At 32.9% G+C, this 72,089-nt stretch overlaps 5 protein-coding genes, 1 long non-coding RNA gene and 4 pseudogenes across 6 annotated transcripts in view; 5 read left to right on the top strand and 5 right to left on the bottom strand.

Annotated features, from left to right (window-relative positions):
• LOC120188311 (AMP deaminase-like) overlaps positions 1–5,909 on the bottom strand; it is a 6,160-nt gene extending 251 nt beyond the window's left edge. Inside the window, exons 1-19 of the mRNA XM_039191767.1 lie at positions 5,790–5,909; positions 5,388–5,754; positions 4,745–4,920; positions 4,448–4,634; positions 3,869–4,047; positions 3,718–3,769; positions 3,497–3,624; positions 3,222–3,401; positions 2,760–2,827; positions 2,519–2,661; positions 2,079–2,140; positions 1,678–1,791; positions 1,386–1,526; positions 1,111–1,263; positions 805–858; positions 619–729; positions 364–537; positions 196–276; positions 20–118 (exon numbers count right to left, since the gene is read on the bottom strand). Of these exons, the coding sequence (XP_039047698.1) occupies positions 20–118; positions 196–276; positions 364–537; positions 619–729; positions 805–858; positions 1,111–1,263; positions 1,386–1,526; positions 1,678–1,791; positions 2,079–2,140; positions 2,519–2,661; positions 2,760–2,827; positions 3,222–3,401; positions 3,497–3,624; positions 3,718–3,769; positions 3,869–4,047; positions 4,448–4,634; positions 4,745–4,920; positions 5,388–5,739 (2,454 nt within the window). The 5' untranslated portion in view covers positions 5,740–5,754; positions 5,790–5,909. The remainder of the gene's footprint in view (positions 1–19; positions 119–195; positions 277–363; positions 538–618; positions 730–804; positions 859–1,110; positions 1,264–1,385; positions 1,527–1,677; positions 1,792–2,078; positions 2,141–2,518; positions 2,662–2,759; positions 2,828–3,221; positions 3,402–3,496; positions 3,625–3,717; positions 3,770–3,868; positions 4,048–4,447; positions 4,635–4,744; positions 4,921–5,387; positions 5,755–5,789) is intronic.
• Positions 5,910–13,779: 7,870 nt separating this feature from the next.
• On the top strand, positions 13,780–17,560 carry LOC120188285 (chlorophyll synthase, chloroplastic). The gene is made up of 15 exons (XM_039191751.1): positions 13,780–13,998; positions 14,205–14,249; positions 14,362–14,450; positions 14,838–14,925; positions 15,201–15,286; positions 15,388–15,474; positions 15,543–15,608; positions 15,686–15,769; positions 15,858–15,919; positions 16,173–16,248; positions 16,653–16,715; positions 16,843–16,924; positions 17,022–17,098; positions 17,194–17,241; positions 17,340–17,560. The coding sequence occupies exons 1-15, from the start codon at positions 13,866–13,868 to the stop codon at positions 17,400–17,402; spliced, it is 1,149 nt and encodes a 382-aa protein (XP_039047682.1). The 5' UTR covers positions 13,780–13,865; the 3' UTR covers positions 17,403–17,560.
• A 180-nt stretch (positions 17,561–17,740) lies between these two features.
• On the bottom strand, positions 17,741–38,899 carry LOC120188284 (importin-11-like). The gene is made up of 26 exons (XM_039191750.1): positions 38,528–38,899; positions 38,312–38,421; positions 38,015–38,087; positions 37,739–37,800; positions 37,437–37,578; positions 36,855–37,073; positions 36,652–36,718; positions 35,758–36,157; positions 35,412–35,559; positions 35,124–35,284; positions 34,658–34,757; positions 32,351–32,425; positions 32,073–32,207; positions 31,549–31,638; positions 30,783–30,965; positions 30,594–30,698; positions 30,166–30,324; positions 29,434–29,478; positions 29,095–29,316; positions 28,771–28,877; positions 28,625–28,681; positions 28,448–28,520; positions 28,109–28,360; positions 27,485–27,698; positions 20,878–20,888; positions 17,741–17,750 (listed from the first exon to the last, which is right to left on the bottom strand). The coding sequence occupies exons 1-23, from the start codon at positions 38,666–38,668 to the stop codon at positions 28,199–28,201; spliced, it is 3,036 nt and encodes a 1,011-aa protein (XP_039047681.1). The 5' UTR covers positions 38,669–38,899; the 3' UTR covers positions 17,741–17,750; positions 20,878–20,888; positions 27,485–27,698; positions 28,109–28,198.
• LOC120188287 lies at positions 17,766–18,496 on the bottom strand (annotated as a pseudogene).
• Positions 19,755–23,791, top strand: LOC120188286 (annotated as a pseudogene).
• LOC120188298 lies at positions 24,798–26,207 on the top strand (annotated as a pseudogene).
• Positions 38,900–40,707: 1,808 nt separating the features above from the next.
• LOC120188288 lies at positions 40,708–41,009 on the bottom strand. The gene is made up of 2 exons (XR_005522406.1): positions 40,890–41,009; positions 40,708–40,770 (listed from the first exon to the last, which is right to left on the bottom strand). It is a non-coding gene; the product is annotated as an uncharacterized LOC120188288 (long non-coding RNA).
• A 4,888-nt stretch (positions 41,010–45,897) lies between these two features.
• On the top strand, positions 45,898–46,440 carry LOC120188289 (transcription factor bHLH140-like). The gene has a single exon (XM_039191752.1). It carries the CDS (start codon positions 45,910–45,912, stop codon positions 46,429–46,431), a length of 522 nt encoding a protein of 173 aa, XP_039047683.1. The 5' UTR covers positions 45,898–45,909; the 3' UTR covers positions 46,432–46,440.
• A 9,455-nt stretch (positions 46,441–55,895) lies between these two features.
• On the top strand, positions 55,896–58,857 carry LOC120188297 (cytochrome c-type biogenesis protein CcmE homolog, mitochondrial-like). Its single transcript, XM_039191755.1, has 2 exons — positions 55,896–55,976; positions 58,040–58,857. Exons 1-2 carry the CDS (start codon positions 55,896–55,898, stop codon positions 58,706–58,708), a joined length of 750 nt encoding a protein of 249 aa, XP_039047686.1. The 3' UTR covers positions 58,709–58,857.
• Positions 58,858–60,000: 1,143 nt separating this feature from the next.
• Positions 60,001–70,895, bottom strand: LOC120188296 (annotated as a pseudogene).
• Between the last annotated feature and the right edge of the window lie 1,194 nt (positions 70,896–72,089).

The raw sequence follows: 72,089 nt of genomic DNA, 5'->3' as shown, positions 1-72,089 counted from the left end.
TTTACAGTCAATCCCCTACCCTGTCACGGAACTCTAGCCGGATATGAGGTACATTTGTCCTGTGTATATTGTTTCCGTTGGGCCCTCTCTTGTAGTACTCGGCTCCAATCCAGTGCGACTGACAAAGAAAATGAAACTAGTTTCAATGACCCTGTCATGTCAAAGAGAGGTAGAAAAATATTGAAGATCATGTACCTTCAAAGCATGTGAAAAACCTGACTGGTAGACTGAATTACGCGCAATCTCGCAAAGATCGCATGAACTCAACTTCCATACCTGTGCAATTCAAAGGTTTCTATTTACTTGAACATAAGATAAAAGCATATATATTCTAGATTAGCGGAAGAGAAAGAGAGAGATTACGGAAGCAGCTATGCTGTACTCTTCCACCAAAGGTTCCTTTGTTAAGTGTATTTGAAGTGGATCATCCGTGGATAAGGAAACGTTCAGACCACGTAGGAAAAACATCGGAAAAGGATTCCGATGATAGTCCAGAAACAAGGAATTGTTGCTCAGAGGAGACATAGCCAACCCAATCTGGTAAATCCGTGACTACAATTAGAAATTCCATGCTTATCGGTTAACTGAATTATTTTGATGTTTCCATTTGTTCTTTACCTGTGCCAAATAATAAAGAAACTGTAGAACAGGAGATTTCGTAAGCTTGATTCCATGTGCAATATTATGAGCAGTTAGAAATGTTGCCGCTAGGTGGTCAATGTCACCAGCCTGAAAATGCAATAAATATGAGGGACACATAAAAACAGAATGTTTGTAGAAGTGGCTTGTAACTTTCATAAGTACCTCCCCAGAATGTGGTCGGAATTTGATGGTCGACATACCCTTGGATTCACGAAGCTGGAAAAATCATGCCACACCGTTCAGAATTAGCATACCCAAAGCACAAAGTGGTTGAAACCATTGTGGATTTAAAGAAGAAAGTCAGAATTAAAGATGATTGGGAGAAAAGCTAGTTTTTGTCAAGAAATAAGCATTGAAGCCGATGCAAAGAAAAGAAGCATCCATTCTCAAAAGTCATTTATTTAATTAGACAACAAAGGTCTTCAAATCTAGTAAAGATGAAAACATATCCACTTCTATAATACATACCTTGTTTAAGGTGTAGAGGTTCGCAAAGCAATAATAGGCATAGTAGGAGAATGCAGGGTTAAATACATTAGTCCATTGATCTGGTGTTGGCATGTGTTTGGTGGGGCGTCTTTCAGGCTTACTTTCATCGTCCACCAAATCCAGCCCTACAACCTGAATTGCCAACAAGAAACAGTTGTCATGACGAACAATGCAAGCGGAGTCACAATGCAATCTACACCAAACCATTGCAACAGGAGGGGAATATAAAGAGTTAAGAATAAAATAAACAAGACCTGTTTCAAGAAAACATGTAACTGAGGATGTGAATCTGGATCCACAGTAACCTCAAATAGAGGTATAAAGATGTTGTCAAGAATGTTCTGGAACGAGGTAACGATTCCCATCTCTTTGTAAACATTGTAGAGTCGAGGGATCTGAAGCGAAAACAGATAATATTTTACATTGCCCGGCCAGAATTCAATAATTTCTTCTCATGTCACTTTCATGTTTTATCTAAGCTTCATAAGATACAGCAAAAAAGAAGCTAGTGACTAGGTAATGAGATTTCAAGTAGATCATTAGCACCTGAATTAACCAAACAACATTCTCACTGTACAGTTCATTGTTAATAATCCAACTAGCCAGTTGGTCCCACTCACTTTGCTTCCTTCCATATATTGATATTCTGTATTCAGCCATCTGCAGCAATCAAGTTGAACATCAAAACAATGTAAAATCCAGCGATAATGGCTGGGTGTGTTAAAAGAGGGGGACTAACTGATGCATATCATTAAAAGCAAACTTAGAAACCCATAATTTGGTTCATAGATTACATATAGCTCCTCATAGAATTATGCAAATTTATAAAAGAATCATCCACCATATGACAATTTTACTCAAGGACTAGTTTGGTCTCATTGTCTGAGGAGCCAGGGCAGAACTTGATCTTAGAGATGAAATGAATTTGTGCAGAATAAGGGAAATACCTGATATTTGCTTGCAGCAAGATCAGAAAACACTTGCTTTGTCACCTCACCAAGGAATCGGCCTGCATGAGATGCAATAGTCAGACTGTAATTTCAAATTAACAATCACCAAAAAGAAAAGATTCCTTCAGTGCAATGAATCAATAAAAAGTGAAAAGACATGGTATCATGTTTATAGAAAAAGAATCAGAAAAGCAGCTTATAATGCATAACAATGTGTGAATATGAAATTGAGACACTAATGGTTCATTCAAATAAAAGATTGGAAGGACAGTAGCATATTAGATCCAGCACCATATCTGAATCTTATTATATGTCAAATATCAAAGAAACGCTTGCAATTGCAAATTTATATAGATTGACTGTTTCTTTCAATGTGATCTCGGCGGTCGACACAATATTCCTATGTCCCCAAATTCAAGGAAATATAAAGGATATACCTTGGATAAGATTGTCCTGCTTGAGGAAAATCTCCCTGAGCCTACTTTGACCGCAAGGATTATACTTAAGGTTAAATTTATCAAAGCGATGAAAGGTACTTTTGTCAGCATGAACATCAAGAAGATCCACATTTAAATCATACCTGCACAAACAAAAGCAAAAAATGAATCCTAATTAGTTGCATCATCTCTCACATCCTTTTTAAGCCCAAAAAAACATAAGGTAAAAAGAGACTATTACCCAGTTAAATCCAAACTCTCAAAAACTTCTTTCAAGGTCAAATATGTCCCATCTCGAAATATTACAACCTGAACAAAGAAGAACAACCTAGTGAACAACTTTGGGTGGGTGGGTGGGGGGGTGGAGTTCACATGCACCACTTCCACACATCTGTTGCACAAAAACAATAAAGCTATTCCTACATCACATATTTCATTATATTTTGGTTAAATCAAACAGATGAACTTGTGTGCAACTTCCACATTGGATAAAGTGTATAAGGAAAAGGATCACAATTTGCCGGAAGAGGACAAAACACTCGAGACACATTTACATAGCACCTAAGCCCCCCTAGCAATGAAGTATTTCCAAATCATGAGTATAATGCTTTAGCTTGAAAGCATTCAGTTGTCAAAGCTGAACAGGAATTTTAAGGCCACCTATAAAAGCACACCAAAGGAAATAAGCAAGAATGAAACTTACTTCATCTGGCTCCTTCCTCAACTTCGACTTTATAAACCGCAAAAGGTGTTTCTGGTTCATGCACGCTGAGTGATGAACATGTGTATCAACTTTCCTCACATTATAGAAGTCCCTATGCGGTGCACTTTTTTGAGCCAGAAATTCTTTATCCGCATTAAGCATCAAATGAAGATTGAATTTCTGAATGAACACGAAATGGAAAATGTATTTTTAATGATCAAATATAAGAAATTACAAAATTAGCATGCACTTCAAAAGCAAGGCAAGGCAATCACTTGTTCTAGAAGATTTAGCCGGTGATGACATAAAGTTCTGATATTGCCTGCCGCTATAACGCGAAGTATGTGATGTAAGTCAGTGAAAAAGGTTGTTGCATCAGCTACAGGAAAGAGCTCCCTTCTTGCTGAAGGAGAAAAGAAAATATATTATTAAGCAAGATAGCAGTTAAGATCATCACAAATAAGAAATGTTAAGTATAAGGTCTCTCAACACTTACAGTCTTTATTGTCATAGACATGTATTACTCCATCTTGCATCCCAAAATAATGCTGCAAAAAAGGGAGGCATATTTTACAACCCAAAGAAAGAATGAGGACAAATGCAAGTAACATGTGGTACAGAATCTAAGATCAAGAGTATGAAGTTACATCAGATTTTCTTTCAGGTGCATAATAAAAGGGATCCGGATTAGGTTTTGGTGTGCTTGGGTCTGTTATAGATTCTTTCTCCCAAGGAGCAACCGCCTCCTTGAACACATATCGTTTCCGCATTTCTAGGCATTCTTGCAGAACTACATATACCTCAACTTCATCCGGTGATGGTAGCTCTGGTAGTAGAATACAAAAAATAAAAAAACAGATTGGCAAATTCTACTCATTAAACCTGTCATCATAAACCTTAAACTTAAAGATGGGAGCTTGCAATCTTTCAAACAGGAGAATAAACACATACATTACCTTAGGCTGTGTCAAGAACTAAATATCATTTTAATAACTTGTATTTTTCTAGAACAAAGTTAAGCAAGTTCTAATAAATGATACAGGAATGGATTTCAGGTTTACTTTGAATGTTAGAATTCTTAGTTAAATAGATTGTTAACTGCACACATGATTTAAGCACCAGGACACAAGCAAGGGTGAAAGCAGGGTATGAAGCAAAATTAAACATTATGATGCAGACATGTTACATAAAAAACTATAGTTGCATATATTAGAGGGAGACAATACCAGAAGGGGAAATTTTAAGTCGTGCAAAAGTTTCGTGCTCTGGCTCTTTCCTTAGGATATCAGCTGCAATAGGATCAGGTTGAACGCCATGTAGGTCACCAGATACACAATGGGTCAGATTCATACTTGAAGCAGCTATCTGGATTTCCTCTCCATTAGCATTAATATGGTCAGGCAAACTTGGACCCTACACGTGTGAGATTTAAATATAAGTAAGTAGTTTGATCAAATTTCCAACAAACTATAAGAGCATAGCAGAAGCAAATTCAGCAGGAAAAGGAAAGAAGGTTTACTCACAGCATTTCCATTAGTATGCAGATAAGTAATGTCTAACTTAGAAATGTCAGTGATATTATCTTCATCGTCCGACCCTTCTATGCTCTCGAAGGCACTTGCACTAGGGGACTTTGGAGAAGTAGGTCGGATAAGACTAGCAGATCTCTTTACTGGAGTTCCATGGCCACCAGATTTCCCTGAAGCCAAAATAATTACACATCTAATTGCGACAAAAGCACCAAAGACAGCCAAAAAGAAAAATACACTAAACTATATGTGTGTGTGGCTTGATAGTTATTTCAGTTTTTAGTGCTCGATGTGATATTCACAAAGCATGATCTTGAAAAAGTTTAGATTCCAGAAGATCAGCAAAATTTTGATCTTCCTTGAAAAACTTCCGTACAGAAAGTACTAAAGTAAGTTTCAAATTGGAGTCTTTTATTTTGATTTGTAGTTGTAAATCTATTTCCCCTTTTCCTTCATTTAAAGTAACCAAAAATCAGTCTGATGATAGAATATATACTAAGAAAAACAACTTTCTAAGCTGCTAATAACTTAATTCTGCAATGTGCAAAATTTCATTTAACAACGAAAAGACTGTTTGCTTACACTTAAAATCATTCAATAACTCATTAAAGCTCTTGATTTCAAATCACAAGCCTACCTCCATGGAGAGTATGGAGTCGCGGCAAACCGGCGGGAATCCCGTCAACATGGATAGGTCCGTTGCGTTTCTCTTCTCCGTCAATCCCGTCGCATATTACAGTAACATCCGGCAAAGACGCCGAGCCGCGGCGGTAGTATCCGTTCCCGTTCTTGCGACGGTGCTGGACGCGCCGTTTCCTGGAGTGTTGCGGCGACTCTCCCTCCGAAATGTCCTCTCTCTCCCTCTCCACCGTCTTTGCGAACTCCAGCAACTGATTCAAGGTTTTCCTATGCATATAATACGCCGACACGGCCACCAACGAAGCTCCGACTAGAGCCGCCATCGCTAGATGAACAGAATACGTGTCCATCTGAAAACAAATTTGGTTTTTTACTCTCTCACGCGCTCTCTTTCCCTTCTCTCCAAATCTACTACTGCCAAACAAAGCGAGGGGGAGGAAAGCAGAGGGGAATGGAAAAGGCAAGAGCCTCGGCGAAATTCAACTGCTTCGGCGAATGATAATGGAGAAGCTTAGCTAGTGCTAGGCTTCTTTGTTCAAGTATTTATAGGGCCAAAAAATGCTTTATATTTAACATATCCCACTATTAGGATATATTAGCATTATCGGTAATGAAAACGTATATTTGTATTATATAAATAAATTATCATTACTATATAATTTAATTATGAATTAACTTCAATAATTATAATTATTTATCGATAAATGTTTAATATGGTGATTTAAATAATAGATAGATCAGTAATATAGTCAAATAAAAATATTTAGATATAGAGAGTTAACGCACAAAGTTAAATCTTAAAAAAGAAAAATATTTATATTTTAATTCTTATTCTATTGAATGTTAGGTGTGTATCAATTTTGATTTTACTTTTTCGGCACTATGCTTTTAGGTTGTCATCAATATTTAATCACTATCTATCACTGATCGTCTTTCGCGATAAAATCGATATCAAAATGTTCACATGTCACTACTCATTATTCTCAAATGATTAGTTTTCGACGAAATTCACTTATAATCGACGAAAATAAATAAAAAAAATCTATCATTTTTAGATGTTTAGAGACTTTCTTATATTTACGAGATTTTATGTGTCTATTTATAAATCTATACGGTGATAAATATTATTTCAAGAAGACGAACATCAAATCTCAACACTAGCCTAATCGAACAATCATTAAAAGAGATCGAAGTATATATACATCAAACTTTTAAATGAATTTTCGTCGATTTTTAATAGATCTCGTGAAAAATCAATCTTTTATGAATAAAGATGAGTGATATGAATGTTTCAGTACTGATCTTGTCGCGAAATATGACCAAAAACAAACAATGCTTGTCGGCGACGGTCAGAAAGTGCATTGTTAAAAAAATTATTTAAAAGTTTAGTGACAAAATTGATATACCCTAAAGTTTAATGTATAAAACGACGTCATTTATGCGTCAAAGCAGCCACACCTAAAAGACGCCGTTTTAGTGTGTCAAGTCACATCAATAACTATTAATCATATCATCATCTAGTTAACAACTTAACGTCGAGGTGGTATAATTGAACGTAAAACTAAATTCAATACTTTAATTGTCAAACTTAAAAGTTCAAAAGCATAAACAAGACAATAAGTAAAGTTCAGTAATATCAGAAATAATTTTTTAATTAATCTATGATGATTACAAGACAGTATATATATTTTAAAGATTTTCAACTATATAAAAACTTAAATACCCTTATAATCTTTATTGTTCAAACTCAAAATTTATAAAATACCAACCATATCTTTAACAGCCAAAGTAATTTTGATCGTGTGATAGCAAAAATAGTTCTTCCTTTAAAATAAGTGAGAAAATAATTATTGGTATGGGGATGAGGGAATGCTCGTCTCGTTAGAGGAAGTGGGACAGGGTCGAGCCCGATGTGGATAATTCGTGTAAGAGTAAGTGTGGATGGCGGGTCGCTTTCGTTATCCAACACAAGATCTTGCAGTATATGACTGGCAGCTGCCTTGCAACAAAACACATGAGCATAGTATCTCATTATTCTATTTATCTATTTATTCTAGTTTCTTTTAATGAAATAATGTTATTTCATTTTATTATAATGTCACCATTTAAAATATTAATATATAGTATTTTTAAATAATAAATTAATCATATATTATATATACTCTATACTTGTAATATATAGACACAAAAGTAAATCAATCATATTCATATAATAGAGTTGACAAAGCCAATATGTTCAACTTCATGAATATATAAACCATCACTACATATGTGTATTTATAAGATAATATATGTTATTATGTGGTGTTCGAACTTGTAACCTCTAGGAATAATAATCATTCTTTTAACCACTGAGGTAGTTTGGTTCGTGAATATGTTATACACTTTTATATCATACATATATGCATACTAAATATGATTTCATTACAATATAGTCATATCATCAAAACTTATATAAAATATTTTTACTTATTCGAGACTTGCGAAATTTATATTGATCATATAGGCACAAAGGTAAACTAAACAATCATATTCATATAACCGAATTAACAAAATCAATATGTTTTTAATTTCATTTATATATACCAACCATCACAATAGATGTCATACATTTTTATATGGAACATATACGTATATTAAATATGATTTTATTATCATACAATCATATTATCAACACTTATACAAAATATTCTTTTTGAATTAATCGATACTTACAAATTTTATATCTAAATATAATAAAAACCATTATAAGCTATTCATTCAATATACACGTATAAGTATATTATAAATAATTCTAAGTATTATTCGTAAACATAATATAATAAACACTAAACCCTAACAAAATAATTCTTTATAATATCTTAACAAACGTATAAAAATCAGATATTTGATGTGATAATAAAATATAATATATTAAATTGAAATCTTGAAGACAATTAAAAAACATACAATATATAAGTGCATTCCATTTGTATTCTACCCTCATTATTATTGATAGACAATTTGTAATAAATAGATAATGTCAATGAGTGTTGGAACAAGTGATTGAGATTTAAGAATTTGAGCTTATAAGGTTAAATTTGAATCCTACCATTATTACTCATGATGAACAATATGTAATTTCTTATATAAATCTCAATTGAATCTTAAGTGTACCCTAACCTGAATTAGGAGAACCACCCCTCACCTAAACCTTTTATTTACCAAATAAAATTAAAAGTGATTAATATTGTGTTTTCAATGAAAAAATATACAAAACTTAAATAAATTTGATCAATTATATAATTTATTCTATTATCAAACATGGATTTAATTTTTAGATAAGCATAAATAAATTGACATACCGAATGAAGATAATAATCTCTTAAAAATTTTAAATTATTAAATATTTTAAATATTTTTTTATATTTTTATTGAAATTTGTTTTTAAATAGAGAGTGGGGACCATTAATACATAAACAAACGAAAATCACATAAGGCTTGGGACATCACAATTTGGCAATCAACCTCATTAACCTAGCTTTGATTTTACAGCTAGGACATGACATGAATGTGTGGTGTTTTCCACTTCGAAATTTACATGTCAAATCCCCCATATTTTACATTGTTTATGTTTTGTCTTTTTTTCAATTTTTCACACCTGAAAGGGATTATAAAAATGTGACAACCTTAAACTCTTTTGTTATATTATTTTTGAATAGATTTATTTTGTTTGGTTGTCATCCCAGTTCTAAAATTTTGCCTTAACTAATTCAGACCGATCTGCATCGCACACTTGATTTTGATGAATGAGTCTTCCAGTAATAGATATCAAACTCGAACTTAATATATTGCTTAAACAATATTAAACTACTTTATTTACTACTTAGTAATAGATTTTATAGTAATTGTTTGGGACGTATCTGTGTGTGTTCGTTGTGACTCTTGTTTCTGTCTTTTTGGTTGGCTTGTCTAATGCCGAAAGAAATCTATGTCTTTAGGTGATTGGATGTTGAGGGAATCTTTTAGATTATCCACATCACTGGGTTTGCAAACACTCACAAAAGGATGGTTATAGGAAATATTTTTATTTAATTGTTGATATTTGATATATTAATCGATTAATTTAAATTATAAATATATTATAGAGTAATATTTTTAATTTAATTTATAATATTTATAATTTTAATCTATGATCTTATTTAAAAAAATTTAGTGTCTTATTTACTAGTTCAATTAATTGTTGATAATTTCAAAATTTTAACTAATTTGATCAAAATCGATCTAATTAATATCAAATCTATTTGGATCTTCTGAAAAGTGAGTGGTTTATAAATAGAGGTATTCATTGTTTGGTTTTAATTGAATTAATCGATTAAATTAAAGTTTAAATCAATTAATCTATCGGTTAATTAGATGTTAGATCGATTAATGGTTAATAGCATTTTCAAAGTTTTGTTATCAGTTAATTCAATTTGAAGACTATTAATTAACCAAAATAACTAAAAATATTTAATATTTAATATATCTTATAGATATTTTAAACTCAAACATGATAATAATTAACATCCAACTGGTTTTTAATTATACTAAACTCATTAAATTTTTAAAACTTAATCAAATTTTAACTCAAATAAAAATTATATTTCTATTAAATCCAAATTAATCTAACTAAAAAAACTTACAAAAAATTTTGATATCTAAAAATGCATATCCCTAACACCATTCAATGAGTTAATGATCAAGTAAATTCCTAAACTTGATTATAAAATTATGAAATAATAACTCAAAATTGAAATATATTTCCAGTTATATTAATTTATTTGATTAAAATTTCTAAATAAAAACTTAATTAAGATAATATTTTATTTAATTATATAAGTTTGTCCCTAAACCACTCGATTAGCTTTCGTGTTAGGCCAATCCATTGGGCTCCGTCAGTCAGACTATGGCTAGTACGGGCTTCTAGACTTTTAAGGGTTCCCTCGAACCCAAAGGCAGCACAAATTGTTATGATTGGATCAACAATTATTAGCATTTTACAAATTTTTTTAAAATATTATATTTACAATTAATTATTAACATCATTTTTGTTTAATTATAAGTATTATATCTATTAATTAAATAATATAAATTGAATAACAACAAAAAATTATATTGGAGTGATATTCTTAACTCAATTTATTTATTTATAATGTCAATATTCAAACTCTGATATCTTATTTTACCAAACCAACTTATTGATATTACAAATATCCTTTTGATACATATAATTGCTTATTATACATATCATATATAAATGTATAAAATAACATATTCATCATATGTGTATTATCGGTACAATTATTTATTAGGTAAATTACACCATATGGTCATCAAACTTTGGTGGGATTTATTTGTTGTCCATCCAACTATAAAATGTTATAAACTACTCGCTCAACTCATTGAATTTATTTTCTATTGGCGGTTAACTCTTAGTAGTGATGTTGTGATTAGTTATAGAATACTCATAATTAAATGTCACAAGTATAATTTACTCTCAAATAAATTAAATCAAATTTTTTTCTTAGATTTAATCGATTTTACAATTACTTAAATTAAGCATTAGTCTATTTTTTGGTTAAATATTTATTAAGATATTGTAAATTTTAAAATTAAATAACTCAATTCCTAATCTGTTTTCTATAAAATATTTTAAAATTTATTATTAATAATAAAATTAAATAATTTAACCTCTTAATATTTTTATCTTAATTTCACTTACAGTACAAATGAGTATTTAATTTGAATTCGATGAGTTCGGACTCGATCTTATATAGTCAATCTATTTTGTTTTAAAATTTCATGTTTGGATTGAGTCGAGTTTGGGTTTAAAGTAAAACTACTTGATACGACTAAAAAATATTACATCGAATCAAATTAGGTAGATCAAAAATCTAATCCAATATATGATTATCCCTAGTTCCATCCCAACTAAAATGTTGTCTTCAAATTAGACTTCGCTTAGTCTTTCCTTTTTTGCTCACTATGTTTGAATTTAATATATACTAAAAAGTAATTTGCAATTGATTAGTAGGTGTAATAATAGTTGCAATACATTTTAATATGTTAGAAGCTCTGTTTTGAAAATCGGATCGGATCGGTCGGTTCAATTGAAAATTGTTATCTAGTCCGGTTCAATCTAAACCGGTTAAACCGCTACTAGTGAACCGGCCAGAACCGCTGAAATATTCAAACCGAACCGGCTGAAAACTGGAAAAAACCACATTTTTTTTTTAAATTAAACCAAACGACGTCGTTTGTTAAACGAGCCAAGTCGAACTCGAGTGTTGCTGAGCTCGACTCGAACTTGAAAAATTTAAAAGTAAACTCAACTCGACTCAAACTCACGAGCTAAAAATTATGAAGTTTAACTCGAACTCGAAATATAATATTGAAACTTGAACTCGAAAAGGCTTGAACTCAAAAAAATTTAGAAGCTCAATTGAAGCCTAAAATTCGAGCTTGATTGAAGTAAAAGAATAGTTCACTCAATGCTTACCAAAATGTTCAATGATTTTGAATGCCAAATTACCTATATTATTTATAGAAGTTAGTTGGGATGATCTTCTATGTTTCTTAGTCATGTGAGATTGTTTTTAAAAAAAATTAAACCAAACAATATCATTTTGTTATGATTTTTTTTAGCCCCAAATTTATTTTTTAATTATAGTTATATAATTATATTTATTATTTAGTATGTTTTACCTTAAATATTATGTTGTAGTTAATTTGAATCATTTTGTTTCACTTGATTTTATGGTTTTTAACTTATATATGTTATGACTTGTTTTGAATATGAATTGTGATATAAAAATTATTTTTTATTAAATATTTTTTGTATTTTATTTAATTTTTTAAATAATTATGACGTCGTCCGATTCTTTCGATCGATTTAACCGGTTCGACCGATTGAACCAGTGAATCGATAGTATAACCGATTCGCTAACCGGTCCTATTCTAAAAACCATGGTTAGAAGACCTTGGTAAAGCAAAAAAAAAAAAAAAACCTGGAAAGCACACCAAACCCTATTTTTTCTGTCCAAGTTAAAGTAGTCTGTCTGTAATGATTCAAAAACAAAGTGCCCACTTAATTAGTAATCTAGTATTAGATTTAGACTTATGTGGATTTAGTGAAAAAAATAAAATGTTATTCTCTATAAAATATTGTATTTAAATAATTACGTTTATAAAATTTATGTACGTTGTCAATAATTTAAGGAAGTCTGAATGTATATTATTTTATAACTACTCAAAACTATTAAAAAATGAGTAATTTGTTGACGTGAATTGGACTATATGATGTCTTTTCATAATTCCCCCTCTACACTTCGGAATAATGTTTAAATTACATAGTGTCAGCTTTTGGGTCATAAATCTAAGGATAAATTACATATTTACTTATTTAGTAACTCATATTTTTGTAGTTTTATGGTGATTACTCAATTGTTTTGGTGAATCATACTTAACTTTATATTTCTGTTCTATTTTGGTCATCTATTATTAAAAAATAAATAAAACCATTAATTTGATATTTTTTTTATTTTTTTTCAAATGATGACGTGATATTATCTTATGGTGACATAACAATATTACTATTAATTTTTTAACGATGAGTAACTAAAATAGAATCAAAACATAGTGTTAAATATGATTTTAAAAAATAATGGGGTGACTAAAACAAAACTATAAAAATATGTGGATAACTAAATATCTAGTTTACCCCAATGTAAATTATAATATGCAGATGTGTTTGTAGGATGCATATTGTCGATAGTTAAAAATTTATGTACATATATTATTTTATAACAATTAGGTAAAGTACATGTTTAGTACTTAAACTATTATTTTTATTCAAATTTTATATATAATTTTTTTAATTATACTTAACGTTTAGTTTATATTTCATTTTGGCATCTCAACGTGAAAAAATAACAGAACTGTTGATGAGTCATTTTTTTCATTGATGACGTGACATTATCTTACGATGACACATCAACATAACTGTTAAGTTTTTAACAGCGAAGTACTAAATGAAACTTAAACTAAACGTTAGGTATAATATTGGAAAAAATAAAGATTAGATATAAAAATGAAACAAAAGTAATAGTTTAGACACTAAATATGTAGTTTACCCTATATAATATTGTTTCAGTTTACACTTATCATGTTATATCTTAATCATTTTATATTTAATATGCGAAAATCTCAAATTAGTAATTTTTTTAATTAAATTATTAATTTTCATCTAATTAAATATTTATAATTAATTAATAATAGTTAAATTGAAATAAAGAAAACAATAAAAATGGATAAGTTTTCTATTTCCTCTCCAATATTAATATGCACCGAGGAGCTGGGCTGGGTTATCAACTACAAACCATAACGCTTGGTAGCTTGTTCCATCTCCTTGGAGCTTCGAAGTGGAAAGAAAGTGTAAGAAACTTGAATCTCTTCTATGTCGTCCATACTCAACACTGTTTTTTGCTCGAAGCTATCCAGATTTCACAATTGGAACAACAACAAAGACGCCAATCGCCTCCGTGTCCCAACTCACTCCGTTTCAACTCCCCCTACTCTCTCTCTAACCAGTGAGTTAACTCGTTACTGCTCTGTTTTTGCTCCTCCATTAGCTAGACCTCGAAAGGAACTTGGATTGAATTTGATAGTTGAATAGCTGTAAACAAGAGTTACTTTTTAGCTCTTATCCTTTCTATTTTATCCTTAATTTATTTTTAATTTCATCTCTTTCGCTTCTAATACTGCGAACCAAATCTCCTTACTTTCCTTTTTTCAGGACGGAGATTGACTGTCAGAGCGGCGGACACTGATACAAATGAAGGTTTGTGTTTATGACTTTTTTTGTTGCTTTCAACAACAAATATATATAAACTAGTTTTTTTTCCGATCAAATTTCAGAATTTTTGTGGTGGATATTTGTGTTTATTTGGCAGTAAAATCCAAGGCACCGGATAAGGCACCTGCCGGTGGAGGGTCAAGCTTCAACCAACTTCTTGGTATCAAAGGAGCTGCCCAAGAAACTGTAATTCCTCTAGATAAAGATCCATTTCTACCTTTTTTTTACTTGATGATGCTAACAGAATTTCAGTGATTTCTTATTATTTATGCTCCAATTATTGACTAAAAATGCAATTGGACTTCAGATGTCAACTGAATGAAAATAGAATTCTTAGTTGCAGGGCAGTCGCCTTCATATTCTGAGGATAAAACTATTGCTTTTAGTGCATTAGTCATACACGTAATTTGGTTCACAATTGGCAGATGCTTACTGGGAAAACTTTTGCTCTTGTTTGTTTCTTTTGCTACTCAAATGAGTAAACCTTGAGCCTTACTTATCTAGGAACCTTTGAAGCTATCCTCACTTGTATAAGAGCTACTATATGACTTGGTGTTTTTATACATGATGCAGAATAAATGGAAGATCCGTCTTCAACTTACAAAGCCAGTTACTTGGCCTCCATTGGTATGGGGAGTAGTTTGTGGAGCTGCTGCTTCGGGTACTCTAATCTCCAAGAAAACTTGATCAGATCTATTATTAGAACTAGGAATACCCTTCTATTGTGGGTATAAGAATTAAAATACATAAGAAATCATATGGAAGTTCCATAATATCTAGTGCTTGAAATTTTATGTGTTGGTTAAATGTTACTTGTTCATCCCAATCACTTTCTTTTATGAATGTATTTCTCTGTCCCTGAACTCATTTACAAGTTTTGTGGAAGAGTTTGTAAGCTAACTAGAGGACCACCTCAAATGATTTTATAAATTGTAGGAAACTTCCACTGGAATTTGGAGGATGTTGCCAAATCAGTTCTTTGCATGATAATGTCAGGTCCATGTCTAACAGGCTATACTCAGGTATAAACCCTTATGAATGATATTGTCTATTGATTTTAATGAAAAAGGGGAATTTCAAATTGAATAATGCAAAATTGTCTGGCTAATTTGACATTTTTCAGACTCTCAATGATTGGTATGATAGAGAAATTGATGCAATTAATGAGCCTTATCGCCCAATCCCTTCCGGAGCAATATCCGAGAACGAGGTGTGTATAACTAGTTTGTGTATATACATGTTTTGTTTGCAGTGATATTCATCAAAATTTTCATTCAGGTTATTAGCCAAATCTGGTTGTTACTCTTAGGAGGCCTTGGCATAGCTGGTATACTAGACGTGTGGGTAGGTAATTTCAAACAATGGGCACGTTTTACCTAAAAGATGTACAAAGACAATGCAGTTCTAATCCATCTTTATAGGCAGGGCATGACACTCCTACTCTATTTTACCTTGCTTTGGGAGGATCCTTGCTGTCATACATATACTCTGCACCTCCTTTAAAGGTAGTTCACTTGCGTACTTCATTGTCTACTTAGTTCTTGTGGATGAAAATAAAAGCTTAGATCTAACTAAATTTCAAATATTTTGCAGCTGAAACAAAATGGTTGGATAGGAAATTTTGCTCTTGGAGCTAGCTATATCAGTTTGCCCTGGTGTGATATCATCTATTTTGCTAATGTTTACAACATAAATTAAACTACCGTTATTCACCTATGATGATTCATGATTTCTATTCCATTGATTTATATACCGTCTTACTGCTTTAGACCCTTATGTAGAATAATCTCAAACGTTCATAATATGAGACTCACAGAATGATTTGTCTTATTTCCTTATTGAAGTATTTGACATGTCCCGGACTTTCACCTTCACCGTGACAAGATTTGTGCTAAACTTTGTTAATAGGTGGGCTGGTCAAGCTTTGTTTGGTACACTTACACCCGACATCATTGTTCTCACACTCTTATACAGCATAGCTGGGGTATGTTTTTTACATCTATCACATTCTTGTTTATGTTTTGAGGTATATGCAGGACGGTGCCAGGATTGAATCACGAGGGGGGCAAATTGTGTAACTTTAAAATAAATATGGTTTTAAAAATATAATTAAACCATAAAAATTAAGAGATGAAAGATTTACTTTCACTAGATTTAAAATTCAAAGGTCTTAGAAAGTAACAAACCATATAAATTTGATGTAAAGGCTTAATTCCATTAATTTGAAAACTGACAATATCCTAAAACACAATTATACCAAAATTTTGGGAGGAGCAAGGGTTTAATTATAATGGTTTCAAAATTACAATTGACCACCCATAACGTACGTCTGTCCCTGAGTATATCATTTGACTTGTAACAATTCGTTTTTGTTGTATCACTTTGCAGTTGGGTATTGCCATTGTTAATGACTTCAAAAGTATAGAAGGAGACAAAGCTCTAGGATTACAGGTCTTCTTTCTTTACTATTCTTATTGGCTAAACCCTTGGGGCTGTAGTGAGTTCTGCAAGCTGCTTGCTTTATATTATCCTTTGGGAAAAGGGAGTTGATATTTGTATGCTTATGATGCTTGAGCAGTCTCTTCCTGTAGCCTTCGGTGCTGAGACGGCTAAATGGATTTGTGTTGGTGCTATCGACATAACACAATTATCTGTAGCTGGTATGTAGCTGGAATTTATGATAGTAACTGAAGAACTAGGAAATTCAGTGCATCTTTCTTTTGGTAAAAGTAATCACATCACATATGTTGCTTACAGGTTATCTTCTAGGTGCTGGTAAGCCATATTATGCACTTGCCCTAGTTGCTTTGATAGTTCCGCAAGTTGTATTTCAGGTAGAAATATTTCTTGATACTTAGTAGAAACTACAACCCCTTTTACCTTGATAAACTCTAATGCTCATATATACCCTATATCTTATCCACTGCAGTTCCAGTACTTCCTAAAGGATCCTGTCAAGTACGATGTCAAGTATCAGGTAAATTTTATTCGAACTCCATTGCTCACTGACGAACACAGAGCTGCAATTTAGCTCTTGTTTCGTATTAATCGTTTACGCTTGTTGCTGTGTTTCAGGCAAGCGCACAACCATTTCTAGTGCTTGGATTACTGGTGACTGCTTTAGCAACGAGCCACTGATGAAATTAATCAGTCTATTCCCAATGTATCTTTTCTTGCCTCCTCTCTTTTTCCTTTTACCATTTTGTCTTGGGAAAGTCTCTGGAAAAGTGTTACTCACGGATTTTAGAACTCTTTGTTTGTACACTTAGTGAAATAAACAGATATGTTTGGTGATGTCAGCAATTGTATGGATTTTAGTAGTGCATGATAAAGCATTATTTCATGGTGGAATAGACTCTAATCTTCTGTTAGATATTCATAGAGATGACCACTGGAAACCAGAAAAACAAACCAACCTACTGAAACACACAGGAAAAAAGAGAACAACGGAAACTGAAAACCCCACTAAGACTCAACCCTAGCAAACTGAGGCACAACACAGCAGAGTGTTATGGATTCCTAGTTCTGAACTAACTTGGACTCGTCAATATCGATTCCTTCCTCGGCAGCTCGCTCAACCCCGACTTGTCCGTAGTGCTGAGTCCGCCTTTTTGGCCCATTTCTTGATACCCTTCACTCCCCATTTGATCCATCCTTCTTTGTCCTCCTTTGCTTCCCAGTTCCTGATACCCTTCTCTCCTTAGCTGCCCCCTCCTTGTTTGGTTGGCCTCCTTTACTTCTCCCTATATATTCAAGAAAACAAACATATATATATATATATATATATATATATATATATATATATATATATATTCAAGAAAACAAACATATATATATATATATATATATATATAAAAGAATGGTCAGGGATACACAGAAGGAGGTTAGTAGATGCAGTCGTCTTTTCTATCGATAATTACATTTTTCTTGTAAGATTTTAAGATAAAATTTCATAAATTCATTCTCTAATATAAAATTTTATAAATTCATTTCTAACATAAAATTTTAAGCCCATCTCAAAGAATGATCAAAATATCAAACAATATGTAGACAGTATACCTTTAGCAAGGTTCTCTAGAGCGTCGAGACTCTTGCCACCAGTTCCTCCGGGAACAACCGTCTCTCCCTGCCTTGCCTTATAGTCAAGTTTCTGTCTTTCTTGTTGAGACGCCATTATCACTTTCAATCTTCTGGCTTTACTTAACACTAGGTGAATTCACGTTACTATGCATGCAAAGTGGCTAAGGGTGGTTTTTATAGAAGGAAGCCATGAAAGGAGCAGATCGACGACACGTAAAGGAATATACGAGGAAATGATGCATTTCTCCGACGACACGCAGGTTCTTAGTCATATTTTGGGTGCAAAGCATAGTAAAATTAGTTACAGTAGTAACATAGGTTTCCGAGTTCCAACATTCTTAGATCTTACGAGAAAAAGGAAATATATAAATATTTTTTTGGTTTTTGAATAGAGGAGGATATATAACATATCTGATCCAAACAACGTGAATTTAGAAAAATTCTATAAATTAAGTCAATATAAACCTAATAAAAATTTTATATAAAACAATTCATATATATTTTTAACTTACAAATATAATAACACTTATATGTTTTTTAGTTTTATTTTAAACTAGATGTTTCTACAGAAAAAAAATATCATAAAAGTTAACCGAAAAAAATATAAATTGATGGAACATATTCTAACCACATCTTATACGTTACAAGGACTAGTGTTACTGTGTTAGAGAGAAAAAAAACGATTAAATATTTAAGTAATATTTATTTCAAATACTTTTAATCATTAATAATAAACGTTCATGTAAATCTATAAATATCGTGTTCAAATCAAATTTAAAAAAAAATAATAACAATCTCTTAATTATTAAAATTACTTGATTCGTACAAATTTTATTGGTTAAACATATGATACAATGACAAATAACATTATTTTTTTATTGACATTAAATTAAATTGTGAGTTTCATCCCGTGTAATTAATTCCCTATCTTTTCCGGAAAATATATTGAATAAATTAATTCATTAAAATATTAATCATCAGTTGAATGAATATTTTCAATAGATTATCAAACAATGTCTCATTTAGTATCTTTCCATCATCTAAAGGTTTTATTATAGTCTCAAGATCATTACCGAATTGAAATTTTGTACCATAACCCTATCTAAAATAGCCAAAAGGTCCACACATATCATAAAAAACATAATTAAGGGTATAATATTTTTAAAAATATATATTAAAAATTAGGGATATAAATTTATAAAATTTTATATAACAATTTATCAAATGATTTTAGTGATAAAATAGACATTAAGTTCAAGTAACAATATATGTAAAGTATGTGTATTATCAAATAATTAAAAAATAATAAATAAATATTACCTTATAATTATTTCATATTAAAAGAAAAAATTCAATATAAGAGAACGCTGCCGTTATAAGATCCCAAAAACCCTAATTCTCTCCTCTTCGAGTCAGCATTGTTTATTTATACATTTCATCTCTTCTCAGCACATTACCTCTTCAAAACCCTAGCTCCCCTAATTGACTGCTGCTATTTTCGACCAGTTAGCTCCTTTCTCTCTCAATTACCGTCATCCTTTTCTCAGTATCTTCTTTGACCGTTCACTGATATCTTTTTTATTTTATTTTTTAAGGAATTTTCATAGGTTTTTATAAGCTCTGGAAACGATGTCGGAAAATATGAGGGAGAGGAGAAGGAGCTGGATCTCACCTCCTCTGAAGTTGTTACCAAGTACAAGAGCTCTGCTGAGATTGTCAACAGTTAGTATCTTATCTTTTGTTATTTACTTGAATTTTCTAAAGCGTATTGGAAATGGGTTTTTAGTTTTGATATTTGTTCGGTTATTTTTTTGTTGTTTTTGTTTTGATGTTATGTTTTGGAAATTTGCAGAGGCGTTGCAGCTAGTTGTGAAAGAATGCAAGCCGAAATCTAAGATTGTTGACATTTGTGAGAAGGGTGATTCTTTTATCAGAGAGTAAGCGTTTTGGTTTATGATGGTTTAGTGTTTTATTGTAGGTTTTTTTACCATCGATAACGAGATTAGGAATCCGTGTTCTATGTAATGCAAAGACAAACGGGCAACATGTACAAGAATGCTAAGAAGGAGATTGAGAAGGGTGTTGCTTTCCCTACTTGTATCTCTGTGAACAACGTTGTCTGTCATTTCTCTCCACTTGCTAGTGACACCTCGGAGTTGGAAGAAGGTGATATGGTGAAGATGTAAGCTTCATAAACATGTATAATTTTTTAATATTTTGGTGGGATTTTTTACTTTTGAGTGTCAAGTAAAATGTTCCGTTTTTCCTGGATGCAGTGATATGGGTTGCCACATTGATGGGTTTATAGCTGTAGTTGCACGCACTCATGTTGACAAGGATGGACCAGTCTCTGGCAGGCAGGCTGATGTAATTGCTGCTGCAAATACCGCTGCCGAAGTTGCCTTGAGACTTGTCAGGCCGGGAAAGAAGATAATTGTTTTGTATATCATTGCTGTGATGCTCATATTCTTTATTATCCTTTGTGTTATTTGAATGTTTCTACATCTATTTTGCTTTTGCTATTTGACCGAACTTTTCATTTTTCTAATTGAATTTGCAATTGCTTTAAGCATGAAGAATTTGCTTTTGCTCATTACTTAATGATGAACTTTTTTTTAGCTATGGATCTACATCCAAATGAAGTTTTTTTGTCATAGTTATTCTGATAGGGGAAATAATCTCTCAACTCAGTTTTTTCAACAGCTTTTCTTGTGAATACTCAATACCTTTTTGTTTTATTCTTGGAAGTTTTGTAAGATGTAGAACAGAATTCAGGCTAGGCAACTTTGCCGAGGTGATCAATTTATTGTGGATCTCCTCTTTTCCCTGTTGCCAATATCATATTCGGTTGACCTAGGCGGTCTTAGGGTGATACCATTTTTATGGTTTACACCAATTGCCTAAGTGAATCAACATTTTCTCTAAATTCTACTACAAGTGGGTATTACCTTCATGATTTTTTTATTAAACTATCTTAAAGTTGGTGTTGCCCTGTGTAAGATGTGGAATAGACATTTTTTACGGAGGCAACTTTGCCGAGGTGATCATTTTCTTGCGATCTCTTTTCCCTGTTGCCAATATTTTAGTTGGTCATGCTAGGCTGCATTAGGGCGATACATCTCTTTTTGGATTATACCTATTGCCTAAGTTGACTTACATGTTCTTTAAAACTACCTTATGATTGTTTTTATCAAATGACCTTAAAGTTGGTGTTTCCCTCGTGTAATATGTAGAATAGACATTTGTCGAGGAGGCAACTTTGCCGAGGTGATTATTTTCTTGCAATCTCCTCTTTTCCCTGTTGCCAATATTTTAGTTGGTCGTGCTAGGCTGCATTAGGGTGATACATCTTTTTTTGGATTATACCTATTGCATAAGTGGACCTACATGTTCTTTAAAAGTACCTTTTGATTGTTTTTATCAAACTACCTTAAAGTTGTTGCCCTCATGTAAGATGAAGAATAGACATTTTTGTGGAGGCAACTTTGCCGAGGTGATCATTTTCTTGCGATCTCCTCTTTTCCCTGTTGCCAATATTTTAGTCGGTCATGCTAGGCTGTGTTAGGGTGATACATTTTTTTACCACTTGCCTAAGTAGACCAACATGTTCTTTAAACTACCATGAATTGATGTTACCCTTATGATTGTTTTATAAGTGTTTCAAAGCTCTTGTTTTATACAATAAATTGGTTTTAATTACTGTGGCAGCAGCTTTATGATATCAACTTTTTCCTTTCCCCCTACTATGGTGGTTTGGGATGTGTGGTTCAAGGTTTGCTTGATTTCTGTATGATGAAGATAATCTTGGGCTATGGATGCAGTTCCAATGTTGCTTCTTTTTGTCATAGTTACACTGATAGAGTATCGTTTATTCTTTGTGCCACACGCTCTACAATCCAAGTCAACCACCCAAACCAACTGCTGCAGTGGATTGGCAATTCATATGAGTTCCATCTTTTTCCTTTTTTCTTATTTGTAAAATCTATATACCATAATTTTTAAAAGCTATGGACAAACATCCAAGCGAGTTTTGCCATGTTTACTGTGATATGTGAAAACGTTTTTAAAGGTTTCTGCTCTATATGGACTGCTTTTCTGATGAATTCAGTATTACTTTACTTTCCTTCGTAATTCATATTGTTTAGGATCTTTTTTTCCACTTATTTAATTTATTTTCTTCATTGTACTTAATTTCTTTTGATTGTGATTTAATGTCAGAATAAAGATGTAACAGATGCAATTCAAAAGGTAGCTGCAGCTTATGACTGCAAAATTGTTGAAGGTGTACTTAGCCGTCAATTGAAGCAGTTTGTGATAGATGGGAACAAAGTCATACTAAGCGTCTCTGATCCAGATACAAGAGTTGATGATGCAGACTTTGAGGAAAGTGAGGTTTATGCGGTAGATATAGTTGCAAGCACCGGTGAAGGCAAGGTATTGTCTTTTATCTTCTTTTAGCTTTACTATGCATATGTTGTATTAATTATCCTTAAGATTTCCACATGTTTAAATTGTAGCCGAAGCTGTTAGATGAGAAGCAGACATCTCTATTTATAGGAGGGCTGTTGATAAGAATTATCGTCTAAAGATGAATACCTCTAGATTTATTCAGTAAGATAAATCAGAAATTTCCCATCCTGCCATTCACTGCTCGGTCTGTATTTTTTTGCATTTGTTGCGAGTATGCATCGGAAATTATTTATGATGTTTAATCAGTTTGTGGATTTTCTTGAAACAGGGCATTGGAAGAGAAAAGAGCTCGACTAGTTTTAGTTGAATGTGTGAATCAAAATCTCTTGCAACCATATCCTGTTCTTCATGAGAAGCCTGGTATGATTTTGTAGTGAAAATCTTGTTTGATAATACGAAGACGGAGGAAATAGTACCTTGTTAATGCCATCGTATATCATAATGAGTTTAATATGGTCACATGTTTAATTGTGCAGGTGATTATATCGCTCATATCATGTTCACCGTGTTACTAATGCCTAACGGATCAGTTCGGATAACATCCCATCCTCTGCAGGAGCTGCAGCCGACCAAGGTGATAGATGATCCTGAGGCATGGCTAGCTCTGGGTACAAAGACAGAAAAAAGGTGGTGGGAAGAAGAAAGGTATACAAGGGATGAAAATAGTATGTTTTACTCATGATTGGCATTGCCAAATACCTTTGATGTATTGGAATCAAATATTTTGAGTGTTTATATACTAAATCAAGGTTTATATACCTCTTACTGCAGGTAAGAAGGGTGATAAAGCCGATGAGGCAGAAGCTGGAGCTGAGCCTATGGATGCAACAACAGATGGAGGATCATGATTTTAAGAAATGTACACTCGTGTTCTAATTTCTTTTTTTCTTTCAATTTTGGTACAATGTTCACTTGTATGATGACGTGGTTGGTTATTGAGTTATAATTTAAAATAATATAATTATGGCACATTTATCCCGATGGGGCTCTCACAAGTCACATGATCTACTCTGTTTTCTGCGTCTCATCCTACTGATTTGAGTGAAGATAATAACTTGTGTGGGTTTAAATATGGGTCCTTTAATATAGTTCTAGCAACCAGACGAATTCAATTGGTGTGAAGGCACCAACTACCTCTGTCTCCACCGTGAGATTCAGCAGAAACCAGTGTCGAAATCTCGACAGAGACCAATCACAACTCTCGTGGAAAAAAAATGAAAACGTGGTTCACAAGTCATTCACCGCGAGTGAAGGGCGCTTCTAATCCTGGGTTGGACAACTTGGGGCCGCAGAGAAACGAGAAGCAACAAGTAAATCCATAACCAGGATAAATGTTTTCATTGTAACATGAAGAAAATGGGTTTCTTTGGATAACGATGAAACAGACTTTCCTTTTCGGCTTATCTAAAAAAATGCATGGAAGGCAACAAAGAAATATCTGTGAGATGTAATTTGTACTCCTATTAGATTTCAAATTTGATTTTGGACAAGTCTTCTAAGGAAAAAAACATTAAAAATAATTAAAATAAAACCAGTTCTTTTGATCTCTCTACCATTTTCAAATTTGATGTTTAGTTATAACCATTAGTGTATATCCTGGACCTGGAGGCTATCATCATCTTCTGCACCATCATTGATGTTAAATTGCCTTGCTTTTCCTTAGTTGCAGTCCTGATACATTGTGATTATGCATTGCATTAGGCATTTTGTTCAGTTTCAATTGAATTAATCTCGAACTAAAATTTAATTCAGTTAATCAGTCGATTAATTTGCTATTAATTCTGTAACATTTATTTATTTTTTAAAATTCAGTTATCAGTTAATCAACCGAATTAACTGTATATCCTGCCCGTTGCCATTTAACAATGGACAGGAGGAGTCGAGTCTTTCTTGATTTCTTTCACTTCGTTCTTTATATTTCCTTCACTCTATTTATAAACTTATATATGATTCATCTCCCAGCATAAGCAGCAACACCAAACAATGGCCACCACTATCACTGCTAAAAACGATCCAGAGGATCACAACAGAGAAGACGAAGAGAACGTTCCCGCCGCCGTAGATGAGGACACCGGCGAAAAAAGACGAGGATCCTTTGCTCGATCTGTGCGCAATTTTACCTTTCTTTCTCACTCTCTCTAGTCTCTACTGTTCCCGGCTTCCCGCCATTATTTTTTTTCTCGGGAGTTTGTTTTCGATCCTTCTTTTATTCGGTGAAAAATGATTTAACGCAGGAAGGCGAAGCTGTACCGATTCGATAAGGAAGGGAATCAATGGAAAGAGAGAGGAGCTGGAAATGTGAAGCTTTTGAAGCACAAAAGCAATGGCAAGGTTCGGCTCGTCTCGTCATGCGCCAGTCTAAGACCCTCAAGATCTGTGCAAATCATATGGGTCCGTTCTTTTATTTCATTCTTACCCTCTTTGCCTCACCTGATTTCGAGATATCCAATAGAAGTTCATTCAAGTAGCAACTTTGAGTATATACAAGTATTGCTAAACTATGATGTTTCAGTTGTTCCAACAATGACTGTGCAAGAACATTCTGAAAACGATAAATCATGTGTTTGGCACGCAACTGATTTCGCTGATGGTGAATTGAAAGAAGAGATGTTCTGCATCAGATTTGCTTCTGTTGAGAGTAAGCCTTTTTGACTTCATCTTGGATGCATCTTGCAATTGCTTTTGAATTTGATATTGGTTGCTTCTTGCAATTGCCTTTTTTTTTTATTTAAAGTAATCCACATTCTTTTTGGTGTGTAGATATTAAATTAATATTCTAAAACCTAACATTATAGGAGAATCCTTTGAAGTCTTGGATATAGTAACCTATGTCCTATGGGAAAGACGACGGTCGATAAAAAGAAATGAAAAAATAGAACGCATATTTAGCTGCTATTTTCTTGACCATTTTGCTCTTTATTATGGATTTTGGGGAAGAATTTGAGAGATAATGTCTCTTCTCTCTTTCTTTTTCCTTCTCCTTGTTCTTGAATACTCTGTAGCTTCATTCAGATTTTATATCCAGCTTTATTTGACCATAAAAAATTGATCATACAAACTTGAATCTGAACCCTTTTTTTATAGGTCTAATTTGGACTACAAGGGACATCCCCCTTGCAAGTGTTCCAATTTTGAGGTTCTGACATGTTTCTGATAATAGTAAACTTGGGTGATATTGACATGTTCAGATTGCGAATCCTTCATGGAGATGGTTCAAGAGATAGCTGAAAGTCAAGAAAGAAGAGAATCAAGATGCCACAGTCACTGCTGATCTGCTTGAGAATTGAAGAAAATAACAGGGATGAGTAAGAAGTAGAAAATGCTGCTTCCGAGGATAAGGAAGATTCAGCCTGGTACAAAAGCATAGACCTGAATCCGTATAATACTGAATGAAGTTTATCATATCCATTGGATTATTTTCACACGGAGCTCAGAGTTTTAATGTCTACGTTAAATTGTAGCAATTGGCTTACTGTTTTTTTCTTCTTTTTGTGAGGGTTGTTCATTTGGTTTTGGAGGGGTAATCGACCAATCATTGGACTTCTTAGTTTTGGTTTCATGTGGATTGATAGGGTCAATTATCTGGATTAATACATATAATAATATTATATAAATATATATTCTTTTTGTCAATTTTACACGTGTGGACACTTCTATCACATAATTTGACTTGACATGTATAGACGAATCATAGTATAAAATTTATTAATAAAATCTTAATTGTAACAACATTAATTCTTAAAGATACAATATTTTGCTTAATGAAAATAAAAAATATTTAAACCAACCTATAATTAACACGTCACGCAATATTTAATCTTTATTTCCTCTTCTTAACTCGCCATCACACTTTATTCTTCTTTTCAAAAGATTTTAACTTTAATATTTCATTTTGAATTAAAATAACTTATGGTTAAATGATTTTTTTCTTGTTAGAATAATTATATGTCTAAAGCATGACAATTATTATGCAATAATATGATATGATACTACCACCTATACATAAATAACGATGACACAACAGCAAGATGATATGTGACACATGCTGTATGTCAACGATGACAACCAATAACAACCAACAATATTCAAAACATTTTGCAATAAAACAAACCCTGAGTTTATGTTTAAGATGCAAAAAGATAACGGATTTAAAATTTTACAAACCCTGAATTTATGTTAAGATGCAACAAAATAATGAATTAAAAAGTTTTAAGATCCAACAATCGTTAATAACAACAATCGATGACAACCAACGGGGATCGACAACAATAGTGATGAGCAATAACCAACTACATGAAACTTTAATTAAATTAGAGATCAAATTAATATTGTCTAAAATTTAAAATCAAAATAATATTTCCTCTAAAATTAAATATCAAATTAGTATTATTTCTAAAATTTAATAGTCAAATTAAAGATTAATTCGTTTACTAATGTATCACATCATCATCATCAAATTAATGAGTTAATAGTTCAGTGATCAAAACGTAAACTCGATAACAAAAATGATCAAAATTTAATAAATCGATAATATAAGAGACCAAAACATAACGTTTTCAAATCCGATGATCAAATGTGAACAAAATTGAAACAAAAGTAACCAGTCGATCCAAAAAAGAATCTTAAAATGCAGTCCGTACTTCATATTATAAGTACTCGTTTTTTTTTACAACTGTAACGCAAAATACTTCCCATGAACTCAATGCCCTGAAAGGCAGTAAAGAATCAGCAAAGCTATTTACAGAGTTCAACTTCTGGCAAGCAAATGAGGCCAAATTTAACAACATTAAAGAAATCAATAACTCACCATGCAGGCAACCCATAGCAGAAATTTGCAAAAGAATCCAAAACCCACCTCAAGAAAAGCAAAACCATGAATGTCACCTGGAATCAGAGCATAAGTTGGATGCAGACATTTCATTTCATAAACTCGCTAGAAACTTGGGTAGAATCCCTACTTACACTCCATAGAATTCGGCTTTATTATACAAATTAGTATCTGGTTCTGATGTGGCACTTCAACAACCAATCAGATTGTGACACATGGTGCTTAATGATTTCAGCATTTCGACCATGTTAGCGCCCTAATTGGTTGTTGAAGTGACAAAACAATATATGTACCAATTTGAGCATTTTTTCCAAGTCCAGGTACCAATTTGAGACAAAAATGTTAAAAGCACCAACTTGAGACGAGTAGTCAACTTCAGGCATTAATTTGTATAATAAGCCAAAGAATTCAATGCAAATGAGGTTATTCAAGATCATGGCTATTTAAGAAGATTAGAAAATCTTACCCAAAATAGTTTTCTGAGTCTTTGGTAAAATAAAAATAACATCCCAGAATATAGGACCTCATTTGATCAAAAAAGTATTTCAGGGCTTGCCTATGGCATTTTCAGCGCCTGCTTCAATTGTGCAAAAGCTGCAGGATGGATACTACCCATAGCCGAATTAAATGACTCCCCGTGAACGGAAGCACATGTTTGAAGGTTTTCTCGCATCGAGTTTTCCAATGACATTTGGTGGATAGGGTCTGAGAGCTTGATCTGAATGATGGCAAAACCAATCTATCATAAATAATTAACAAAACAGACGTACAACTTTGCGAATTTAACTAAAGAATGAATTTTAACCTGTCTTCTCCTTAACTCCTTACTCGGAAGGAATCCCTCACCGTGAGACCTGCTAGAGCTCATGGCATCACCGCTGCAATTTATAAGCAAAAATTAAGAATGAAAATGGTTATGAATCTCCGGTGTAAATATCTCCACCAAACAAAGTTTACAATACAATGGCATTTGGTGTATTACCTTGACACTTCCTCAGTTAAGTCATCAGTCCCTCCCAAAATTACACTGGTGCAGACACTGCAGCATAAAGTTGATCATCATGGCAATGATTAAATGTCATCCAATGCTCAGTTGCAGATATCATCAAATCGAGATTGAGCTTGTACCTTAACATCTGATCAAGTTTTTCCAGAACTTGAGGCAGCCTTATAGTCAAAATTATGGAAAGTGCTAGGGCAAATATTTTCTTCTGGGGATAAGATACATTGTCTACCTGTATAAACATGCAAAGATAATGATAAAGGTTAAAAACTAACTTGAAGAAGCTTGCCAGATCAAAAGTTACCAATTTCACAATCCTAACAGCCTGTAGATGGTAAAAAAATAGAAAATAAAAGCAGGGTTCTTTTTCTTCTTTGATTCTTCCCGAGTCAAGACATCGATGCGAACAGTTCAGAACATTAACCAACTGGCCATCGTTTTCTACTAACCTTGTCAAGCCATATGTCAGCCAGACAAAGAAGAATATTATCTTCAATAGCTAGACCAGTCTGCTGCAGTAGTGAAGAAAGCGAAGTTTCTGATGTTAGTTGTGCAAGATAGTTGGTATTCATCACCAAAATCCTTGCTAGAATGGCAGCTGCGGATGCCTTAACAGCTGTCTTTGAAGGATCGCCATCGTCTCCTCCACTCAAGCAAATAACAACTAATTTCTGCCAATATTTTACAAGGCAGAGCAAGAAATAGATGTCACGAAAATGCATACAGCACAGAATATAACTGTGAACATGAATAATAAAAGATTTCAATGGGTAAAGAACCATGCTTACTTGTAAAGTACTGCTGACTAATGGCGGCACTTCCATGGGGTAGCACTACAAAATAGCAAAAAGATTAACAGTTACTACAACTGATTGAGTTTCTCAGCTCCAATACAGTTTTAACAATTTTAAACCTCCATGCTCGTCAGTTCATTTGATCAAACAATTTCATTTGCTCTTCTAGCAATTTAAGGAACGGTCATCCAATTCATGAACTTTTAGCAACTTAAGGATGCAAAGCCCAGCAGATATGTTCTTGAATACAGCTTTTATGAGTATACTTGAGTAAGTCTCCTCTTTCCAGAACCCTCCACTACAATTACATCATATGTCATAAAATGTGACCTTATGTTCTTTTAAAGCAAACCTGATAAAGAAACAAGTGGCATTCTCTTTAAAACGTGAAAAATATTATAATGCAGTGTTTTCACATTGCGGGATGTAATGGCTTGTAGGCATGACAGGAAGTACGACAGTTAGCACACAATATTTCCCAAGATAGAACACAATTGACAACCTTGAATAAGGAAATAAAGGGCTGCAAGAATACATACACAAAGGTGTGCTTATGGTCATGTTTGTATTCATTATTGAAACTTTTTCCATGGATATTTTGTGTGTGTTTGTGTGTGGGGGCGGGGGCGGGGGCTGGGGGATCAGTATACACAAACTGCTACTTGCTTCTTCAAAATTCAGCCTATTTATGTGATGACACTGCCCTGAAAATTTACGATATAATACCTGTATCAAAATGTCAATGACAGGAAGAGTTGAAAGCAGCCCTCTATCATTAACGTTTCCAACAATGAGATCTAGAAGTTTAGCCACGCTGGAAGCATGCATGCTAAGAAATTCTCTTCCACCCAAAATGACATAACCTTCAGTAATGTCAACAGCAACCTGCAAGCATAATCAGATCAATATAGGATGAGGATCGAGAAAAAGACAGAGATCGGTGGGTGGGTGGGTGGGTGGGTGAGCAGTAAACAATGACTTATGACAATATAGAAGCCTGAAGCACAAAATGCAACATTAGACAATCCAAGACCATACAAACCTACACTCTCCTTAAAGGAGCCTCTGAAATCCTACTTTCTAGATGAACCACTACAAAAAAGGGTTTGAAAGCTCCAACCTAACAAGGACAGAAATGATTAAAGAAGCCTAACCTGTAACTGGTCAAAATTTCTTTCCATTATTTCCACAAGACATGGGAAATATGCTAAGAGTTGAGGAACCATTGCAGGTGCATGAGAAAGTGTAGCCTCCCACAACTGCAGAGATGAGAACATTAAGCACAAGTTGTTTATGGTAAATGCAGCCAGATCAATAATTAAATTTTCGGACAGTAGTCTGACCAGCATGCTATCCTCCAGAAGATTGAGTTCATCAGGGCCATTTATATCAATCCCCTTTTGAAGAATGGGCAGGAGCATTGCATAACAACTAGGTGATTGATATCCAAGTGCAACAACAAAGTTCCGCAAAGCAATAAGAAGTTGTATCTGTAGAAGGCTTTCACCGGAAGATTCCTCCCAAACCTTTTCATATTGAAAGGCTAAAGCAAATTAAAAGAACATATATTTTAAATGAGCTCCTGATCAGTACAATCTATAGCATGTGTAACCAAGTTAACTCATTTACGCTCAAAACTTTGCTTGCCCGTCCAATTATAATTTTATTGTTCTAATAACTACCACTCCCATCATCCCATTAAATTTTTCACTTATTGACTTTGGTGGTCAATTTTTTAAACTTTGACCATAATTATTTTAATTGTTTTAAATAATTAAATTTTATAAAATATATATTAAAAAACTACTTGATTGAAGGTTTTAAAATATATTTTCTCAATTTTTTTTATCAAAAATAAATTTTAAATAATGAGACAAAGTAAAAAAATTGACCAAAAAAGTCAATAAGTGACAATTTTAGTGGGACAGAGGGAGTATCAATTATGCATGGTGGGAAATTTTGCCCCAAATTTCACAACAGCAATTTGTAAAATTGTTAATTATCTCATTTAGTAAAAAGGTTCCCTCTTAAAAATTCCTTGTACATATATTGTCAACAACCAAGCATATGAAACTTTCAGAGAAGGAAGTGAAGTATTGGCAACAATACCGTCTGGAAAAACTGCATCAAGTTGTTAGCATATGGGATAACTTCATTGACATGGCCCAGAAGAACAGAAATCAAATTTAAAATCTGGACCTGAAATTTATGTGAAAAGCAGCAAACTGAGCAAAATGTGAATTAAATGTCAGGATACACAGTTGCATATACAAGTGCATGTAAGCTTAGAAACACAAACAAAGACTCAATTAAATCTAGACAGACTCTCAATACCAGAATTTGCATCTCATATTTGAGAACCTATATTTACTAAAACAAATCACGACAAATATGATCTAAAGTAGGAACGGGCAAAGCACATCATTACAAAAAGGTTTTCAAGTAATATCCACATCTATTCAACATTATGATCAGATGCTATACATGCATGAAAGAAATATTTAAGCTGAGTATAGATTCCAGAAATTTTCCACAATCCAGTAAGATATATAAATTCCATTTTCTATAAAAATGAAAGGAAAAAGAATGCCTAAACAAGTAGTGAACATCAACAACAACCAACAACAGAATACCTTCGAATCAAACTCTTGAACTTCTTTGATCAAATTAAAACATGAAACCCAGCAAACAGGAAGTAGATCTGAAAAATCCTTCTCTGAAAAGTTTGCATCTTCAATATGAAAACACAATGATCTGCAGGCAGCTAGCTAAACCAACAAAACACAACATAGTGAGCGAAGGACAAAACCTTCATAAATAGGTGATAATGCATAAATAGGTGATAATGAAGGGGCAGAGAAAGAAGCAGGGAAACATCATGAAAAAGGAAAAGCAAATTGATAGAACATACCCTCACAGATAGGTCTTTGGCCTGTAACAACTGTATCAGAGCACAGTATGCAGGTCTTTTTGTGTCATCCTTAATCTGCAGGGATGCAAACATCAATAAAGAATCATTATAACTAATTTCCTGCTTCAACCAATGTAGAAATTGAAGAGGAATAACAAATGGATACACGGTATTATATTATATCGACATTCCAAATTCCAGATTTAGACTGCATCATTCTTATACTATGAAGACATGAAACAGATTCCTCAATTCTTGATATATAAGTTCTTGTCAAAATCAATCATCCAATGCACCAGTCAAGTCTATTCCTAGCGGCACTTACCCAAACTGTTAACTGAAAGAAGTACTTTATATTCTTTTCTCTTTTTTTGGGATAGGAAGTGAAGGCCTCGTTAAAAAACCCCTTCACGATTAACGGAACACCAATCGGTGTTCTTTAATCAGGAAGGAGGAAAAGAGTGCCTCAAAATTCATTAATAAGTAAAAGATTACAAAATGTTTAAAACAAACAATCCCCTTGCAAAAAACAACCCGAAACACACCAAACAACACATCTTTCACTCAATTAAACAACTTAATCCAACCGACAATAACTACCCAATACCAGCCTTAGCTAAGCTATCAGTTTCTATATTAGTTGTTCTGTCAACCCATCTGATAGCACCCTCCAATACTCTTATCATGACAACAATATCTTTCACTAGATGAAGAAAAACACCAGCACAACTATCTAAATTCTTAACCCAATCCACAGCAAGTTTGCTATCAGATTCAACAATCCACCGATTCTTAAACCTCTGAAGAATAGGCTCAAAGATAAGGACACCCCTCTTGATGGCAATAAGCTCCAGCAAAGTTGGAGGGCCTGGATCTGCAGATTCTTTGAAAGAAACCATCATCTCGCTAGCCTTATCTCTTAGTAAGCCACCTACACCGCTCTTTCGCCAATTATTGCAAACTGCTGCATCTACATTCAATTTTATATAACCCTTTGGAGGAGGAATCCAGGACATGTAGCCGAATTTCGGGAAGAATAGCAAATATCTGCAATAGATGGATCACTAATCAGGGTGTCTATAGTAATAGTTGCCTCGTTGAACTTAGCTAAGAACCAAGAAGCAAGCCTTAGCCTAGCCATTAAAAATAACTCAATCTGATCCAAGGACCTTCCTTCAAACACCACTGCATTTCTGAATTTCCAAATGGTCCAAAGCACTGCTCCCAGAATTAAGGACCAAACAGAAGAAGAAGGCATCATATCATTCCAAGCAAGTAAAAATCCTTGAACATTTACATGAAAAACCGAACTCATTTTCCAAAAATTCAAAAACTTGTTCCATAGGGACCATGCCACCGTGCAAGAGAAAAATAGGTGAGGGACAGATTCAATCTCTGTTTTACAAAAAGGACAAGAAACATCAACAATCCCCGAAACCCCTCTTTTTTGTAGCTCAAACTTAACTGCCAATTTCTGATGGACTACTTGCCACATAAAAGTTTCTATTTTAGTACGCACCAACCCCCTCCAAATACATTTCACCCAAAAATTGTATTCTGCCGATTCAAGAAAACAAGTCTTCATACAAGAGTTAACAGAAAAAATTTCCCCATTCCCTCTCCAAATCAGACCATCTCTTGACTCTTGGGATAGACTGAAGTTATGAATGATGGCAAGAAAATTTGAAAATTGTTCTAGCTCCCAATCACATAGGTTTCTTCTCAACTGAACATACCAAGACCACCCCGATGAATTGAACTCACCAAATTCATTTAATATCCCAGAAGTATTCTCTAGTTGTGAAAATATTAGGAAGAGAATACTTGTACTTTATTCATCGACATTATTGGTATATATACAAGTAGAAAGGTCTTATAATATGTAAAGTAATATCCTACATAAACTACATAATATCATACATTGAATACAAGATATATCAACCCTAATATTTAGCATATAAATTTGTAACACTAGTGCTCCAGCAACTGGAACAGGATCAAGTGCCAAAGGATTTTAGAGTTATGCTTTATCAAGAATCACTAGTTTGTTATATGAGGGAAACAAATTTCAAGGCTCAATTAGAAATCTACCACGTCAGATATGAAAAGATTTAGTAACCATCATTTTGTGGGAGCTAAATGAAGATTGAACAAGCTTTTGACCAAAAAATTTTGGTCAATATTAAGGTATACTGATTACTGCCTCAACATACTATTGGAATGCATGCATGCGTACAAACAAACAAATACACCACAGAAAGAATGCTTGGACAGGATGTAGATTAGACCAATAGAATATTATATTACCTCAGAAACCCATTGTCCTAATATTAATGCAACTTTCCGGTGGATGATACGCATATTTGGATGATCGTTAGAAAGTTCAGGGGATAAAGCACCATTAAACCTGTAAGCCAGGATTTTGTCAGGAAAAAAAGGAAAGATATTTCATCATACTTGCAATAGGAAATGAGAATATGATACCAGTTTATTTATTCACAATGCGATTAGAGCAGTTCTTTAGTAACTTAAGAACTGAACCAAGGAATAAGTTTTAAAAGCGAAGGAACTAAATAATGTTCTTCCTTTGCTTGGATTATTATCTGGAAAAATCATAAAATACAGAATAGTGGAAAAACCAAATACCCTCGTGATGCCACCCTTGAAAGAAGATAAAGACCACCCCAAACCACCAAGGGTAGAGCAAGTACAATCACAGCAAAGTTATCAAGTGAATACATACCAAATATAATATACTGGAGAATGAGCATACCAATCTTTGAAGCTAAGGTAATTTGAGAGCTCATAATATACATATGCAGCAGCGCCGTAGGCAGCGTCTTTAAGAAGTAACCCAGGAGTGATTTCAGCCATCGAAGCGGGGCAACCATTCATCGCCTCTTGAAGTATAGACACCACAACAGGAGCTAGCAGCTACATATAACAAGTTAATTAAAAATAACCACACTTATCTATAGGAAAACAACTGACAACCCAAAAATAATAGAAAGGATAGAAACAAAATAACAAACAAAATGATATGTACTAAATTACTACATACTTGACTGTGGTTTTCAAACAACACAATATATAAAGCCTCCGCACAAGGCCTCAGTTTCTCTGTCCACTGAACCATATCTTGCTCATGATGAAAAGCCTCAGGATTCTCATACCATTCCTCCAAATCACTTGAGTTCAGAACAAAATACCTGTTAATACATTAATTAGGACAGATGTTAAAACATTCAAACAAAAAGTAATTGATATATATTATTTTTAAGATGGTTTTCCAAGTCTCATTCCTCCCCACGAGAATGGTTGAGAAGGGGATAGAAAAGGAAACATCATACTGTGCAACGGCCAACACAAACTAATATTAGGACAGGAAGAGGTGAAAGTCTAATTACCTCCTTATTAATACGTTGCATAGAAGTATGATCCGTTCATTAGGCAAAAGGGAAGTCAAAACACCAGCAACAGCGTTAGAATTGTTTTTCTTCATCTGCTCTAGTGTAACATCATTCTCATCCATAACCCGTCCAGTGAAACTTGGTTTGTATTCTTTACATTCGAATACACTTTTTACCAGTACCATACATTTAATCAGGAATTGTGCAAAGGACAATATATCTGGCTCAGGATCCGTAATCTTATTTAAACAGAAATTGAGGAGAGGTTGAAGAACACATTTATCACCAAATGAATAAGGATGCCTTTGTTGAATTGCAACTAAAACCTTCATCAATTTAATACATGCCTTCTTTATAAAATCCCATAATTTAGGATGCCTATTCTGAAAAGATGTATCTGTAACATAAGGTGACACATACAAATAAATTAATGAAACAAAATCTTCTATTAACAAGTATATGAGATGGTTTCAATTTTTTTTTAAAGAATGGGACCAAAAATCTCTTTTCTAGCCAATATAATATCAATTTTTCACGAACAGAAAATGGTAGTTTCTCCACAAACACAATGGAATAAAATAGATTCCCATTTCAGACCATGTAAACCCATTTTCTTCATATATATTCCAGAGGGCAGAAAATTGTAGAAATTAGAGCACACCATAGAATTGATTAAGTTTTATATGCAACAAAATCCGGTTGGATAAAGAAAGCAGGAACTATCTTTTAAACATTCTGTACTGATTGCTTATTTTTTGATTAATTGATACGAGTGAACTCTTTTGACTGGACATGCTTATTGCATCTTTTAGGAGAACAGGCAAATATTTAATACAGATAAATCTGGTTTTTGGACATACGGAACCAAACATCAAGAACAGGCTATCTTACAGTATGAAAGGAGTGATTGAGCAGCATTCAAAAGCACAGGAGAAACCTCTTTGACTGGTCTTATCTCCTGCACAACAAAGCATTTAAATCATATACTCTCATTCCAAAGTGCCTGAGAGGAGGATAAATAATAAAATGCCAATTGATTTGACTCTAAAATATACAAAATTTCCTAAACGGAAAGAGAGAGAAGGAATAAGTACCTGAAAACATTTTGCATCACTTTGAAACCCTGAAATGACTAATTGACATATTATCTTCAGACAAAACAGCCATCTTTCACATGTTAGATAAAGGTCATCATGATGCTGCTCCACAGCACTTGAATTATAGTTCTGAATGATAGTAGAAAAACCCTGTAATATTGTTTGTATATCCCTTTGCCAAAGATGCCAGCAATACTCAAATAAATGGGAGGATATCTGCCAAGAAAGTTTTAAGTCAGACTCTTCCTGTCTAAGGAACAGAACTGCAATTTTTGCAAAAATAGTGGTTTGATCCTAAAATGAGTAGATTTTAATTTCTAAGATAAGATGGAGCACGGAAATGAAGTACTAATAAACCAGAATGAAGAAGCCACTAATTGCAGTGCTAAATGTATATACTCGCATTAGCATTAAACTTTTAAAGTGCTTCTCAAATCAGCGCTATCCAAATCTACCCAACCCGTAAGGGTAACATCCACCTTCATTAAGATAAGAGGAGGGGGCTAGAAAAACAGGACGACCAACATGACCTCAACTAGGGGGAACTTACGGAAGGAAGATGTTTCAGTAACAACGTACCTCTGCAAAATTCCTTTGGTCTGCAGTAAGACGTTTTGTGGATAATTCCTTCAAAGTTCTAAAGAGAATCATAAAAATCCTGTGTGAGGTAAGAACATCGGCTGATTGAAGCTGCTGAGCTAGAAAAGAAAACAGCTCTGGCCTAAAATCATTATACCAACGAATCAAAAATATTATTAACTACAAAAAGAATCCTTTAAGAAATCCCGTAATGCAGGGAGAAACAAAAACATATTCTAGCTCAATTAAGCTGGGAAGCATGTTAACAAATATAAGTGCGTCCAACAAGTCAAGATATATACCATTCCCTGGGATAATCGAAACGAGCAATTTTGGAAATGAGGACTGCCAGCATTTGAGCTATCTGTATCAGAAAAGATGCAAAAGATAGAGATATTAAAGACTGTAAACTCAAAGGAAATTACAGGCCACCAGGAACATATACCAGAAGCAAATAGTAGGTAACTTAAATCCAATCAAATCATAATACAACTAAGTCCTAGCCTCCACGGTCTAGTTCCATTATGCAATAACATAAATTCTTTACCAATAAATAGGTGAAAACTTGGGAGGAATACCTGATAATTCTCTTCTCTTAAGTGTGATAACAATTTTTCCTTTAAATGTAGTTTCTCTTTGCTGCTTATCCCCCTGAATAAAACATTCTAGGTCATTAAGGAAACATATTATATGTACTTATTTCAAGAGAGAAAATAAATAAAAATAGTTAAACACTCCTTATCAGCTTGTAGAGCAGCGTTTGCTACTAAAAGAAGTAGAATGCAGTTTTCAGGAGTTAAATTGAAAAGTGGATCCTAAATTTGAAGTTTGAACTCATGTGAATCAAATGCATGAAAGAATAAATCATAACTTACGAGGAATCGCGTCTCTTTTTCCAATACCGATTAATACTGTTTTTGAAATACACAGAGGCCATTAACCGAATATCCACTTGAGATACTAAATCTTTCGCTGTAATCACTTCCTGAAATAACACAGAAGAACAAAATTGCAACTTAAACGAGTGTAGATTTCAAATGCATTTTACAGAAAATGAAAAACAAGGATTAGAAAAAAAGGTAAATAAGTACCATGAGGCAAGAGCAGTAACCAGGCCTGCTTTCGGATTGAGAGAGTGCCACCTCGGCCGGTTTGCGAACGGTCTCGTCTTGGCTCATTGAGTTGACAAGCAACGTGTATAAGGCAGGCAAATCAGAGGCCGAGAGCGCCATCAGTAACTCTTAACAATTTCCCTCTAGTCTTTTAACTATGAGAAACACAACCTGAGCCGAGTTAGCGAGTTGGATCGGCGAATCGTGAGATTTAAGATAAAAGCTTCTGGTGCGGCGAGTTCAGCTTGGGCATCAGATGGATTGACGGAAGTGAGGTTCTTAACGGTGTCGTTTTTGTGCTTCTTTAATTGACGACGGAAATGGCTGGAATTATGTAGGGGCCGACACAGCAAAAGAGTGATCGAGACGGTGTTGGTCGTCTATATGGGATGGCCTTCGTTCTGGCAGCGATGCTAATGTAGGTTTCGTTAGTAAATTCGCCTCCTAAATCTTGATTTTATTTTTTTTCTTTTTAATGGCTTATTTGAAAAATAAATACTCAAATTATATTTATTTTAAACTTTTATTTTTTTATCAAAATATATAAAATATTATCAGTGCTCATTTTCAAGTCTGATTCGTTAAATAAAATTTTGATTTTATTTTTATTTAAACATTTAACTTTTATATTTAAATATATATCCAAATTTTTATTTTTATTTATTTTTAAGTTACATTTGTGGAAAAATGACTAAACCATGTTTTTTTTAGATATCTTAGACTGTAAGACATATTTTGATTTAAAAAAATTGGACACTCAATAACAAAGTACATAAATACTTATTAAATTATTCCAATACGAATTATTCGAGTACTAATCTTTCGAAAAACTATAATATTTTATATTAAATTTAAAATTTTGTTATAAACGAATATTGTATTATTGTTAAATATCGCTAATATCATTAACCTCGGGCTCGTTGAGCTTATCCACTTAAGCTAAAAATTGTAAATATAATTTCTCCTTTTTTTCACGTAATATCAATAATATATAATATAAACCATTAGTAGTGTATAACAAAATCCTTTGACTCTTTAACGATGAAACTGTAAGCTCTTAATTTATTCTTCATTTCAACAGCAGTAGCACGATAAAGAAGAAAACAGTGGAGAAAAGAGAAATAATAGAAGATCTAAATTGTGGGATTGCCAATAAAAATAAACTGGCTTGGATAGAAGGAAATTGAGAAGGAAGATTATTTAACGGCGAAAACCATGCTTCCATTAAGCATACAATTTTATATGTGGATCAGATCAAATCGAATACCCATTTTGACATAAAAATCGTATTATATTCGTATTGACTAGAATCATCCCAAATTCAGATCGGATCGAATGCAAGTAAAAAAACTTAATTTTCAAATCAAATTCGAGTGGACCAAAAATCCAACACTACCTCTAAATAAAAAAAAACAATTATAGTCGACAAGTTCTGTTAAATTAAATATAATTAAAACATTCAAATTATATTTTTTAAATTTTTTTAACTCCATTAGCATTGTATAGACTGTAGAAAGACGGATTCAATTATTAAATATAAAATTTTTTAGTTTTACATATATTGAATACTATTAAATAAGTGAAAATAGACAACAAAAATAAAAAGATATTCAATAAAAAACAATGGATTAATCTTAACTGTAGTGAGCCATGTTATATCTGTTTAAAACTAAAAACAATAAAAAAAAATATAATGCATAAGTGTATCTTAACTCATATGAAGATAGTACTCAATTACACTATAAATTTCGATTTTCAATAATCAAATTATATAAAAAAAAATTGTGAAAATTTTACTATATGTAAACAGATCCTAACTCATTCAATGATTTTGAATTGATGTATGACATTTTAGTTTTTATACTGGATTGACACTACCCATATATACTCCATTAAGCATATTGTAATTACTAAATATTTTTAATCACCAAAGCAAAGGCATAAGTAAAGAGTTTTAATTTGATTAAAAAAAACTATTCACTGTTCCCGCCAATGAAACATCCACGGCAGGATTAGCACTGAATTGAAAGACAATAGAAACAAAAACAGAGCATGAATCTAAAAATAAAAATGGCAGACAACTTAACCCTGAAAGCACGCCAAAACCAGCTAATAAGACGTTGAGAAACCTCGTAGAACGAGGCAGATCGTTCGACCTACTTGGATCTCTGTCTCATCTTTCGGCGCTTCCTCTTCAGCCTCCTCATGCGCTTCTTCTTCCACTGTTTACAAACCACGCGAGATGCCAAGAACGAAATAAGAATTCAAAGATCCATTGTAAAATATAAAAACTAATTGAATAAAAAAGAGAAGAGTTCATTTAATGTCTTTCATGAAGTACCTTGGCTCTCATGGTGAAAGGAAACTTGCTGCCTCCTTTTTCTGGCTTTTACTCGTTGAACCCTAACCGGATAAGCAACGGCGGCAAGAAATGGCCGGTGGAGAATTTATCTCCACCATTATATATAACCTATTAAGCCCTAGTAGGAGGTCAGTATAACCTGATCCAGATTCAACAATGTTGAGTTATTCTTTACAAACGGCCCAATTTGAACAAAAAAAATAAAATGATATATCACATACCAATGAACTTTTTAGGCGTGTATCAATTATATTATTAAATTTATCATTTTTAATTATAATATTGAATTTTGATTTTAACTTCAATTGTGTTATTGGGTTGTTAAATTCAAATGGTATGATGGCATGGATAAAATGACGTTGTTTTGATGCGAGTATTGATACCTAAAATGAAGTTTTAGACATTAAATTTTATCACAAACCCTAGTGATCTCGATGGTAAAGGAATTGTTTTTATTCATTGAGATCCCGAGTTCGAGCATCAGGAATGTTAGATGTATAAGCGTCTAATATAAAAAGGTTAAGAATTGTCTTTGAACAGACATTACCTTGTACTTACCCCAGATTAATAAAAAAAACTTTAGATGTATATTGATTTTGCTACTAAAAATTTAAATAGTTATATTTTTGCATTTACTTTTTTCAACAGTATGACAATAGTCAATCATTGTTCTTCTCTGGTCATTTTTTCGATAAAATCATTATTAAAACGTTCGTATTTCACTAATCTTTCTTCTCTTAGAATTGATTTTACACAAAACTCATTCAAAATCGATAAAGACTTGTTTAAAAGTTTGATGTTTTAAAACTATGATCTCTTCCAATAACCTTCCTCTCTTTCAATAATGTTCAAATAATGTTGTAGATGATATGTTTGAACTCAAAACCTTTAAGAATAACAATGATTCCGTCAACCATTAAAGTCGATTGGTTCGTATTATTTGTTTTTGTGTGTGCATATTTTTTTATAACAGTGGAGGGAATGTTTGAGCCTCTTCGTATTCAAATTAAGGTACTACAACCTTGAGCCCACTAATTTTGAATTAATTACCGGTATGCGATCTATTGATTGATTAATTCAAATTAGGTTTTACAGTTTACTTAATAAATATAATATATCATCTTATTAAACTAATTTATTGTTGGTTTGGAGCCCATTAATTTTGGACAAAACCCATAGTTCATCCACTTAGTAATAAATAAATGCATCTGCAGCGTGCAGGAGTCAATGAAGATGAAGCTCCAAGCTGAAAGGGTTGCATATACGAAGCTTAGTTGTCCAACTGGCGGGTGAGGCTAAACAACAGGAAGAAGAAGACGATACACAAATAAACCAAGGGTTAATGTCATTCCTCTTCCGGGAACTCTCAAATCAATTATACTGTATATATGAGTGCTTGGAACTCAGTGCACCGGGATCAACTCAATCATCTGAACCGGTCGAAGAGTTCCTTGAACTTTGGGTTTGAGTTTGATAGTCGAACCTATAATGTTTTACTTTAGGATAAATTTTATATTTCTTAAGCATATTAAAAGGAACAAAATCACAATTTGATCGATGAGCACACACAAAAGGAGGAAAGAAATGGACCATGCTTGTTTTCAAATGGGTCCTTGTTCAAATCATCTTTCGTACACGTTTCCTTCTTTACTCAAAAAATCTGAAGCAGCAGTTAACCCAGTGGCCACAATAACAAGTTAAAATCGTATCCCTCTCGGTAACATAAGAAAGACAGTAAATCAGACAGGACATCATCGTCGTCGTCATCATGATCCCATACTCCAGTTAAGTAACCTTTTTTTTTGCTTTCAATCAAATGGCAAATCCAAAGGTTACCGGCTTCTGTCCCAACACACTGTACAACTTCTTATGGTTTTATCTTTTGATATGGTTTTGTTTAACCAGTCCAGTCAAACGCGTGACTGATGTATTTTGACATGGGGAAAAAGCTGGGTGTTTCAATCCGACAAGTAAGAATTATTAGGGTTCTAACCACTCCCCCAACGCGAAAACCGGGAACTCACATGCGCTGTTGCTTGCCTTTGTCTATCTTTTTTCCCTGGCTTTATCATTCAAATTTTCTTTTGTTGTGTTTCGATGAAGTTTCTGTTTCTTCATTTATGACTGGTGTGTAATTGTAAGCATCTCCGGTGCAAGTAATGACCAGTTGGAACCGGGAAGTGCAAACGAAACTGGATGCTTGGGAAGGTTTCGTTTGTTTAATGTTTAACCAGCCATCAGATGAGAGTTAGGGTGTCATGCTGGTGTTAGAGAGAAGTATCAAAGTTGATTTTTTTTTTCATATTTTTATGTCAAGGTCATGGAGTTTAACATGACGTCTTTACTACGATGTCTGCTAACATTTAGGTATGTGATTGTTATATATAGTTTACTTTTTCTGATTTGGATGTAGAGTTATAGTTGATATGTTAAAATGAATATATAGTATCTTTCAAAAATTTGGTCTAATAATATTTTAAATCATATTAATACAAATTTAAGTAAAATTAGATTTGTTTCTTTCTATTTTTTTAGATTAAATATATGTGTTAAATCTTTATTATTTTAAGTTTAAATACATTACCCCTCTCAATATTTGATCTTAACTTTATTCATGTCGATAAGTCTTCGATTAATGATCCTAGTGTATACAAAAAAAAATTTTGGAGGAAGAAATATTATTTTTAGTTTTGGTTTGGTATAATGACCCTAGTGTCTCTGTGAAACCTATGATCATGATATCTATTCGTAAGCTAACAGACGCAATAAACATGATCGAATGATAATAAATTTAATTCTTACAAATAACGTAGATATGTTAGAGATGAATTGTGATTTCTTAAAATGTATAGTCTCTTTAAACCTTATGTCTAAAAATATTATCTCAAAATCTCAATTATAGAACAATTCACCAAAAATTTTAATATACAAAAAGAAATATATATATATATATATATATATATATATATTGAGTGATAAAAGAGTAGGTTTTCTTTTAATTTCTTCCCTTTTCGAGCTCTTTCATCAAGAATGTTTAAGGCCTTTAGCCCAGTTATATACTTTTGGTGTATCATTCAATTTGGTGATATATATTGATTATGTATATTAGGGTTTTAAATTACAATTGTGATCGTATTATGTTTATTTAAATACGAATATAATAAATATTATTGTGTTCATTATGAGTATCACGATTGTATAATAATAATTTTAGATAGTATCAAAATCATTTAATGATCGCTATTTTGATAATAGACCGTTATTTAAATCCCGATAAAAACTGCAGCCCAAAGGATTCTATTTGAACTGTATCTCCCGAACCATGTGGTTTCCATGGAAGGTTTTGGTTACTGGGATGAAACAACTTTCCGGGAGAATTCCCTTGAAAAGAAGAGCTGAGCATGAAAATGACTGGCCGCTACCTATCTTTTCTTTTCTACTAAAAGAGGACCAGAGAGTCATTGAGGGGAAAAGAAAAAAAAACATGAACAGTTGTTTTCTTTCAGCAAACATTGAGTAACCTTAGGAAAAAGCCATGATTCATACAACTTCTTTTGGTTATTGGATTTAGATTTTAGGCACATCTACGACCATGATACATCCATTTCAGATTTCAGACAAGGGGTCCCCCCGGACCCCGGCTCCCTTGGGCCTTGTCCACCACCTGACCCTCATCGTATGCGAAACCATTAAATCTTTTTGGCGTAATATATCTTCTTCTCCACCTTCTTTACCCAAGTTTTCAGTCTGGTCCTTATAAAACTTTTGAGTTTATTAATCTACTATATATAACCTTTAAAATATAAATTCACTTAACTTTTAGTTAATTTTGTTTTGCATTTTTTATTTTTTTACATTTTTAGAATTTTTTATTACGTGTGATATATTTTGATTGGGTCGCATATTTTTTCATAGAAAACCTTTTTTTTAATTTAGGGTGATTACAAGATAGAATTTTTTCAAAAGATTAAATTATTTGACAATAAACGCTCAAATATCTCTGCAGACATTATGATCAAGCTCGAAAGTTCTATAGATAACAACTCTTTCAACACTGAAATCACGAAAAACTTTAAATGATACTACGATAGTATAAAGTTAAATTGAGGGAAAATTACTATATGGACCAAACTGAAAATTTAGGTAAATCACAGGTAAGAAGATATGTTAAGCCATTTTTAAGTGAAATCGGTTAGATAGAAAAAGTTGTGGGGGGGGGGGGGGTTCCTAGCTTGTTGGGTCAGGTATCCAGTAGAGTCTAATATGCAAACAAAGGCAGTAAGAAGCTAGGGCAAAGGCGAAGCAAATACCTTTCGCGTAGGTGGCTTTCCATGCTGGCTCTAGGCACCCATGGCGTTAAACAAACACCCGTATCCTGCGCCATAGATCGGCTGACCCACATGACCACAATTTTTCACATATTTTTTCTCCATTCAAATCAAACCACGTGCATTATTTAATTTAATTTAGATAAAATACAAAAAAATCTCTATTATTTATTAAATAATTATTGTAATACTTATTTTATTTTAAGATAACATAATTTATGATTAAATGAAAACTATTAACTAATTAACGATGAATGCTCTTCGTTGATATAGTAAAATCTGTGTTAAAATTGTTGACATTACATGTCACATGTAAGTGAATGATAACGTGATACGTGTCATGTGTCCAAACTGAACATATGACATGTTAAAATTGATAATGTGATAAGTGTTACATCATTACTTTAGATATATACATATTACTACATTAGTGTTGCCCCTAATAAATTAACTTTTTTTCATCTAATTATAACTCACTTTTTCTTAAAATAAAATATTTAAAATTATAATATTAAAAAATCAAAATAATTATTTAATTAAACATGAAAAGATTTTATGCCTTTAATTTACTCGCTCTATTCATATACATATATATATATGACGAATCAAGGCCCCTACCCAATCTTTCAAGCCCGTATTGAGTTACAAGCGGTGCTGCTGTAGTTCTGCTAATGGATTACTTTCCCTCTGCTACGAACTTCAGCTCATCATTCATTGATGGGTCTTCTTCTTATTCTTTGGCAACCAGCAGCAAAGAGAAGAGGATCAAGGGTGGCAAGAAGGGAAAAGGAGCCGTGAAGCTATCGACCGATCCGCAAAGCGTGGCGGCTAGAGAGAGGAGGCACCGTATCAGCGACCGGTTCAAGATCTTGCAGAGCATGGTCCCTGGTGGGACGAAGATGGACACCGTCTCGATGCTAGATGAAGCTATACATTATGTAAAGTTCCTCAAGACTCAGATATGGCTTCATCAAGCCATGATCAACTTAGTCGACGATGAGTATTACTCGTCTCTCTTCGTTCCCGGATCTTTCCCGGTCGAAGGAAATGTTTACCCATCGTTAAACCCTAGTGATCTAAACCCTGCTGCAGCAGCAATGCAGCAATCACAGGTGCTGCCATTGCCGGATTCTTGCTTCCAGGGTCAACACCAACAAAACATGCCTTATGATGTGTTCATGAATCATCAATAATAATCTGATCATCTCGTTTTAATGTTGTGTCAAAGATCGTGCTCTATATATATATGAATCATGATTAAATATTGTAACAAAGTCTAATGCTGTAGCTTGTACCGATCAAGGAAGGAATTTGCAGGTAGTCATAATCTGTTCTTGAGTGAACTTTCAATATCTAGTGTACTTCTCGGCTGTAACTAATTGATATTTTTAAATTCTCCTATATTTTAATTTTTTAATCTATTTTTTAAATATTAATAACTTATTTTTATTCTAAAAATTTTATAAATCCATCCTCCTAACTTCAAATTCTACAATAATCCATGCTTATCGGATTCGATGATAAAGTACAAACGCATGAACGCGCATTTCATATTCTCAAACACTATCATATAAGAAAAAGAAGGAAAAGTTGACATGCACGTACTCAAATCTCAGTTTTAGCAATGATTGCTACACATATTTCGTGTATATATATATATACATATATATTGTTGTATTTCTTTCGATCTTATGTGCAACTTATATTTATATTGTTATTTTTCTATTTATTTAATCTTAAAACCTCAATATTTTCGAAAATATCCTTTAATAAATTATAATTATTAACAATGGCGGATTTAAGGGTATTATAAAATAGGTAGATGTCCACTCTAAAATCTGAAATTATTTACGTTAGTTTATCATTTTACTCATAATGTTCAATCTAAAATTTATGTGTCTATCAAATACAAAAAAAATTATGTTATTAATAGATATGTGGTCAGCCTAAAAATACCTCTGGATCTGTCACTGTCTATTGACATAACTACTAACAAATCACATATCTACCAAAGATAAATCTACTATATGATAATTTTTTTTAAAAAAGTGTACCTTGTATTAATGTAATTACAAAGTACACCACCCTAAAGACCTCATTAAAAAACCTCCCTAAACCTAATCGGAGGAAAAAGAGTGCACCTTAGGGTGGAACTAGACGAAATGCAGAATAGTCTATAATATATTCAGTGAACACCATAAAATAGGCCAGACCACACCCCTACAAATTTGACTCCTAACCAAACATTACGAACATACACCAACTTTCACTAAAACCAAAAACAACACTGGAATAATAAAACATGATCAAACAACAACATACAGACTCAACTCAGAAGCACTAACAGTAAAAAACCAACCTAAGCTAAAACTCACAACGCTAATTCACAATACCAGAGCTCACAATCATCATACACCACGAACGATAGCTTTCAGATTACGAACAAAGTCATTCACTAATGGAATCAACAACGACCATAAATAATTCACCCAAACCCCTATCTGGAGCAATGCTTTATAAAATATCTGATCTACCGACAAAGAAATTCCATTAAATCTGGTTTATTTATGCAAATCCATATTACCCAAATCATACCAAAAAAACCAATTTTCCATAGAGCTCGAACTCTCCTCCTTATTCTTTGTGAAAACCATGCCTCTAAGAATTATTTTACATTATTAGGGAACACCAATTTTACTTTCCACACGCTACACCAACGTTGCCAAACTTTCGAAACTAAATCACAATGACATAGAACATGATTAATTGCTTCCGGCTCACTTTTACAAAACAGACAGCAAGACTGATCATTGCAATTGACTCCTCTCTTTTCCAGGTCTAACATGACCGTCAATCTATGATGAACTACTTTCCACACAAAAGCGGATACCTTAGGAGGTGCAAATTTAAACTAAACCAATCTCCAAATTGGGTCTTCCATCTTACCATCGCAAGCCACTTTTAAACAAAATGATTTCAGATTATAGCTATCATCCTGCGCACCAGACCAAACTAATCTATCAAGACCTTGTTCTACACTGACCGCTCTGTTCAAAACATGCCTGAATTCACTCCAAATTGGCTTTTCCCATTCGGAAAATGCTATTATCAGCTCAATCCTCCATTCCCATACTCTGTGAACCCAACACCCAAACTCCTTGATCTTTTCGCATTTTTTACAGCTAAACCATATATTCTCGAAAAAGAATTTTTTAGGGAAACCTTTTCTGTCCAATAATCAGTCCAAAAATCAATATTATTTCCATTTCCCATTACACACCTCAATTCAGCAAGAAAATCCGACTCATTAGACCCAGTCAGATTGACAATATTACGTCACACCCTAGAAGATTTTTTATTTTTTTACAGCTTTTGGAATGATCGAATCCTTATCATAGTTATACTTAGCTACAACTATCTTCCTCCATAAACTATCATTTCCACACTAAACCTCCAAATCCATTTATTAAGTAAGGCACGATTCCTAGTTTTAACATAAAAAATTCCCACCCCTATGTGATTTCGGTCTATATATGCTACCCCACTTAATTTAGTGAATACTCATATCCGACTTAGAATTCCAAACAAAGTTCGTTATGAATCTATTAATCATATCAGTTATGGACTTGGGAATTGAGAAAATAAACATGTAATACACAGGTAAATTAACTAAAATAGATTTAATCAGTGTTAACCTTCCTCCAAATAAGAGCAATTTACCTTTCCAACTTTGAAGACGATTTCTAACTTTGTCCAAAATGGGCTACCAACGAGACTTTGAATTCTTCTGCTGCCCTAACGGTAGACCCAAGTACGTCGACGGAAGCTATGCCCATCCATAATGAATCGATTTTGCCCAACTCCTAACTCTTCTTTCTTCCACATTAATGCCGAATAACTTAGTTTTTTTCATGTTAAGCTTCAAACCATCACCCACTTCGAAGATTTTTAGTACCCGATTGAAATTTAAAATCGACGTCGCTTTTGATTCGGAAAAAATGAGCAGGTCATCTGCAAATTGGATATGCGATAAAACAATGCCTCCAAACCCTACTTCAACCCCACAACAAAGACCAAAGTTCATCTCCTTCTTTATCATACCACTGAGAGCCTCGCCAACAATATTAAAAAGTAGCGGCGACAACAGACAACCTTGTCTTAGTCCCCTCTTGATTAGGAAACTGTTAGACGGACACCCATTAACTAAGACAACAATCGTAGGAGTTTAAATACAAAAATTTACACATTTTCTCCATCTTCTACATAAACCCATTTTCTTTAGAATCATATTCAAAAAATGCCAATCAATTGTATCGTAGGCTTTGCTAAAATCTGCCTTAATCAACACTGTTTCTTTCTTACTTTTTGTCAACACATCAATGACTTCATTGGCAATCAAAATACAATCAGCTATCTGTTTACCAGTAATAAAAGCGAACTGGTTCTCTCCAATCACTTCAGTGAGAGACATACCTATCCTCCTCGCCAATACACAAGATACAATCTTGTATATACTACCCACTAAGAAAATAGGTATGAACTCGTCAGGAGTACTTGCCTCTGCTTTCTTCGAAAAAAGCGTAATGAAAGATTTATTAAAAGAAATGTCTTATACTCTGCCCCAGTAAAACTCCTCCATAAACTTTATAACTTCGCCTTTAATATGCTTCCAGAATCTCTAAAGAATTTGTAACATCCCAAATCAGGGCTAGTGACTAAAATGCAAAATTTGGAAACTTTGTGTTTAATTTTGAAATAAGTTAAAAGTTCATGGTCTTAATTGGAAATATTTTGTGAAGGATAGTTTAGTAAAAATTGAAAGAAAGAAGGGTAAAATGGTTATTTGACAAGAAAGATTTTTATCTTTATTTTATAAGATATATAACATATGGGAAATGAGAGAAATTCTCCAGAGTCTTCTTCAGTTTCTTCTTTCTCTCCACCACCGTGGGTTCTTGCATAAGGTAAGTTGGTCTCTAGTGAAGATTTTCTTTCGTTTTAAAGTTGGATTTTATTCTTGTGATAGTAAGAAATCTTAAGTAAAACTTAAGGTACATTAAAACTCTAAGATAATTAAGTTAGAAAAGATTAACGATGATATGGTTATAAGTGAAATCTTGGATTTGAGTTAGTAATTGAAGTTGGAAGTGAATTTTTTTTTCATTAGTCATAATAAGAAATTCAAAGTATTAAAAACGAATTTAGAACATGTTGATAATTTGGTATGATTCTTGAATTTCATGTAGAGGATAGAATTTTGAAGGAAAAGATGTGTTAAATGGGTACAAAATGGATTTAAGTGTGTATATCTGAGTTAAGAATATGAATGGGGTTAAAGTATGAAAGGTTTGGGTGAATAAGAGTGAATTTTCATGCTTAAAATTGAGTTCTGGGCAAGGGTGTATCGGTGCCCATTCAACAGGTACCGATACCTCAAGAGAAAAATTCAGAAAAATATTCAAAAGGTACTGATACCTTAAGGAGTGTATCGATACCCCCTTGAAACGAAAATTTCAAATGTAATTTGGGTATCGATACACAGGAAGTGTACCGATACCTCAGTGAGGGATGTATCAATACCCTATATAGTGTATCAATACCTACGTTAAACAAGGAATGAAATTAGCCTTTTCTTTTTTAGAAATACTGATTATATATAAATGTATAATTATGTATACATCGAGCGTAAGCAAGTTCCGGAATGACTGGAAGATTAGAATTGATCAAGAAGAGAAAGTACTCCATATGAGTAATTGATAACAAGTGAGGCACAAGTAGTGCTAGTTATTATGTATAAGATGCTTTATGGAAATAAGACTTATGATGAGTCTATTTCCCCTATTAGATTATATGAGTTCATAAATGCAATTGTTGTATTGATATGATTTCTTTGTGGATATGAACACATGCATATGTTTATAGGTTAAGTATACGAATATTAGTCATGAGAATACATGTTTATATGATACATGTTAAGTATCCATGATTTATGTGAACACATGATATTATGATATAAGTGAAGTTATGTGATACTAGATTATGAAATTGTATGAAAAGGGTTATATGAGCATGTAAGATAAGTTATCAGTTCATGAATCATATAAATTAGTATAATGGTCTTTTGTATTAAAGGAAAAGTGAGAGAAGCTAATTAACATTTGATCTTTCTGATAATAGGAGATTATAGAATAAGTCATGTAATTATATGATCATAAGAGGTAAGCCTATGATAAGATAATGTAATAAATAAGAATGTAATAGAAGTTATGTATAAGTGATGAGTTATACAAATATAAATCATAAAATAATGAATCATGAGACTATATGAGAATAGTATATAAATTAGAGGACATGAACGTAAATGATAATACAAAATTATAGGATAAGCCTTATAGGAAATTGTATATACTTAAAGTAAATTATGATATAGGAATTATCGAATGAAGAACTATAAAATTCTATGAGAAGGTTAAAGGTGTTATATAATTTCAACAGAGAAATTAACATAAGAAAGTGAACTAAGATCAAGGATATTATAAGATACATGTGAATAAGATATGGTAATGATATACATGTCCTATGAACACAAGAGAAGTGTTATAAGATAAGTGACATATGATTATGAAATCATATGAAAAGTGAAATGTACACGTGAATATGTGAAATGATATAAAAGAGAATGCCCATGTTAAGTGTCAGGAGAGCTAGAGGTATAGTTGGCATGCCTAGAGTCGAGGGTTACCTATGTCTTTCGAGACATATGGATATTTTACCTATGTCTTTCGGGACATATGGACATGATTACCTATGTCTTTCGGGACATATGGACAATTACGTATGTTCTTCGAAACGTATGGATAGGTCCTTCAGGACATATTTCACATGCCACTCAGTGGACCTTTATGTGACCTGTGGTGATAGCATATGTGCACAACTTCAATGTACTCGCATATCTTTAGTTCTCACATGTGTACATGGGCTAATAAAGAGACAATTTTGAATACAATGTATCTAATATATATATATATATATATGATGTATGATATGAATTATATGACATGATATATGTGTGTTATGGTTATTGCATCTGTTACATGATATACATGAATATATGTTAATGTATATGTTAATAAGTATAAATGGCTTATATGATGATCTGTATGTGTATATGTATGTAATTGTTATATGAAAAAGTATATGAGTGGTATGATATTATGGCATAAAATATTCATGCATAGTAGTGGATATAAATTTCATTGGATGTGTTTTTATGCCTCACTAAGTCATAGACTTGGCGTGTGATTGTTTTATATGTAGGTTCCGAAAATCGAGAAGAGAAGCTGAGAAGAGCGAGACAGGTCAATCACTTTTTTACGAAATTCAGATCAGAAAAGAATTTTTAATCATGGGGTCCTTGTTATATTTAGTTGGCATGTCCTTGTTATATTTAGTGTGCATGTACTAAAAGAATTAAGTCGAATATGCTCTGAAATGTTTATAAAACCAACTGATTGTTTTTAATTAAAGTAGTCATTTTCTTGAATTAAGAACTTAAATTTTAGCCATTTTTGTAAAGAAAATGTTTTGAAAATTCAATGTGACACCTCAGACTCGTATCCGGGTCGGGTACGAGTTGGGGGTGTTATAGAAGTCCAAATTGAAATCGTCTGGTCCTGGCGTTCTTGATTCATCGGATGACTTAATTATAAACCAAACCTCCTCTTCCTTAAAAGGACTCTCAATTATCCTTCTGGTGGCATCATTTATTCTCTTGAGGGAGATATCAAATATCTTTAGAGGAATTGTTTTCACCTCGTTATAGCCTGCACGAAAATAGTTAACAAACGCTTGTTGAATTCTAACATGATTCTTGTAAACCGAATTATGAACCTTCAGCTTAGTAATCTGATTTTTTTGACCCCTTGATACGACTGAGAGATGGAAAAATTTCGTATTTTTATCGCCCTCTTTAAACAACCTAAGCCTAGATTTCTGTAACCATTCTCGTTCTTCATTCCTTAAAGCAACCCACAATCTTGCCTTCAACAATGTAATCTCCGACTGAATTTGAATATTACTAGTATCCGATAGCTATATATCTTCTAACGAATCAATCTTTTTACCAATCTCTTCAGTAGAATCAATGTTCTTCTCTCTGACTGCTCTCTCTCTATCATTGGTCGCAATTTTTTCCAGCGGCAAAATTTTGTTCAGACCTTTACCTTTGTTAACTTCACATAAATCTCTGATTCTTTTGGCCAAAATAGGGTAATTCGTCTAATAATTAAACCATTTAAAATGTCTAATGAACTTGTTTGATATGTTCTCTTTCAGTACAATCGGTTTGTGATTAGATAATCTCCTAGAAAGTGAACATTACACCAATTGGGGAAACATACTAAAAATTTCAGTTGATATAAAAAATTTGTCGAGTCTACTCGCTACCACATTACCACCTCCCCTAAACCATGTAAACAGACTACACAGATTTGGCACCTCAATCAACTCACAAGTAGAAATAAATTCTTCAAAAATCCTCATCGCAACCAATTGATCTTGAACCCCTAATCTTTCGAACTCCATCCTAACAATATTAAAAGCTCCCCCCACTATCACAGGAATATTCTAATCAGAAATAACATAATTCAATTGCTCAAAAAAATATCTCCTATCCCCTTGCACATTCGGGCCATAAACGTTAATAATCTCTTTCACCCTGTTGTTTAAAACTAACCTCCTTTTAGGAGCTATCATTCTCCTAAGTACTATTTTACTACTCACATCAAACACATTTTTATCCCACATTGAGATGAGCCCACCCGAAGCCCCTTCAGTAGGCGCAAAGGCTAATTACCTATCAGACTTCCCTTTTAATCTTCTTTGGATATAACCACTAATATCAATGCCTTTGACTCCTACAGCATAACCAAAATAACCTTATTCGATTCAATAACCCTATAAACATCTCTTATCTTTTCAAATTTCCCCAACCCTCGAACATTCCAGGATAGAACAGATAAACTAGATTCCATAAAATTGAAACACGCACATATTTAGACACAACCAATAAACAAAAACATACTCAACACTAACCCATTAACTCGATCGATTCCAATCTCTGTATCACATCTATTCTCGACCCTGAGAACTCTACCCCAAGGCTTCTACAATAACTAGAGACTCATCCACTTCAATAGATACCCTCTTTATGCCATCAGAGTGTTCCCCACCTATGGTTCCATTTTGATTCAAACTACTTCTTATATTATGCCTTTCATCATGTCCATTAAAACCCTATTTTTTCCTTTTCGTATTGATGAATCTCGTGGATGCTTTGAGACTAACCCGATTCGCCCCCATCGAAATTGATTTTGATAAATTATCAACAAATGGGTTAACTGGATCTTTATTCTTCCTCAGAGAATTCCCAATTTTGACTACACGTGTTTCAGCAGAAACCACCTCATCCATTACTTTGAGGGATGACACCTCTTCTTTTGGCACCTATAGAAGCCTTGAACTATTAGAAGTAGTTTGGGTCACCCAAATCAATTATGATTCCCTATTGATTGCCATTAGCCCAAAACTCTCATCAGCAGGCTGCTCGGCTAACCCAATATTAGAAATAATGGGAACTTTATGCATCCCCTCTTCAGAAGCACTCGTGTATTCCATGATGGCTTCTGCATGCAACGTTCTTCCTTCCAAAAGTCCATAATAATTATCACACCTCTGACTTACTGAATCAACCTGTTCCTCTACATTAAGACCTCACTCGAGACCAACACCTGCAACATACTCATCTTCGAAAATTAGAGCATTTGTTTCTTCTTCGTCATCAGCTCGCCACGCTCCACCCCTCACTAGGGTTCCATCGATGAAGGTTCTAGCCTCTTCCTGAACGTCAGTTTGAATTTTTATGGAATAAATACATCATTTGAAGATAATGGAAATTTTTTCTGGAATGGATGATTCGAACTGAACTTCCAGCAACACTCTTGCTACATCAAACCTATCTCGATCAGTATTTTCTTTATCAATAAAAAAAACTCTTCCCCATAAGCTTCCGATATCCTTGAAAAACTTCTCACTCCAAATAGAAAGAGGAACGTCCTTCAGAGAGACCCAGACTTTAACTTTAACTCTATTCTCATATCCTTCCATTAATTCAAGCTCATCAAACCATAACCGAAATACTTCATCTCTTTTTAACCAACATACCTAACGATCATTTTCATTTTTGAATTGAATAATCATCAACATGTCATGCCATATACTAACCTTAACGTCCAAGCCTTCAGCTCTAAAGGTTGTTTGGATAATATTTTCGTTATATCTATTTTTAATTTTACCAACCAAACTGTTTTCTCTCCACGATAACTCCTTATTAGGAATTAGGATATTACTGCTTACAACATCAGGAATTGATGAAGAACTGACCTCGCTGTCATCTGCAACATTTACATGCACAACAACATCAGAACCTCTAGAGTTCCCATCCTGCTGGCCATCTACCTTCTCGTATGGCTTCCCACCTTCTGCCTGCAAACTTCCAAGAACTTCTTTGAATGACCTAGTGTCCCTTAAAGCTGGCTTCCATACCTTTTTAAATCTTCTTCCAACATCTGCCCTTACTTTTACTTTCATGAGATTTGTCATGGAAAACTTTGATCTTAAACCTGTCCATCACCCTACCGTCCGCTCTAAGAACCGTTGTATTTGCTTCAGTTCTGCTTCTGTACCCTACAAACACAAATGTAGATCGAGCATATTATCTTTTTCTACTTCTATACGCATTAAACACATCTATTACATCACCATAGGCCTGAAACACTTCCTTAAGAGTAGAGACGTGAATCCTTTTGCTTATATTATTGACGAAAACTGTGAAACCGGTGAAGAAATGAATAGATCTCTCCACTTCACCATACCTACATGAAGCTCTTGCCATGAAGCTCATAGCGTTTTTTCCACGAAATTAGACAACTAAATCTTTGATCTAATCTACTATATGATAATTATATCTATTTACAATGTCAACCTACATATAACTATTATTATCCTAAGTCTAACAATAAAACTCTCTTTAAGATTCTCTAAATATTTATCTTTTTCAATTCATCTATCAATTATTGTCTATAATTTTTCGTTCAAATTATAAAAAACAAATTATCACGAATTATTACAATCTTATTTTTACCATCAATATATGTATATATATATGAATAGTAACATTAAGAACTTGTCTTAGGTATTTCTTTTGTTAAAGATCAAGCTTTTAACTAAACTATTACTTTTGATTTGTCCGAGATTGTTAATCCTAGGAAGCAGTGTCAAGCTTTGCTCGAGGGTCCGTTCCATTTCCCTTTTTTACTTTTTCTTTTTGGCGTTTTTTTATATATAAGTTCTAATCAATTTTTGTATCTTCTTTCTGAAAAATTGAAAAGAAAAGAAAAGCAGTCAAATTTGAAGAAAGATCTCATGCCAAGTTGCCAACCGGTCATAATTTAAGTTAAAATAAATCCAAATTTTAGAATCCTTTTTAATATATACGCACTCAAAGTTCTAATAAACATGACTTATCAATTTCGAATCATCATTTTCTCATATCATAAATATTTAAGACTCAAATCAAATTTAATCAATTTTTTATATCCCTAACAATAGTAATATAAAATATGTATCAGTCTTTTAATCTCTTATTTAAAATTAAATCAATTTAAAGTCATATTTTATAATTAATTTATGTATACATGGATTTAATTATCGTATTTTAATATTGATCTCTTTACTCTACGAGTTTGTAAATCTCAATTGATGATGGAACTAAGAAGAGACATGTGGGGTGTGGCAAAAAAAATTATAAAGTTTGAGAAATTTTAAATCGAGACAATGGTTTAATAAAAATTAAATTATCATTCATTCATCACTATTCACACAATAATGATTAATGTATTGTAAATTACCATATCATCACAACGTTAAATATTTAAAGGCCATATGATTAAAAGGTAAATTTGAAAAGTCTAGTGTTATAATTGTAATATTTTAAAGTCTAATTAGTAAAAAGTGAAACTAGATCAAAGTTGAGTAAAATACACAACTGATTTATGTACATAATCTTATTGAGCCATTTGATTATTAAAATTTATAAAATATCATTTGATTATATGTCATTATTTTATTGAATCATATGAGTATCAAATGTTATAAAATGATCACTTGATTATTCACATGTTTCAAATTCATTACTTTTTAAACTGGGATATGATAAAATCTAATCTCAGAATCGTTTGAACTATATTTTATGGATTGAATCTCTATTTACACTGTGTCGATAAGTCAATGCTTGAAATATTATGTCGTAAAGTCAATGTTTAAAAAAAACTATAGTGACAACAACATCAATAAATATGATTTTATCATATCTTAACCAATATATTAACATTTATCTTAAAAATTGATGAATTTAAACATATGAATAACTGAATGATCATTTTATATTTTTTAATAATCGATAGACTCAACATAATAATATTATAATAATCTTATATTTGTGTACTTTACCCATGCGTGCCGCGCAAGCTGGCAAAACAGATCTGCTGTGCTGACATTCTTCCCTTTTCTGTTCTCCGACCCCTAAACCCTGCAAATAAACTCGCTAGAATTTTTCATCTCTTTCCCGAAAAACTAAAAGGGTAAGTCGATCTAATGGCCACCGGGCTCGCCCTCCGTCTCAGATCCCATCTCTTCCGCAATATCCTCCGTCAGAAGCCTCCAGCTCCATCCACCTTCATATAGCCGCCGTCGATCTCCCGTATCGCGCAACCTCCCATCTCTGCCATCAACCAGTTCTTCGCATCCCCCACCATCCGCTTCCTCTCCACTTCCACACGCCGCGTCCCCACCATACCTGAAAAGGTCAATATCGGGGCCCAAGCCCGCCAGCTCCAGACCCGCCGTCTCTGGACCTACGCCTTAACCTTCGGTTGCGTTGCGGGATTTGTAGTTTTAGTTCTCAACAATTTTCAAGATCAATTAGTTTTCTACGTTACCCCAACCGACGCCCTCGAAAAATACACGAAAAATCCTTCGAAAACGAAGTCCAGACTCGGCGATCTGGTTCTGGAAGGAAGCGTGATTCAGCCGGGTTCTTGTAAAGAAATGGAGTTTGTCATTACCGATTTGATAACCGATATTTTGGTTCGGCACGAAGGTTCTCTACCGGATTTGTTTAGAGATAGACATTCCGTTGTGGTTGAAGGATTTGTTAAGCCGTTTACGGAAGAAATTAAAAGGGACGTTTCTTCGAGGAGCGTTTCTACGAAAGCAAGGAGCGGCGACTGTTACTTTTCGGCCACCGAGGTTCTTGCCAAGCATGACGAGAAGTATATGCCTCAAGAAGTTGCAGCTGCCGTTGAGAAGAACAAAAAGATTATTGAAGAAGGAGCCAAGGAATCGATGGTTTGACATTGGTATGACTGACAAATTTTCTTATGGTAATTCTTTGCTTTATTTGGAGGCTTATTCATTTTGATTGGAATTTTTGTAAACTTATCGGCTGAGATTGAATCATTGAATAGATGGAGAATTAATTTTTTAATGGAATTATAATACCACAGAGAGGAAGATGATGAAATCGAAACATTTGAGGCCTTTTACTTTTCTTCTTCTTTTAATTCTGTTGTTGTACTGCCACTAATGTGGTTTTTACTAACTTTGAATAATGCATTTCAGAATTTACATTATTTACTGTTTGATGAATGGATTTGCTCTAGCCTCTTGTCATTCTAATGTTATTGCAGGCAAAGCAAAATGGGTTTTACGCTACTATTGTTAGTTTATTTTATTGCTCTTTGGATTATAGTGTTAGGCAATTGATGCGAAATCAGCTATGGGAACACCATGCCTGTAATGATCAACATGAACTAAACTCATTAGATTTTTGTTTGTTCATATTAACAAGAATTTGTCAAGCTGTTTTATTTCTGCTAAAAAACTAGTATCCGCCACATGCCATTCTAGTTTAACCTAGTATTGTGTATGTTCTATTATTGAGCATTTGCGATTTTCTATGGAGCTTATCATTTATAATTTGAAACAGATTGTTTCATGTTCTTGCTTTCTGCTTTGTTCAATGTTGATTTCTTCTCGGTGATTGTTTCTTAGTAATCTAGTGATAATTCTTCCCATTTTTGGGTGTAGAGGTGGTGATTATACGAGGTTTATGAATCATGGTTATATAGATTGAGTATGGATTTTTCTGTGAATGATGCAAAATTAAGATAAGTAGAATCTCTTTGTTGGGAAGCTTGACTGCCCCTCGTCCTACGTTGTCTTCAACAAATGTAACACGGGATTGGGAACGGTTGATGATTAGTTAATATTTGCTCTGAATGGAGACATTGACTGCCACTCCATCCATCTGGGATTTGATTAGTTATTATTTACCTCATTTTTTTTGGAACATGATATATTAGGTTTCATCTGTACTAGTTTGGTGCTAGATTTATTTTTTTCAAGCTAAGGGGAATTATTTTCTGCTTGAAAGACATCTTAATTCTTTAAAAGGTTCCGATGTATTATAATATTCAATAATTGAAACGCATGGTCGCATAGGCAGGTACTTGGACTTGAACAAGTGGCAATGGTCTCAATTGTCAGAACTCAACGACATATGATCCGAGAAAGCAATCCCACACCGTGATTATATTTACAGCAAACATTTCACCACTTCAATTTCTTAACTTTTGCATGCATGCAACTAGAGACTAATGGTTACTCCACTTGCAGCATTGACATAACGAGGTGTCGTCACGTCCGAGTTCGAAGCCGTATGCCAACCGTGCTTTGTTGGGTCATATTTTTCTCCATCGCCCCAAAGAGCATACGCTTCCTCTCCGTGGACGGCATCGTCTCCAATCGCAAGTTGATTATCAGGCATCCTTTTAAGGGTATAAACAGCCTTATTACCAGAAGAATAAAAGTCGTTGACGCAACATTCCAAGCAGCAACAAAAAAGGCACCTACTATTTGCTTCATGAATTGAGTCCCTCCATTTCCACCATAAAATGCACCCCTTGTGTCTCTTGGTAGTATGAGCCTGCACAGATCTGGCTCAGCCAATAGCCCCGTGAGGAGGCCGCCTAACAAGCCGGCCACCGCGTGCGTGTGGAACACACCGAGAGTATCATCTACCTGTGGAATACAGTATTAAAATTCAAACTTTTCACATATTTTGTTTATCAATGGTAATATAAAACTAATGAATTCTAAACACAAAACCCAGTGGAAATTTTTAATTAAGAGTGGGTTTTCATCTTTTATATTGCTTTTAGGGTGAATTACATGTTTAGTACTCCAATCATCATTTTTGTTCGTTTTCATTATTCAATTATTTATTTTTTCAAAATCATACGTAATGTTATTTTTTATTTCATTTTGATTATCAATTGTTAAAAAAATTAATATAATTATTGATGTGATTTTTTATTTTATTTTTTTAATGATAGTATGGTATTGTCTTATGATGATACTTCATCATTACACTAAACTTTTTAACGATCAAAGAAGCATTAACGTTTCTTTCGTACGGATTCACTAATCTGCAGATATTACTGAAGCAGCTTTCTGGAGTGCCCATCACATTAACTTGAGCAGTGAAGTATTGGGAAAGGGTTCGCAAGCTAAGGACATGGTGAAGCCATAAATGAAACATAAATGAGAAGAAAGGTTTGATTCGGTCACCTACCTGTTGTAGCCAACTGCATTTTTTTGTGAAGAATCATCATTGTTACCCATGGAATACTCCCCGAAAGCATTCCCATTACTATTGCAGCCCACGATTGCACTAATCCTGCGCCAAAGCAAACTTTTTAATGATTTTTTTACCATTGTTCTTTTCTAAACATTTTAACTTCTAACGTTTCGTTTTAGAGAAAAAACCTCTAACGTTATTTGAATAATTACTTTGTCTTTTTTTTGAGCACTTTGACCCCCGATATTTTATTGAGGGTAAAATGCTCCTCTTTGAAGTGTTAATTGTTTGTAACTAATAATTTTCATCCTACGAAAAGACTTTTTACCTAAAATGAAATATTGTGGGCCAAAATACTAAAAAATAATTGTTTAATCAAACTTTAAGAATATTTTTAACATTATACCTAAAAAAATATAATTAAATCTACAATTGTAAAAAATTATTAATTTTAAATTATAATTTTTTAATTGTGGACCTTTGGTAGATGCTCTTCTTGTCTAGATCCAGCAGTGATACTGACTAAACGTTAGATATAATTTTGAGAAAAAAAAAAGTTTAAGAGTCTAAATAGATTAAAGTGAAAGTTTATGATTTTTTTATCCTAAAATGAAAATTTGTGGAATCAAAATACTTAAATAAAAAAAATATGAACAGAAATAACTGCGTTTAATAGTAGCTTTTGTATTTTCCTAAATATATTCATGGTTTAATTTTATAAAAAAAATATAAAAATCGAACCTGCTCCCGGAGTGATGCAAACCAGGCCTGTCATCATTCCCTGAACAGCTCCGATTACCGAAGGTTTCCCGAAGAATATAACGTCGAGAGATGTCCAGACAAGAAGACTGGCTGCCGCACAAACGTTTGTGTTGAGCACTGCCATCGAAGAGTCGATATTCGCTGCATACGGTGCTCCGCCATTGAATCCCGACCATCCCATCCATAATAACCCTGCACCTGCAAGCATTAGCAGAACATTGTTCGGGGGGAATCGTTCCCTGTCGCTCTTTATCCTCGGTCCAACCTGTTTCGATGTTGTACCGATCGTAAAAGCCTCGAAATTTGATAAATTAATACAAACGAATAGACAATAGAGTGATTCATATTACCCAGTACGCGGCCGTGAGACCGGCGATGCCGGATGAGAGGTGAATAACGTAACCACCGGAGTAATCGATGATAACCCAGTGATAGAGAAAGCCTCCACCCCAAAGACTAAAAGCTCCGACCGTATACGAAAATATAAGCCAACGAGGCACGAAAGCCATCCAGGCCCTAATATCCATTCGGCCGAGGACTGAACCAGCTAGCAGAATAAGAGTGATGGCAGCGAAAGTGAATTGGAAATATACGAGCGAAGCCATGGGATAGAAAGGCTCCGTGGTCTCGTCGTTGCCGCTGGTGACCCAGTGCCGACTCTCAGGCACCTTGGATCGGTTGACAAGGTAGTTTTGTCCGAGAGCCGGCGCACCCTTGCCCCAGAAAGGGAGGAGTTCATCCCCGAAGGCCATGCGGTAGCATAAAAGGACCCAACAAATGAGGACGGCGGCGAAGGTGTAAAGAGCCATGAACGCGGAGTTGACGGCCCATTTTTTCTTCACGATGCTTGCGTAGAGGATTACGAGTCCGGGCATGCTCTGAATCCCAACGAGTGTCGAAGCTATCATCTGCCATGCATTGTCCCCTTTGTTTAGCCATGGTGGCACTGCTGGGGAGCTCTCGTTTGCTGTGTAGGCTATCTGATCCATGGCTAAACAAAGAACGAGATCAGATGCATTGCGAGCAAGATTCTTTTTCCTTTGTTACAATACGTGTATTCTTTGGAAGGTTTGTGTGAAGAATTTTGTTTTATTTTTGGGTAAATTACAAAATTTTATCATTCAATTTTCTTCCAATTCTTATTTTAGTTATTAAAATTTAATTTTTTAATTTAATCAATTGACTTTGGATCACATGTTTTGAATACTCGATTGTTAATTTCTCCAATTTTGTGTGACTTGACTTTTTTAATTAATTTTTAATCATATAGGTATCAACTCAAATTTCGACCACTGCTCTTCGAGATTGATCATCACGTCGATTACTATTATCAATAACCATTAGACTCTAAAATTTTCATATCATCTTATTTTAATCCATTAAATCATAATTCAACCTCTGTTTTATCTAGATCTATTACCTCAACTCGAGTAACTACCCCTTAACCACTCACAGCCCATCTTTCATCACCATCATTAATTACCCAAGTTAAATAAAAAAAAACTATTAATCTAACTTAATCTTAATACAACTCAAGATATAATTGTTTTGTCTCATGATATCTTGATAGAAAATGAGACTTGTAAAAGGTCAAAATTATATCGTTCTATCTACAATTTCTCGATACCTTATTAGACTGACTGAATAAATGACATTGATCTCCATTAATCCTTTCAATCATGACCATATATTTTTAAGTCTCAATCGTCGAAGGGCATAGAGATATCCCACTTGTAATAAGAGGAACAAATTTCGTCTTAACTACTTATACTTCATTACATGATTCTTATTATATTCAAGCGTAACTTTTATAGTTGTCTAATTATGTTTAATCACAATATTCTTTATATTGAGAATTATAGTGATTTCATGTCTAAGGATTTAATGACAAATATTTAGAGAATAATTTATAACTTTAATCCATGTATTAATTTAAAGAAGGGTCGATTTAATATTTGGTATTAACAAATACATTTAAATTTCATTTATATTTCATATACATATTCATATCATAAATATCTATTAAATTTTATATTAATCTTAATATATTGTTCTTACCATCATAATAATCTATTATGGATATTTAAAATAATTAATAAGATTATTTAAAGATATTATTATATAATAAATATGTAAACTATAATAATAATAAATCCAGTAATTAAAATAATACATTCATACAATAACCATATGATATTATTACTAACAATGTTCAATGGCTTGAAGTTGGCGATTGAGTTGGTTCAGGAATCCTTCAGATAAATCTAAACTATGGACGAAGAGCATGAAGAATATGACATTTCAGTGACACTAGCAATTAGAGAAAACCCTGGTGTTGGTGGAAAGTCACGACGAATAATAGTCGAAATCTAGGCAGATGAAGGAAAAAAAAAGGAAAAAAAGGATGAAAAAGAAAAATTGTATTTTGTAAGAATCCAAAATGACGTGATTTTGGTAAATTTGAAATTTTCAAAATGATGTCATGTTGGTATAAGTTTTCTTGTCATAATTAACAACGAAGTGATCAAAATAAGAATAATTAGAAATTTTAATGATTAAATTAATTTTATTGAAAATGTAGTGACTAAAATAATATTGTGAAGAAGGTTTAGTGATGTATATTAGAATTTATTCTTATTTTTATAAATGGTGATTCAACTTTGACTTTTTCCAAGTTGAAAACTGTTGTTTGGCCCACGCATGTGTTGGCCGTTAAACCGTAGCGAACTTTCTTGGTTAGTCAACGCATTTGCTATGCGGTATTATAATATGAGAACAAATGGCATCTTTGCATGTTTTTTCTTATTATTTTTTTATCCTTTCGGATTCAGGGTTTTTTTTATTAAGGCGGATCGATCCGTATCGTACACTTAATTTTGGCGGATGAGTCTTCCGACAAGAAATTTTTACATACACAATAACTGGAACTGGAGAATTTGCTCAAACGATATCAAATTGCTTACCATTTGAATTAACCTTTGTTAGTGCATCTTTTTCTTATATTATAAAAGGATAATTTTTCTATATCAAATATTAATGTTAATGTCAATAAAAGTTAAAATAATATTAACTATTAGTATATCTCGAGGTGGATCCACTCTTAATCTAAGATAGACACATGTTTACCATGAAATTCAAATTTTCTTTAATTTGTTATTTATTTTATTAATTGTGTCTGTCTTAAAATTTTATTTGTGTCCATCTCATATTAAAAAAATTATATTATTATTGTATGTGTTTTTATTTTTAAAAAATATTTCTAAATTCACTACCGAGTTTATAGAAATACAAGATCCGTAAATATTACATTGGGCCAATTTTTAAATTTTAATAAAAAATTAGAATTTAATATTTATATTAAAAAATTACTCAAATCAATTTAAATATAATATTCCAATCATTGACATCATCCGCGTTTTTTATTAAAATTGCTTTACTATTATTTTTGAATTATAAAGTCATTTTTATTAAAATAAAATTTACAATTAATAAAAAATAAAAATAAAGATAAATAAAATAAAAAGTTAATAAATTTTAAAAATTTGAATCGAACCGTACGGGAAAGATTATAAACAGAATCTGAGATGCCGTGATAGTTTGTGGAAAATGATTAAGCAAATAAAATTTATTTTATTGTTAATAAAATAGTATTAGTAATATTATATTTTGATTATCCGTGGAATTTAAACGAGAAGGGATGAGATCATAGTCACTCAGTGGCCGATGCTTACGCGATTTCGAACCTGACACAAACTATTATTATATGTTGCATTATTTCAGACCCTATAAGTTAACTAAGAATCTTTCATGTCCTGATTAGGGTTGATTAAAATTATATTTTTATATCTTATTAATTAGGTTTTGATATATATTATATAATAAAAAGCATAGTGTGAAATTTAACATTTAATGTTTATTAAAATGATCATTTTAGTTTAAGGAGGGAGTTAGGATTCCAATTTTAGGGAATAAAATATAATTAACTATAGAAAATGAGGACATCAAAGTATAATTAACCATTAAAAATAAAGAGATAAAATCAAAATAAACTAAAATTAAGACTTCTAATTTAAAATTTTCCTATATATTTTTTAATAATAAGAAAATAGGGACAGTGCTCCCCGAGACGAAGCACGGTTTCATCTCTGTTTTGGCCCATCTTTTTTAAAATATTTTGAGGACAAAACACTCCCTTTATAGATGGAAACAATTAGTTTGCACACGATTAACACTTTAAAATATATGTTTTTTTTACTCTAAAATGAAACGTAAATGACCAAAATACTCTAGAAAAAAAAGAAAAAATGTTAAAGTGACAATTCTATCAGATGTTAGAAGTCTTTTTATCCTAAAATAAAATATTAGAGACAAAATACTCTAAAATAAAAATAATTGCCAGAATGATTATTTTAATAAAATGTTAAGGGTTAATTTTGGCATATTAAAATTTACTTTAATAATGGGTCACGATTCAAGGACCCGAGCTCTTGGTTAACATATTGGGTCTGAAAGTAGAAGTGGTTGAACTTAAATGGGTTTAAATAAAACCAAAACCCAACCCAAAAAGAAGAGCAAACGCCTTCCCTGCATGCCCACAGCACAATGATGAACCAAAAGACAACATGTCCCATGTCAATTAGAGCGTGTATTTTCGAATATCGAATACTATTTAATCTAAAATTTTAAATATTTAAAAATTCAGATTATTAAAATTATGATCCGCATTTCGTGATCTGAGAAATTCAATTTGTAAGGCAAAGCTGGGAGGGGCGATGAACTGGGCTTGTTAGCATTATTGGGTAAACTCTTCTAAGGTATACTCCTTTGTTTTTGGATTTCTAGATAATTCGAAATTAAATTTTAGTCGATCCGTATACGATATGATTATCAGATTTTCTTTAGATATCTGATCCAAAATTATCTGAAAATAAAAAGGAGATAAGATCCAATCAACATATTAACAAATCGATCAGATTGAAATTTTTACACACCCCTAAATTGTCAACGTAGCCATGTATAATACATTGTGTAATATGTGGGGATTTAGAAGGCTATATATGTGTCGCGGCCGTCTTTCGGTTGGGTCCGGAATTGGGCTTCGACTTGAAAAATATTGTTAGAGTCACCACCGATCATTTAAAAAAATATTTAGGCTGATCGGATACCATCTTTCCTGATCTGCATTTTACCAGAAATATGTCGGGTTCGGAAGTCAGTTACAGTCAATGAAGGATTAGCACCCTTGTACTGCCCTTTCGGTACCAAATAATTTGTTGGTTGTCTTAATTGCGGAAATTTGAAATTTAAATTAAAATTTAAAAACCCGATTCCAATTGCTTACCTTCGATTGATTAAAACATTCCCTAAAAAGTCAAGAATATTGTTAGATTGCAAAATGAAAATAAATATGAAAAAGAAAGAAAGGGAAAAATATTAATAAAATATATAAATAAAGATGAATAGAATTAGTAGAAATAATAATAATAATAATAAAATAAAAAAACAAAATAAAAAAAATAAAAAAGGTGACATTTTGAAAAAAAATGTTAAGAAAAAAGTTAACAACAACAAAAAAAGGAAAAAAATAAATAAAATAAAAAAGATTCAAAATGCAAAAATTAAAATAACAGTGGCTAAATCAAAAAATAATAGTGGCTAAAATATTAATATTAACAAATAAATGCTCAAAATGAAATAAACATAACTCCAATTAATGGTTGAAAAATAAAGTTACAAAGTGCAGGGACTAAACACATTATTATCCCCTTTTGTTAAAAAACACGGAAGGGTTGAGGGCCAAAACGACGTAGTTTCGATTTTATTTTTTCTCTCATTTCCCCTCATTGGGAATGGCCGACCACCGCCCCGGTGGCCAATTCGTCGCCTGCCGATGGTCGGAAAAATAAAAAATCACCTAGAATATTCTCCTCAACCCCGATCCCAAAACCGAATCCTATTACTCCAAAAAATTAACCCTATAGGCGTATATCTAAGCCTGAAGTTTTGATTTTTTACCTTGAAGCCGACGTCTTTTCTCCTTCCGACGACTCGCTTCTCGGTTCCGACAAGACTCTTGTTTTCTCGGTGTTCTCCCATGAAACAAAGTTTCGAACTTTGTTTATTTTCACATTCGGTTTTCGAAAGTTTTCGCCTTTGGGCTTGTTTTGGTTATTTTTTGGTTCAAATGTGCTGTATTGTTTCTGTTGTTGTTGATGATTTTGATGCGGATGGTTTCCGATGTTGGTTCAATGTTTGTGGCGTTGGCTGTGTGGTTATTGTTGTGGCTTTGTTTTTTCGACTCTGTATATTCTTTTTGGTTTGGCCTCACCGTTCGTTCGATGATCTCTGTGTGGTCCTTTTGTTGCTCCCGACCGGGGCTTTTATAACCCCCATGGCCGACCATTTTGAGCCCCAAAATGAGGGGTTTGTGATTGTTGTGGGTTGTTGGTTAACCGAACATCCCGGGATGGTTCAGTCCCAGGGATCTCGACTGGTCGTTCCTGTGTGCATTGGCTGGCACGTGGTATTCACGCCCCCCCGAGCCCTTCATACATCGCCTTTGCCTAGAGTTGAAACCCTAATTAGGGATTGGGTTGGGTCAGGTCCAAATCTGGTTGGGCTGCTGCTGGACTCGAACGTTGGACCCATTGGACTTAAAAAAACAAAGAAAAATAAAAATAAATAAGAAAAAATATTGATAAAATAATATAAAAAATAAAAATAAAATAAATAAACAATATAATAAAAATATTCCAAAAACTATATAATATATATTTTCAAAAATGTTTTTAAAAACTATATAATATATATTTTCAAAAATGTTTTTAAAAACTATATAATATATATTTTTTCAAAAATATTTTAAGAACTATATATTATATAAGTTTTCAAAAATGTTTTAAAAAACTATATATTATATATATTTTCAAAATGTTTTAAAAAACTATATATTATATATATATTTTCAAAATGTTTTAAAAATATATATTATATATATTTTCAAAATGTTTTAAAAATTATATTATATATTATATATATAAAACCGATTTTAAAAACATAGAAAAAAATCTTTCAAAAACTATTATAAAATTTCGGACGAAATGGGTGTCTACAGTATGGCTTCTGAGATTCTTCGGTTTAGGCTTATGATAAAAAAGTGGACACAATGAAAAAAAGTTAAAAGTTGGTTCGAGAATTATCGTAGTTATAAAAAAATTGAATAGTTTTTTAAGGGTAAACTACATGTTTAGTTTTCCAATTATAATTTTTGTTATGTTTTGATAATTATTTTTCTTTCAAAATCATACATAACATAACATTACATTTTGATTTTATTTTGATCGTCTACCGTTAAAAATTTCAACAAAATTATTGATGTGACATTTTTAAATAGAGTCAATGATGATGTGACATTATCTTATGATGACACATCATCATCATTAAGTTTCTAACGGAAACTGACCAAAATGAAACCCAAACTAAACTTAAGGTATGATTTTAGAGAAAAATGGTTGAACGACTAAAACAAAATAAAAGTGATACTAAACATGTAATTTACCTTTAAAAAAATGATATTCGTTAAATAATTCACAATGTTTATCGTAACTACGGGAAAAGTTAATGGGTGAACAAGTTATTTCAACAATTATTTTAGTTATGAGAAACAACTTTCCTCAAAGATGAAATTCACCAAACTTTTATAACTTTTTTCAATGAATGCAACTAATGTTAGGGTAAACTACATAGGTCATCCAACTTTTAGAGCGTTTGTATTTTGGTTATGTAACTTTTAAAACTTATAATACAATCACCAAACTTTTAGTTCGTTTTCAGTAATGTTCGTGACATTACCTCCCGTTAGTCTCATCTAATGTGGCATGTTAGTGTTATTTTTTAGCTTAATAAAATAATTATTTTAACTTGTCCTAGCCGTCTTTCGGGTGGGCTTGGAATTGAGCTTTGAATTGAAATAAAAGTGTTAGAGTCGCCACCGATCATTTTAAAAACATTTAGGTGGATCGGACACCATACCTTATCTGCGTTTTACCAGAAATATGTCGGATTCGGGAGTCGGTTACAGTCAAAGAAGGATTAGCACCCTTGAACTGCCCTTTCGGTACCATTTTAATTTATCAGCTGTCTTAGTTACGAAAAATAAAAATAAAATTAAAATTTAAAAACCCGATTCGAATTGCTTACCTTTGATGGATTGAAAGTACTACTGAAAAAAGTAAAAAAATATGTTAGATGGAAAAATAAATATTAAATAAATCAAAGAGAGAATTTTTTTTTGAGAAAATAACAATAAAAATGTTAAGAAGAAGAAATAAATAAATGAAGAAAAATGTTCAATCTTTAAAAAAAATAAAAGAGTGTAAAAAAACAAAAAAACATATATATTAAACAATGTTAAAAGAAATAAAAAAATATTAAAATTAGAGAAAAAATTAAAAAAATATATAAAATAAATAAATAGATAAATAAATAAAAATGTAAAGGATCAAAATAGCAAAAAAATGTTAAAGAACTAAAATGCCGAAAACAGAAATTTAAAGGACTAAAATAGTTAAAATAGAAAGTTAAAGGTTTAAACCCTAAATATACATAAACCAAAGCTAAAAACGAAAATATTAAATAACAAAGGTACTATAAATAAAAATAACCCACAAATTAAAAATAAGGAATAAAATGAAATAAACAGAAACATACAGGACCACACAATCATTAAACCAAATACTGAACAATGACTAAATCGAACAATTACAAATTCAGTGACCAAATTCGAAGATAAAAAAATAAAATATTGTACAATAACAGGACTAAATTGAAAATATTAAAACATCAATGCTCGAAATAAAAGAAAACAAAGTTTCCTTCTATGGCTAAAATGAAACATTACAGATGATAGAGGGACCTAAAGTGGGATTTTTCCACACGCAAAAAATGCCCACTGGTTCTCATCGAAACTACGTTGTTTCTTTGAGGATATATAAACCTAACCTAAAGGCTTCCTTACCTCATTCGTTATTTGGTTCATTTTAGAAAAAATAGGGAGAGAGAAAAAGTGAGAGTTCTCTTAACTCTCTCACCGGTGAGGGAGGATCCGCCGTTCACCGGCGTTGACCCACGGCGGTCCATGACGACCGGAGAGGGGAAACCACCCTCAAAACATGCCTCTTTCCCTCCCCAAGCCGAATCCCACTTAGTTTAGCCTAAAAAAACCCTTAGAGCCGTAGATCTAGGTTTTACCTCTCAGGTATTTTTGAAAAATCGGTGACCTTGGGCTTCTTGGCTTCGAAAAGAGGTAATATGCTTCTCTCTACAATCTTTTCTCTCTCGTTTTTTATTTTTCGAATGGGTTTGAATACTTTTTCGGTATTTTTGTTGCTTCTGAAAAACCCGTCCTCTTCTCCCCCTTTTTCAATAAATTTATAGGCTTAGAAAACCCCTTTTTTGATTCGATTTAAAGTCCTATTTTGACTCAAAATACTCCTTTATTTTTGGTTTTAGAGTCCTATGTGTACTGAACTTCTTTGGTTTTTTTGACTTGATGATGGTGTTAAAAACCCCGGTGAATAGAGTTGTTGGATACGGCTGGAACGAGTTGTGGATGAAAAACTTCTCCAAGTCATATCGATCGTCAGATGGTGGGTTGATCTGACAGTCCCTGATGCGCGGCACCAAAGGGAAAGGGTAAAAACCCTAGTCGAGCTCTGTTGTGGATCGTTGGATCTCATCTAGATCCAACGGTGGAGGCTGCTAGCGGCTGGGAGCAACATGCAGAAACCCTAGCTTCACTGGACTTGAACTGTTGGGCCTGATGGGCTTGTTAGGTTGGGTTGGATATAAAAAATAAAAGTTTTAAAAAATAATAATAAATATGTAAATGTGTAATAATGTAACGATATAATATGTATATATATGCTATGTAATGTTACATTACGTAATTATAGTGCACAGTGTGATATGTATACATTATATAATATACATTTATATATATACTATACATTATAAATAAATATATAGTCATATAATACATTTATATTATATAGCATAAATACATTTATAAACAAGGACTAAAATGAGCGTCTACATAACCATTTCAATATCCTAAAAAAATTTCCTCACTCGAAATTGACTAAAAACCTTAAAAAATAATTCTAAGTTAGATTTCCAGTACTATAGACACCCGTTTTTGTCCGGGTCTACAAAAATATTTTATTATATTATATTTATTTATTATTTTTTTTCTAGGTTTCACACTCAACAACTCTGATTTATTAAGATTCAGAAAATAAATCAACGTATTTGAGTCTTATTGAAAAACTAAAA

The sequence above is a fragment of the Hibiscus syriacus genome, unplaced genomic scaffold (genome assembly GCF_006381635.1).
Source record: "Hibiscus syriacus cultivar Baekdansim isolate YM2019G1 unplaced genomic scaffold, ASM638163v2 tig00116943_pilon, whole genome shotgun sequence".
NCBI lineage: Eukaryota > Viridiplantae > Streptophyta > Magnoliopsida > Malvales > Malvaceae > Hibiscus > Hibiscus syriacus.
The sequence above is the reverse complement of the archived record's forward strand: the minus strand, read 5'-3'. Positions and strand labels throughout refer to the sequence as shown.

Excerpts from the sequence above, each read along its gene's own strand:
- LOC120188285 (XM_039191751.1), top strand. The coding sequence starts at position 13,866 with ATGTCGTCCATACTCAACACTGTTTTTTGCTCGAAGCTATCCAGATTT. Across the intron at positions 13,999-14,204 it reads CCCTACTCTCTCTCTAACCA|GACGGAGATTGACTGTCAGA; the intron begins GTGAGTTAACTC and ends TCCTTTTTTCAG. Across the intron at positions 17,099-17,193 it reads TTCCGCAAGTTGTATTTCAG|TTCCAGTACTTCCTAAAGGA; the intron begins GTAGAAATATTT and ends TATCCACTGCAG.
- LOC120188284 (XM_039191750.1), bottom strand. The coding sequence starts at position 38,668 with ATGGCGCTCTCGGCCTCTGATTTGCCTGCCTTATACACGTTGCTTGTC. Across the intron at positions 30,325-30,593 it reads GAAATTTTGACCAGTTACAG|GTTGCTGTTGACATTACTGA; the intron begins GTTAGGCTTCTT and ends TTATGCTTGCAG. Across the intron at positions 28,878-29,094 it reads CTGACATATGGCTTGACAAG|GTAGACAATGTATCTTATCC; the intron begins GTTAGTAGAAAA and ends ATGTTTATACAG.
- LOC120188289 (XM_039191752.1), top strand. The coding sequence starts at position 45,910 with ATGGATTACTTTCCCTCTGCTACGAACTTCAGCTCATCATTCATTGAT.
- LOC120188297 (XM_039191755.1), top strand. The coding sequence starts at position 55,896 with ATGGAAAACTTTGATCTTAAACCTGTCCATCACCCTACCGTCCGCTCT. Across the intron at positions 55,977-58,039 it reads TTTGCTTCAGTTCTGCTTCT|CCGCCGTCGATCTCCCGTAT; the intron begins GTACCCTACAAA and ends ACCTTCATATAG.